General features: G+C 42.9%; 1 protein-coding gene across 1 annotated transcript; it reads left to right on the top strand.

The window, feature by feature from the left end:
* Positions 1-6,173: 6,173 nt before the first annotated feature.
* On the top strand, positions 6,174-48,579 carry LOC309547393 (uncharacterized protein). Its single transcript, XM_082247235.1, has 4 exons — positions 6,174-6,267; positions 40,371-40,420; positions 41,801-41,905; positions 47,968-48,579. Exons 1-4 carry the CDS (start codon positions 6,210-6,212, stop codon positions 48,169-48,171), a joined length of 417 nt encoding a protein of 138 aa, XP_082103361.1. The 5' UTR covers positions 6,174-6,209; the 3' UTR covers positions 48,172-48,579.
* The last annotated feature ends 23,510 nt before the right edge of the window (positions 48,580-72,089 follow it).

Genomic DNA, 72,089 nt, shown 5'->3' on the forward strand with positions numbered 1-72,089 from the left:
GGGGCAGAGAGGAACAAACAATGATTTCTTCGAGATAACAAAAGGTAGGAATCTGCTACAAAGTTTGTTAAAATCATGTAATGTACATATATCACCCAGAGGGGAATGTACTTTTCTTAACAAAAGTGGAGTTACGCTTTAAGCTTTTTCTCCTCTATTTTTATCTGGTGATATAGCCAGTAATACGCCTCCTGTATTATAGTGCGCCCATTGTGGATTACAAAGCATAGAGTGCACATTTGGACTACAGCATTGTCAGTCTGAAGTGATGGGGGATGTTAGATGTACTAACAGAAGTATATACCTTGTTCCACATATACTGCGCTTCTCTAGAGACTTTTGTCACAGAGTAATTTAAAAAATGACAGGCAGAGGAAGAGGCGGGCCCTTACGCAGGGGTGGTAGGGGTAGGGCAGGAGCAGTAGGCCGGAGCCAAAGTGTGAAGTTTCAGAAGGTGCGTTCGATTACGTCAAAGGATGCACCAGACTTGGTTGAGTGGCTCACTCAGCCTTCCTCTTCTGCACTCATCCTTTCTATCTGCACCCTCTTCACTCTCTGCTGTGTGCACCCCCAAAGACACCACCACCACCACCATATACCCTCCGCTTGAGTCACTGGAATTATTTTCCAATCCATCACAAAACATTTGCGATGCGCAGCCATTGTTGGCATTGGATCAGGAAGAGGAGGTAGCAACAGCCGCTACTCAGCAGTCTGATGACACTACCCAGATCAGCCCAAGGAGGTTGGTCCCCGCTGTTGCTGCCTACTCCGAGATCTCGAATGTTAGTGGTGGGAAAGGTGACGTGAATGATGACGTGTCTATGGACGTCACATGGGTGGCCACAAGAGAGGAAGAGGAGGGAGTTCAGAGGGAGAGACGGACCAGCAGATAGGGAGGAGAAGCAGGTGGAACTTGCATTGCACAAGAGGTACAAAGCAGACTGCAAATGTATCAGGAGCGAGCCATCAACCATGTACAGTCACATCTGGCGCTCCCAGGACGCCGCCACATGGCTCCGCAGTGAGGGCTTTTTTTAATGTGTCCGCTGCTGACAACAGTGTTGCCATCTGCAGCCTTTGCAGTCAACGCGTAAGCCCAACACTCACCTAGGGACGACCGCCTTAAGAAGGCACCTGAACTCCCATTACCGAGCCCAGTGGGAGCAAAACCGTCAGAACCCACAAAGCCACACTCCAGGCTCTCACTGTCCAGCCTCTTCTCCTTCTCCTCACAATTGTCCTCCACTCCACCTTCCATGATGCCGTTGTCACGTTGTTCTGGAAAAAGGCAGGCTTCCGTGGCCCAAATGTTGGAGCGTAAAAAAATGATGACGCCGGATAACCCTCTTGCCCAATGTTTGACTGCTGGCTTGTCGGAACTGATATCCCACCAACTACTGCCATATCAACTGGTGGACTCAGAGGCCTTTCGGAAATTTGTGGCCATTGGAACACCACAATGAAAGGTCCCAGGCAGGAAATATTTCTCACAGAAGGGCATTCCAGAGCTGTATGAACATGTTCAGCAGCAAGTGAATATATCTCTGGCATACAGTGTTGGTGCCAAGATACATCTGACCACAGACACCTGGTCTAGCAAACACGGGCAGGGAAGGTATATCACTTTTACTGCCCACTGGGTAAACCTTCTGACGGCCGTCAAGCATGTGACCCGTGGCACCCGTGTAGATTTGGTTGTACCGCCACGGATTGCATGCAGGCCTGCCTCTTCTTCTCCTCCTCCTCCTCCTCCATCCTCCCTCTCCTCCTTGGCTGACTCCTCCCTTTCCTTCCACTGCGCCCCCCCAAGATCCTCAGAACCTATTCCACATGCCAGGTGAGACGTTGCCATGCTGTGCTGTGTCTGTTGTGCCTGGAAGCCAAGAGCCACACTGGTCCTGCACTCCTTTCAGCTTTGCGTTCACAGGCAGATCAGTGGCTGACACCGCTCAATTTGACAGTTTGTAAAGTGGTGTGCGACAACGGTGCCAATCTGCTGAGCGCACTGAAACAGGGCAAAATAACACACGTGCCATGCATGGCACACGTCCTGAACTTGGTCGTGCAGCGATTCATTGCCAAATACCCTGGGGTCCAGGACGTCTTGCGGCAGGCCAGGAAAATCTCAGGCCATTTCAGAAGATCTTACAAAGCCATGGCTCGCCTTGCTGTCATTCAGCGGTGACACAGCCTGCCCGTCAGGCGTCTTATTTGTGACTGCCTGACGCGATGAAACTCAACATTGCATATGCTTGATAGGCTGCTCCAGCAGAAACGTGCAGTTAACGACTACCTGTACGAACTCTGCGGCAGGAAAGGTTCTGGGGAGCTTGGGTTTTTTTCACCTCACCAGTGGCTGCTCATGCGCGATACATGCAAACTTCTGTGGCCATTCAATGAGATCACCAAACTGGTCAGTCACGGCCAGGGCGCTATCAGTGACATAAACCTTACGCCTTCTTTCTGGAGCATGCATTGCGTCGTGTCATTGATCAAGGAGCAGGAGCAGGAAGATGAGGAAGTCACAATGTTGGATGAATTCCCAGGGGGTGCTACTACATCTGAGACAAGTCAACAACAGGAGTCAGAGGAAGATGGTGCCAGGGCGGATAAGGAGGAGCAAGAAGAGCATGCTTTAAACCTTTCTGGGATCCCTGGTGTTATCCGTGGATGGGGGGAGGAGAACGAGGACGACATTATCCTGGATGATGAGCTGGAGCCAGACCAGTACACTGCTTCCAGTTTAGTGCGAATGGGGGCCTTCATGCTCTAGTGTTTTAAGGGGGACACCCATATAAAAAGCATAAAGGGCAAGGACCAGTACTGGGTGGCAACGTGCTTAGACCCCCAGTACAAACAAAAAATGGCGGAAATGTTACCACCATCACAGAGGGAGGTCAGAATGCAGCACTTCCAGGCCTTGCTGCGAGAAAAGCTGCATTCTGCTTTTGCGTGCGCTGGCAGAGGAATTTCCTGTCACAGAGAGACAGTTGCGGGTAGCAATCCAACAGCGCCTGCAAGAAGAGGGCGGTTTGAAGATGTGTTGGTGACTTCCGATATGAGATTCTTCTTTCAGCCCACCCATCGACAGCTGTACTCAGGATCCAGCATCAGGGAACGCCTAGACCGACAGGTGTCTGACTACATCGGGTTAACGGTCGATGTGGACACTCTGAGGAGTGATGAACCCCGGGACTACTGGGTGGAAGGCTTGACCTCTGGCCAGAGCTTGCACAATTTGCAATGGAACTGTTGGCTTGCCCCCCGTCCAGTGTCCTGTCCGAAAGGACGTTCAGCGCAGCAGGGGGGCTTGTGACCGATAAGCGCACTTGTAGCTCATGACAGTGTTAACTACCTCACATTTATAAAAATAAATGAGGCATGGATCTCTGAGGAATTCAACACATGTGACCAGTAGACCATGTTTGACTACAATTCCTCATGACAGGCCACAAATATCCGCCAGACCGCCATCCACCCACAACAATTCATGGTCCTTTTCTTCGGTAAATACAGCGGCAGAAAAGGCATTTCATGTCCATTGAATACCTAATACCTCCAGCCAAAGAAAACAACGTTCTTAGCTGTCAGGTAAACCCATGTGGGCTAATTTTGGGGCCTTTCATGGCCCACACTTGCTTCTTTATCCTGTGAATGCCTAATGTACCTTCAGCCACAGAATACAACGTTCTTAGCTGTCAGGTAAACCCATGTGGGCTAATTTTTGGGGCTATACTGGCCGACACTTCGACGTTCACGACCCGCCCCGGCCGATGTTCGTCCATCACTATTGGCCATACACATTTACATTTTTTTTTTTATTCAGCCTATAGTCCGAACAGAAAAATAATCTAAAAGATTCTATTCTATCCTTCCATCCACACTATACAGCAGAAGGACAAACCTCCCACTGCAGCTCTTTTATTTTGAAAGCTGGCGCTGTTTCCCCAAATGTCAGATGGGAAGGGGGTGACTGGATCAACTACTGAGCAAATTTTGGCTAGTTCATCAGGAACAATTTGAAATTCAAACAGTGTATGGCCAGCATATTTTTTTTTTCCTTACAGATACAATTTTCAACTACATACTACTGTATATATGCAGAAATTCTTACAGAGAAAGGGGCCTAGATCTAATAAACAGACCTTGTCTTGTCTTCAGGTCTCAAAGACATTTTTATGAAAAGAATGGATTTTAGAGTGGATTTTTGAGATGCCACAAACATAATGTATAAGCATTAAAATACACTTTTATTTTGTAGAAAATTTAAAACAAAAAATATTAATGGCAACTAGAATCATCACGGACTGTGAAGAATTTTGCATTTCATTTGGAAATCAAGGTCGCAGAGTGTGGAGGAAGAGTGGAGAGGCACAGAACCCAAGTTACATGAGGTCCAGTGTGAAGTTTCCACAGTCAGTGATGATGTAGGGAGCCATGTCATCTGCTGGTGTTGGTCCACTGTGTTTTATCCAAAGTCCAAAGTCAGCGCAGCCCTGTACCAGGAAATTCTAGAGCACTTTATGCTTCCCTCTGCTGACCAGCTTTATGGAGATGCTGATTTAATTCTCCAACAGGACTTGGCACCTGCCCACTCTGCCAAAAGTAGCAATACCTGGTTTATTCACCATGATATTACTGTGCTTGATTGGCCAGCAAACTTGCCTGACCTAAACCCCATAGAGAATCTGTGGGGTATTGTCAAGAGGTAGATGAGAGACACCAGACCCAACAAGGCAGACAAGCTGAAGGCCGCTATTAAAGCAACCTGGGCTTCCATAACACTTCAGCAGTGCCACAGGATTATCGCCTAAATGCCACACTGTATTGATGCAGTAATTCATGCAAAAGGAGCCCCGACCAAGTATTGAGTGCATACTGTACTGTACATGGACATACTTTTCAGTAAGCCAACATTTCTGTCTTAAAAACCCTTTTTTTATTGGTCTTAAGTAATATACACTTATATTTTGTAGAAAATGTAAAACTAAAAAATATTAAAAATGCCTAGTCGCAAACAGGTATATTCGAAGTCCCTTCAAATGGCATTACTCTTACAGTGGTACCCCATATACATACAATAAGGTATATGCAAACGGCAATATGGATCAACAATACCATTTCAAAAAATATACAGGTGCATCTCATAAAATTAGAAAATCATCAAAAAGTTAATTTATTTCAGTAATTCAATTCAAAAAGTGAAACTCATATATTTTACATACATGCGTTACACAGAGAGTGATATAATTCAAGCATTTCTTTATTTTAATTTTGATGATTATGGCTTACAGCTAATGAAAACCCAAAATTCAGTATCTCAGAAAATCCAGATTTTAATGCTTAAAATGTATGTTTTTGGCAACTTAAAAATTCATTCTTTTTATCTAAACTTCTTCTAGTTCATATGAGGATGCGGTGCTGCTTTTCCACTATAAGCCCAATCAATCCAGTTATATTGTCTTCAGGATTAACCACCTATATATTGTATACATGTTATATCGATCTCCTACATAAGATCAGATACTAAACTGCACAATGTTTTAGGCAACGTTAAGTTGGCCAGCCACCAGTAGAATTTTGTAAGGAAATTTGGAAAAATTGCTTATCAGAGCATTTGATCTTGCTATCTTTGAGTTAACTAATTTAGTTTAAAAGCCCTTAAAATGTAATCCAAACCTGTAGCTTGAATGGATTCCCAGATGTAATTAATACGCTTTTTTTGCACTTAGAACATTCGTATAACAATATGTTAAATATTTTCCCTAATAGAAACCACATTCATAGTAAGAATTTCATTCCTTTGTGAAAAAATGTCTATCCTGCTTCTTAGAAATTTCTTGTCAATGGTGGTTGAAAACAATTGTCAGTTTGATCCCACTAACCATTAGAAAATCAAATGAATGTGCCGAAAATTTTAATTTTGAAACAAAATGTAACTGGTGTATGGCCACTCTACAAAATTTCAGCTCTAAGTAACCTGCTCACACCTCCATTCTATACAAAACCTATACTATTAGCAAGACTTGAGCGACAGTTTTAGGAATCTTTGGTGTGCAAGGTAATAATTTATTTGATATGTGTGTCATATTAACACTTTTATTTATTGCTGAAAACATCAAATATGTCTTAATTTTTAATGGCTTATTTTCATATACTTTGCAGAATGCACTCAATCTTATATTGCAGCTGCTGCTGTGGTATCAATGGTGTGGCTAGTTACAGTGCTGATTTTATGGATTTTACGAAAAAAGGAAGTTAACGGTAAGTCTGTCTCACAGAAAAGTATTTCCCATTTTTCATTACGCATATTCTTGGAACCAATATATTTCCACATAGCAATATAAAAAAAAAAAAAAAAGATTTCACATGCAGTATATTTTCTTCATATGTATAGAAACCTAGTAAGTTTGGTATAATTCAACATTCATAGCAGTGTAACATACGTTTCTAAATGTTGCCTATATTTTCCCAGTATTTACCAAATGTTATTGTTGTCTTGCTTAAAGCGGCAGATCAATCAAGACTGATATTTTAGTTTAGTAGATGTTGGAAAGTTAATGCCCAAATGAAGCTTCAGTTTTTATTTTTGTAATGCAGTCAAGCTGTATTAATAGTAAAATAATGTAAGTGTCTTTTTGAATCTTTTACTTAACCCCTTCGTGCCTACGAGTAAAAGAAATCTAAATGCCTAAATACCATTTTGCAACATTGACGTGTTATTAACCACTTAAGCCCCGGAAGATTTTACCCCCTTCCTGACCAGACCCCTTTTTTCAACTTGGCACTTCGTGACTTTAACTGACAATTGCGCGGTCATGCAATGCTGTACCCAAAGGAAATTTACGTCCTTTTTTTCCCACAAACAGAGCTTTCTTTTGGTGGTATTTGATCACCTCTGTACTTTTTATTTTTTGCGATATTAATAAAAAAAGAGCGAAAAGTTTGCGAAAAAATTACATTTTCAAATTTGTCTTTTTAAAAATATCCAATATACTCAATTTATGTCATTTTTTTGGCCAAAATATATTTAGCTACATGTCTTTGACAAAAAAAAATTAAATGAGTGTATTTTTATTGGTTTGCGCAAAAGTTATAGCGTCTACAAACTATGGTGTAAATACTGAAATTTACGCAGCTTCAATTTCTGACTGCCTACCTCATTTCATGAAGTGCTAAAATGGCAGGGCAGTTCAAAACCCCCCCAAACTACCACTTTTTGGAAAGTAGACATCCTAAGGAATGTTCTGAGAGGCATGTTGAGCTCATTGAATATTTCATTTTTTTGTCACAGGTGTTTAAAAAATGACTAAAAAAAAAAATCTTTTTTTTTTTTTTTACACAAAGTGGTCATTGAAATGATATATTGCTCACACATGCCATGGGTATATGTGTAATTACACCCCAAAATATATTCTGCTGCTTCTCCTGAGTACAGGGATACCACATATGTGAGACTTTTTGGGAGCCTAGCTGTGTACGGGAGCCCGAAAATAAATCCCCACCATCAGAATTTCGAAGGGCGTACATTTTTCATTGCATTTTCTCACTACCTATCACGGTTTAGGAGGCCCTGAAATGTCAAGATACCACAAAACCCCCCCCCAAATGACCCCATTTTGGAAAGTAGACACCCCAAGCTGTTTGCTGAGAGGCATGGTGAGTTCATGGAATATTTTATATTTTGCCACAAGTTTTGGGAAAATTACAATTTTTTTTTTTTTTTTTACACAACGTTGTCACTAAAAGATACATTTCTCACACATGACATGGGTATATGTGGAATGACACCCCAAAATACATTCTGCCACTTCTCCTGAGTATGGGGATGCCCCATGTGTGAGACTTTTTGGGAGCCTAGCTGTGTACAGGACCGCGAAAACCAATCAACACTCTCAGGTTTTCTAATGGCGTAAATTGTGCATGTCACCTCTGCACTACCTGTCACAGTTTCGGAGGCCCTAAAATTCCAAGATAGCACAAAACCCCCCCAAATTACCCCATTTTGGAAAGTAAACACCCCAAGCTATTTGCTGAGAGGCATGGTGAGTCCATGGAATATTTTATATTTTGCCACAGGTTCCGGGAAATATATATATATTTTTTACACAAAGTTGTCAGTAAATGATATATTGCTCACACATGCCATGGGTATATGTGAAATTACACCCTAAAATACATTCTGCTGCTTCTCCTGAGTACAGGGATACCCCATGTGTGAGACTTTTTGCAGTCTATCCGAGTACAGAACCCCGAAAACCAATCCCCACTTTCAGGCTTTCCAAGGGCGTAAATTGTTGATTTCACTCCTGACATCACAGTTTCGGAGGCCATGAAATGCCAAGACAGCACAACCCCCCCCCCCCCCCCCCCAAATGACCCCTTTTCGGAAAGTAGACACCCTAAGCTATTTGCAGAGAGGCATGTTGAGTGTTTTGCAGATCTCACTTTTTGTCACAAAGTTTTGGAAATTGAAAAAAGAGGGAAAAAATGCATTTTCCTGTTTTTTCTTCATTTTCCAAAAAAAATGAGAGCTGCAAAATACTCACCATGCCTCTCAGCAAATAGATTGGAGTGTCTACTTTGCTAAATGGGGTAATTTGGGGGGGGGTTTGTGCCATCTTGGCATTTCATGGACTTCAAAAGTGTGATAGGTAGTAAGGAGTGAGATCAACAATTTACGCCCGTAGAAAGCCAGAAGGTGCGGATTGGTTTTCCGGGTCCTGTACTCGGCTAGACTGGCAAAAAGTCTCACACATGGGGTATCCCTGTACTCAGGAGAAGCAGCAGAATGTATTTTGGGGTGTCATTTCACATATACCCATGGAATGTGTGAGCATTATATAATTTACTGACAACTTTGTGTAAAAAAACAAAAAAAAAAAAAATAATAATAATTTTTCCGAAACTTGTGGCAAAATATAAACTATTCCATGGACTCACCATTAGTGATGTCGCGAACATAAAATGTAATGTTCGCGAACGGCGAATGCGAACTTCCGCAAATGTTCGCGAACCGGCGAACATTGCGAACCGCCATAGACTTCAATAGGCAGGCGAATTTTAAAACCCACAGGGACTCTTTCTGGCCACAATAGTGATGGAAAAGTTGTTTCAAGGGGACTAACGCCTGGACTGTGGCATGCCGGAGGGGGATCCATGGCAAAACTCCCATGGAAAATTACTTTGTGTACGCAGAGTCGGGTTTTAATCCATAAAGGGCATAAATCACCTAACATTCCTAAATTGTTTGGAATAACGTGCTTTAAAACATCCAGTGTGTGTACACGATCAGGTATGATGTTGTATCGATCAGGTAGTGTAAGGGTTAAGCCCGCTTCACAGTGACAGACCAAACTCTGACAGACCAAACTTCCCGTTTAATGCACCGCAAACATCCGCAAACAGACCAGAACCGACCAAAATGGGACAGGAACTGGGCTTTAAGGGTTAGGGTTAGGGTTAGGTTTAGTGTTAGGGGATAGGGTTAGGTTTATGGTGAGATACTTAGGGTTAGCGTTAGTAACCCTACCCCTACGCCTCTAACCCTAACCCTCTAACCCTAAGCACTAAAAATAACCCTAACCCTAGCCCTAACCCTAATTCTAATTTTTTTTCTGATTCTGGACATGCTACAGAGCTGAAACTTCACAGGTACACTTTTTAGACCCCCCAGACACCAAATCACACAAAAAAAGTTCTTAAAAATTGTCATTTTTGATAGAGAGCCAATTATTGGAAAAATTAAAAAATAAAAAAAAAATAAAAAATGTCTTTGGATTTAGTGTCTGGGGGGTCTAAAAAGTGTACCTGTGAAGTTTCAGCTCTGTAGCATGTCCGGAACCAGAAAAAAAATTACGAATTAGGGTTAGGGTTAGGGGGTTAAGTTTAGGGTTAGAGTTAGTAACCCTACCCCTCTAACCCTCTAACCCTAAGCACTAAAAATAACCCTAACCTTAGCCCTGACCCTAACCCTAATTCTATTTTTTTTTCTGGTTCTGGACATCCTACAGAGCTGAAACTTCACAGGTACACTTTTTAGACCCCCCAGACACCAAATCACACAAAAGTTCTTAAAATTGTAATTTTTGATAGAGAGACAATTATTGTAAAAATTAAAAAAAAATAAAAATAAAAAAAAATAAAAATTTCTTTGGATTTAGTGTCTGGGGGGTCTAAAAAGTGTACCTGTAAGTTTCCGCTCTGTAGCATGTCCGGAACCAGAAAAAAATTACGAATTAGGGTTAGGGCTAGGGTTAGGGCTAGGGTTAGGGGGTTAAGTTTAAGGTTAGAGGGTTAGGGTTAGGATTAGGATTAGGATTAGGGTTAGGGCTAGGGTTATTTTTATGGCTAGGCTTAGATGGTTAGGGTTAAGGTTAGAGGGTTAGGGTTATGGTTAAAGGGTTAGGGTTAGGTTTAGTGTTAGGGGATAGGGTTAGGGTTACGGTGATATACTTAGACTTAGTAACCCTACCCCTACCCCTCTAACCCTAACCCTCTAACCCTAAGCACTAAAAATAACCCTAACCTTAGCCCTGACCCTAACCCTAGCCCTAACCCTAATTTTTTTTTCTGGTTCTGGACATGCTACAGAGCTGAAACTTCACAGGTACACTTTTTAGACCCCCCAGACAATAAATCCAAAGACATTTTTTTTTTTTTAATTTTTCCAATAATTGGCTCTCTATCAAAAATGACAATTTTTAAAAACTTTTTTTTGTTTGATTTAGTGTCTGGGGGGTCTAAAAAGTGTACCTGTGAAGTTTCAGCTCTGTAGCATGTCCAGAACCAGAAAAAAAGATAATTTTTCAGTAGAGCAGGGATGGTGGGAACCCTCCTTTTATAACTATATGATCTTTTTTTTCTGATTGTGGGCATGCTACAGAGCTGAAACTTCACAGGTACACTTTTTAGACCCCCCAGACACTAAATCCAAAGAACTTTTTTTTTTTTTTTTTTTTTTAATTTTTCCAACAATTGGCTCTCTATCAAAAATGACAATTTTTAGAAACCATTTTTTGTGTGATTTAGTGTCTGGGGGGGGTCTAAAAAGTGTACCTGTGAAGTTTCGGCTCTTTAGCATGTCCAGAACCAGAAAAAAAAGATAATTTTTCAGTAGAGCAGGGATGGTGGGAACCCTCCTTTTATAACTATATGATCTTTTTTTTTCTGGTTCTGGACATGCTACAGAGCTGAAACTTCACAGGTACACTTTTTAGACCCCCCAGACACTAAATCCAAAGACATTTTTTTTTTTAAGTTTTTTTTTTTTATTTTTTCAATAATTGGCTCTCTATCAAAAATGACAATTTTTAAGAACTTTTTTTTGTGTGATTTAGTGTCTGGGGGTCTAAAAAGTGTACCTGTGAAGTTTCAGCTCTGTAGCATGTCCAGAACCAGTAGAGCAGGGATGGTGGGAACCCTCCTTTTACACCTATATGATCTTTTTTTTCTGGTTCTGGGCATGCTACAGAGCTGAAACTTCACAGGTACACTTTTTAGACCCCCTCCCCCGACACTAATCCCAAAAAAGTCATGCCTGCCTCCAAAAATGCCTGATAAATATATAGAAAAAAAATAAATATAAGCAGACTGAAATACCAGCCCTAAAAAGGGCTTTTTGGGGTGCTGTCAGGATGCTGTCCTTACAGCAGGAGTGGACACAGAACACTGGCCTAGCTAATGATTTCTCTATCAATTCAGCAGCAACAGCAGCCCTCTCCCTGCTCTAACTAACTCTGCAGCTTCAGAATGAATCTAAGATGGATGCTGCCCTTGCTTTTTTATAGGAGGTGGGAGGGTCTGAGAGGGAGGGTATGCTGATTGGCTGGAATGTGTCTGCTGACTGTGAGATACAGGGTCAAAGTTTGCTCAATGATGATGTATAGGAGGCGGACCGAACATCGCATATGTTCGCCCGCCGAGGCGAACGCGAACATGCGAAGTTCGCCGGGAACTGTTCGCCGGCGAACAGATCGGGACATCTCTACTCACCATGCCTCTCAGCTAATAGCTTGGAGTGTCTACTTTGCAAAATGGGGTCATTTGGGGGGGTTTTGTGCTATCTTGAAATTTCAGGGCCTCTGAAACTGTGACAGGTAGCGCAGTGGTAAAATCAGCAATTTACGTCATTAGAAAACCTGAAGATGGGGATTGGTTTTCGGAGTCTCGTACACAGCTTGGCTCCCAAAAAGTCTCACACATGTGGTATCCAGCAGCAGTATTTTGGGGTGTCATTTCACATATTACCATGGCATGCGTGAGCAATATATCATATCATTTAGTGACAACTTTCTGTAAAAAAAAAAACAAAAAAAAAATAAATTGTCATCTTCCCGAAACTTAGGACAAAATATAAAATACTCCATGGACTCTATGCCTATCAGCAAATAGCTTTGGGTGTCTACTTTTCAAAAAGGGGTCATTTGGGGGGTGTTTGAACTGTCCCGGCATTTTATGCTCAATCTTATCCACACATCACCCACTCTTCTAACCACTTGAAAATCAAGCCTTTTCTGTGACTTTTTGTTTACATGAAAAAATATATTTTTTTAACTAGAAAATTACTTTGAACCCCCAAACATTATATATTTCGTTAAAGCAGAGGCCCTATAGAATACAATGGTGGATGTTGCAAATTTTTTTGCCACACGGTATTTGCGCACAGATTTTCCAAACGCAATTTCTGCGAAAAAAATACATTTTTTTTAATTCATTGCACAAATACACAATATAATTCCAATTTGTTTCGTAAAATTTAAAAGATGATCTTTTGCCAAGTACATAGATACCAAACATGACATGCTTTAAAAATTGCGCACGCCTGTGCAGCGGCAACAAAGTACGTACATTTTTAAAAGCCTTTAAAAGTCTTTACAGGTTACCACTTTAGACTTACAGAGGAGGTCTACTGCAAAAAATTTTTGCACTCGACCTGGTGTTCGTGGCGATACCTCACATGCATGCTGCAATTGCGGTTTACATATGACACTATACCAACCCTTGCGTGCGCAATTGCGCGCAAGCACGGGGGGACGGGGGGGGCTTGCTTTTTTTATTTTTTTTTATTTTGCTTTTTTATGTTATTTTGACACATTTCCTTTCTTTTTTTTTTTTTTTTTAATAATTTTTATTGTTATCACAGTGAATTTAAATATCCCTTATGATAGCAATCTGTAGTGACAGGTACTCTTTTTTAAAAAAATTGGGGTCTTTTAGACTCTAGATCTCTCCTCTGACCTTAACGCATCTGACCACAACAAAATTGGTGTGATAAAATACTTTCCCAATTTCCCAATGGCCCTGTTTATTTCTGGCGAAACAGAAGTCATAAAATGCTCGTAGCTTCCGGTATCTTAGGCCATAGAGATGATTGGAGCCATTCTCATCTTCAATTAGCTCTATGATTAGATAATTGAACCACCGGCTGCACTCTCGGGTTAACCGGTGGGACAGGAGAGCCCGAGAAAAACCACGGAAGGCTGCGGATGGCGGCGGTGGGATCGGGGGTGTCCCCTCCCACTGCATGTAAAAGCAGTCTAGCGGCCAATTATTCACTAGGATTGCTTTTACATGTAAGCCGACCGCTGGCTGTAAAAAAAGATACCAAGATGATGCCTAAATCTGCAGGCATCATCCTGGTAAAACCACTCAAAGTCCAGCAACGTACCAGTACATTGCTGGTCCTTGTTTGGCATGTAGGTTTTTTTTTTTTTTTATGCAGCCTGTTGGCTGAACGAAAAAAAAGAGAACCTATCAGAAATCAGCACAGGAATAATGTGTAGTATTACTCATCATTAACCGCCCAAACAACGACCCACTGAATTTAATGATGGGTATACACGACACTATACCAAAATAAGATTTTAACTGCAGTGCTGACTAAGACGAGAATTTACAAGCCGTCGCACGGTGCCACATGCGCCAATTTGTAAATCGAGAAGGTGACTAATTAGTGGCACGCTTGTGTAAAAGTTGTCCACGTACAAATGGTACCCCTTTCCGGATAAGGGTGACACAAAGTCCCAAACAATCTTACCACTGCTCCCTATGTAGTCTGGGCAGTTTGGGGGCTCCACACAGCTATCTTTTCCCTCATAGACCCGGAAACTAACTGTATAACCTGTGGCCCTGTCACACAATTTATACAGCTTGACCCCGTACTTGGCACGCTTGCTGGGGAGGTACTGTTTCATAGCAAGGCGGCCAGTAAATTTAATCAGGGACTCGTCAACGCAGACAACTTGTTCGGGGGTAAACAAAGCTGCAAACCGCTGATTGAAGTGGTCTATGAGGGGCCGAATTTTGTGGAGCCGATCATATTCAGGGTCTCCCCGAAGACGACAGATTTCATTGTCGCTGAAATGCATAAATCGCAGAATTTGCTCGTATCTCCCCCTGGACATGGAGGCAGAGTACATGCGCATATAGTGAACTGGGCTAGTGGACCAATATAGCTGCAATTCACTCTGTTTAGTTATGCCCATGTGGAGGGAAAGGCCCAGAAAGATTTTAAAATCGGAAACTGTTATAGGTTTCCAGCTGAATTGTCTGGCAAGGGGCGAATTTGGGTTGGCGGCGATGAATTGTTGTGCGTATAAATTTGATTGATCCACAATAGATCTGTAAAGATCTTCCGTGAAGAACAGCTCAAAAAAGTTCAGGGGCGTAAAACCAGCTGTCTCCACGTGGATTCCAGGTTGGGCAATGAAAGGGGGAAGTACTGGCGCTGTAGAATCAGTGGGTTGCCAATTGGGATATGCCAGCGCATCAGGGAGGGCACTATGGGCTCTACCGGCCTGTCTTAGAATACGCGGTGGCTGCGGGCCACTACTCCTGCTAGCCACCGCACCAGCTTCAACTGCACTTAGGGGACTCGCCACGTCACCAGGTGATACTGCAGTGCTGGTTGTAGTAGGTCCAGGGTGTACTAGGCCGCTAGCGCTTGCCAGGTCGCCAGAAAAATGAGCGGCACTAGTACCCACACTCTGCTCCATACGAGCACCCTGCGATTCTTGCATCTCAACAACTCCAGAATGGGGTCGGGTACGCCTGGGTCTAACAGGGACCCATCTGTCGTCAGAGCTATCTGTCAGGGAGCCGCTGCTGTCATCTGGTTCATATACTGACACTAATTTTGTCAATGTAGCTTCCCCATCGCTATCATCTGACATGGCCAGTATATTATATACCTCTTCACCACTGTACCAACGTTTGGTCATTTTGGTAACTAAATTTACCGGTACAGTGGTGCGACTCACAGGTAATAAAAGCACCTGGTTGTCAAGGAATATTTCAAGCGCTACCAAAAAAACTGCTAATGCTAGCAGGGATCAGGCCTGACTCTGCTAACACAGCGGTTTTGTGTGTTGTGTTTTTTTTTGTGACAGTAATCTATTGATTACTACACTTGCCTGGGTGAAAGGGTTAAACGCAGGTGCTGGCAGGAATCAGTGCTCATCGTGCAAACACCACGTTTTGGGAACCCTAAACTATGGGGGCGCTAGTATAGTTCTGATCAGATCAGATATTGATCTGTTCAAACACAATACTAGTAATGGAAGTGTATGTGCGTGTGTGGGTGTGTGTGTGGTAATCAAGGGGTTATTTCTAACTATGCGCCGGGGATGGCGGGGACCTGTTAGCTCAATCCTCGTCAGGAGGCAATCACGATGATATTACAGCCCTTCCCCCAATAGATAATGGATTTCCCCTCCAACCAGCTGGGAGTTATGACGACACACAGCACTCAAACTTGGTGCAGTCACAACTAACTTTATTGAATGTGAAGCTCATATTTAAAGCATATTTGTTGAGCAGGAAAAGACTGCTCCAAACCGGTTTTACAGTTCATCAGTCGAATTACATATCAGACAGAACAATACATGAAAGGGCCTTTGCTTTTGCCATGCATCTGTATGTCAATCTAAGGCGTTCCCGAATCTGAATGTGTGTCCTATGACAGTCGCCCTGTCTGCATTTCGTTGTCATGTGTTAATGTAAGCAATTGTCAATTGTTTATGGGTTTGTCCGTAATTTCCATGCGCAGACTTAACTTTGTCAAGTGTCCCAATGAATGAATGAACAGGTGTTTACATGTCGTCTAAATGCAAAACATAGCTGTCTGCTGACCAAGGTGGATGAATGGCTGTCAGTGCCAGCTCGTTAATATGTAAATACAAGGGCCTACACTTCATCACAGAATGGGCACAAACCGAAATATATATCTGAAAAATCATAAGGCATATTAATACAACCTTTCAACCCAACCTTTGATCCCAGCTTATTTATAACGGTGGGATCACTTAGAGTCTCTGAATAGCACAAAACAGGTGACATTATATTCCAAGGTGTATGTAGGCTGGCGACTTGGTTGTGTGCACATAGGGATATAGCTTCTATTGCAGGTCATGTTGTAACATACCTCAGCGGAGGTTACATATCCTGTATCTATCTCTACCATTGTCTCTGTGAGTGAATATGAGGATCTGTCACTACGATAAGCATATAGATTTGGATGCGTGTATACATCAGTGTCTTCTATACTTGAGTCAGCCCACACCCCACTATAATAGACTTTTAAAACATTAACTGGGGTAGGAACAGCTAGCAGGCAGGTAGAGAACAAATCATTAGAATTGTAGTGATCAGAAAGGCAAAAGTCAGAAGAGTTCAGTATGTTGGTAGCAATAAACATCCATATGTTGTCCTTTGTGTCCAATAAACTTGACTTTAACTGTAAAGTGGAGACATGAATGTCTCGTGTCTCTCTCCTTTCCTGGGGTGAGGAAGGGCAAAATGAGGAGAGGTTCTCAGGGTGGTGAGCACATGTTGCCAGTAACCAAACAGTGGCTACTAGTGTTGAGCTTGCTGTAAACAGTACCACTGCTGCAAAAAAAGTTTTACAGGAGTAGGGGTGTCCGTTGGCATTGTACCAATGCGTCTGTCTGGATCCAACTGGAATTCGTCTGGTGCGCGTCACAATCTCCGGTCCGTCGTCGTGGGGTCCAGGGGTGGGGCTTCCGTCTGTCTGGATCCAACTGGAATTCGTCTGGTGCGCGTCACAATCTCCGGTCCGTCGTCGTGGGGTCCAGGGGTGGGGCTTCCTTCAGTCGCGATGCGTGGATCCAAACCGGGGAGTCGTCTGTCAGTACCGCTGTTCTGGTCACTGCTTGAACTATTGCAGGGGGTCCGTAGGATCGGTCTAGCGACGTCAGCTTATGGAGGGGCCTTCACCAGAATTCTGTCACCAGGCTTGAATGGGTGGGTTGGTGCACCTGTTGGCAAAGGAAACGAGAGCGAGAGATCACCATAATCACTGTTTAATTTTCCAATTAATTAATTCTGCCACATTTTCCTCTTGCAAAATCTCTAGATATGAGAATAAATGGACTCATGGGGTTGAGACGGGTCTGAAGTCATTCTGACTTTAGCAAGAATAGCAGGTAAGTACAGAGACAAAAATACAAGTTTTACAAGAATGGCAGGAGTATTTTGCGCCACTGGGCTTCTGGCCTATAGACAGGCAGCAAAAATAAATGCTAGTGAAGCTACTCGCAGTACTGAGGTTTAGGGCCTACAGGAAGGAGGGTAACAGGAAGGATACTTAATGGCACTGTTTTGGGAGAACACAACATGTCTACACATGCAACAATGGTGGGGGCCCTTGGAGGGGTTGAACTGCCTTGTATTCCTCCAAAGGTGGAAATGGGTTAAATTGCAGTCCTCTGACTCACCCAAGCAGGAAGCTACCTAGAACTGAGTATCCCTTGCATGGCTAAGATGCTGTGATCACTGAACAACAGGGAGTGAAATTCAAGCTGTCTTGTGTACATGGACAAATAGAGACACACAAAACAGCTAGAAGTCAGTACTCATGCAGACATAAATCTATAAGTGATTGCTCAGTTTGCTTGGTGACACCTGAACAGGAAATTGAAACCCAAATAGCCTTGGAGACACAAAATCTGACTTCAAGGACCATTCATATGCAAAACCTGGGCAGTGAGTCACTTTCAGGATGAAAAGAGATCAACTAATTGAATTCACTGCAGGAGGTTACCTTTAAAATTTTATCAGAGTAGTAACGCTGGCATAAATTCATTTTAATTCTTAGCATACTATCAACAAGCCAACCACTTCCATCCTATATTTTTTTTTTTTTTTTTTGAATGACAGCTTTCTATTCTACTATTTAACAATACCGATTTCACATACTGCACATCTGATAACGTGCTGTGACATATAATGACAATCAGGTCACTAGTTTCCAGAGTTACATATGGTATACGTACACAAATCTGTAAAATTTCATTTGTATCCAAGATTATTATATAAGAGTAGTACTACAGTATCTGCCTGAGCACATTATCCCATACCAACAATCTTGTCAAGAGAAAAGGTAGTAAAAGCATAAGTGCATAAATTCAAAAATTAGTGTCTAGCACCAGAATACAAAAGTATGTACCAATATACCAAAGGAAAACTCTAAAAAAAGACCAGAGATGCTTAATTATCTAAAGCATAGCACCTCATTTATGCCAGAGCTCATATATGTCAAATTTAGAACACATCAAATATGACACCCAATAAATAGAAACTTTCTAACACCCATAAAAACAGTCTAATCAATCAGGAAAAAATCTATTTGGAAACAATACTCCCATATGATTGGTTGTTGTTGAAGGCTGTGCTTGGTCGTTCTGAAAATCTCAAATTTCACTTATCTGAGGAATAAGCATCAGAAAGGTTTAGTAACAAAACATTTTACTTTTCCTCCTAAAAATAAACCAACGGTTAGAGGAATTGAGCATACAGTAAGCATATCAAACATTTCCTTCCTAACAGTGCACTTTTCTAATACCAAAAATTGTTGACGTCAAATTAATTATTACCACGTGGATTTCTATATTTTTTTGTTATTATTATGGTATACCATAAACTTAAAGAAAAAAATTATTATTGTTCACCATGGTTGAAAAAAAAACGAGCAGCTCAAAACATTTCATTTGAAATACAAGAACCCATACGTCACCCATTCTTTAGCAATTCGGAACATTCCTTAAAACTTGTTTTCTCTACAAGGCAAAACTGATTGTTAATTTGTATGACAATACAGCTGTTTACAGTTCTTCTTTCTATTACCTGTGTCACAGACCGAAAGAGGTGGGGGGGGGGGGGGGGAGGGTTTGTTTGCTAAAAGGGCACTTAGAAAATATATATTTTTTTTTTAAAAAAGCCAGTGAAGAAAGAAAAGTTGGTGACACAAAACCTTAATGATGAAAGTTCAAAATTGCTTACGATTTTTTTAAGGATAGAGATACAATTTTTAGTCCTTAAGGTCACACTTTACACACCAAATATATATTTCCTTGCTTCTAAAAGCTGCCATGACCAGCATAGTACGGCAAAATCACATCACTTTTAAAACATAAGTAATAACCACAAAACAAATTATTATGCAACCAACATTCATTCAATGTTATGAAATGCTTTGTTGATACAGCAGCACCTATAGGGACAGTGTTAAAACGAACACAACATAACGATTCATGGATCTAAGGTTGCCCATACACGATACAATTTTCATACAATCTTCCTAAACGTACATTTCATCATTTTCTCGGAATTCTCCTTACCTTGAAAATTTCCCATTATCTTAAGCTCAGAATACAACGTGAGATCAGCTGAGTTTGAAAGTTTATATATCTATGGGAAGTGACATCAGTGTTTATACTTATTGGAAAAACCTAGTTTCCCAATTTATGTGGTTCCCTGCGTCTAAATAATCAGATTTATACATATCCAACTCATGGTCTGCTGATTAACTATCCTTGGTGGGCAAGACTATACCTTCAAGCTCAGCTTAATATCACATACAATCTCCACATACATCTATACAATGGCATGCAATCTTATATAACGACTAAATACACTTAAGTGTCTATACAAATATATACAAGGTTTTGGAGGGGGAATCCACCATCACACACAGTACTGCTTTGTAACCGGGTTCCAAACCCCTTTTTATCTTTGGCGCTCCAAGCGCTGGAGTATCAGACCCCATCTTTGGGAATTTCAGATTCCCGGGAGTTGCTAAAATTAGCGGTTAACTGGGTACCGTTTATCTGCTCTGACAGTATAGGGTAGTAATAATAATAATAGAAAATATAATCACTTACCCCATACTGTGTTTTTTGGCAGATCCAACTTTCTGACACCAAAACTGTTAGCTCAATCCTCGTCAGGAGGCAATCACGATGATATTACAGCCCTTCCCCCAATAGATAATGGATTTCCCCTCCAACCAGCTGGGAGTTATGACGACACACAGCACTCAAACTTGGTGCAGTCACAACTAACTTTATTGAATGTGAAGCTCATATTTAAAGCATATTTGTTGAGCAGGAAAAGACTGCTCCAAACCGGTTTTACAGTTCATCAGTCGAATTACATATCAGACAGAACAATACATGAAAGGGCCTTTGCTTTTGCCATGCATCTGTATGTCAATCTAAGGCGTTCCCGAATCTGAATGTGTGTCCTATGACAGTCGCCCTGTCTGCATTTCGTTGTCATGTGTTAATGTAAGCAATTGTCAATTGTTTATGGGTTTGTCCGTAATTTCCATGCGCAGACTTAACTTTGTCAAGTGTCCCAATGAATGAATGAACAGGTGTTTACATGTCGTCTAAATGCAAAACATAGCTGTCTGCTGACCAAGGTGGATGAATGGCTGTCAGTGCCAGCTCGTTAATATGTAAATACAAGGGCCTACACTTCATCACAGAATGGGCACAAACCGAAATATATATCTGAAAAATCATAAGGCATATTAATACAACCTTTCAGGACCCTAAACCTCCTTTGGGCTAGCGCAACCTCAAGTCACAATCACACTAATACAAAATACAGTAAAAACACTATATTACATGTGTATTAGTGTGCAATGTGACAGGGGGGAAGGGGTTAACTGGATGTGATCAGGGAGGGATCAGGGGGTTAAATCTTTATTGGGGGGGGTGGCGGGTAATTTAAGTGGAAAAGGGGGGGTCGCAAGCGCTACACCTGTTCACAAATCACACTTATATGGGTATATAGAAAATGCTATATACTGTATACAGTGTGTTGTAGCAGGGGGTGTAGGGGTGATCAGGGGGGGTCAGGGGGTTAAATCTTTATTGGGGGGTGGCGGGGACCCTAAACCTTCTTGGGACAGAAACTTAGTCGCCTGCGCTAATTCTGATCACAATCACACTAATACAAAAATACAAAAACACTGTATATTACGTTTGTATTAGTGTTGAATGTGATAGAGGGGTAGGGGTTAACTGGAGGTGATCAGGGGGGGATCAGGGGGTTAAATATTTATTGGGGGGGGTGGCGGGTAATTTAAGTTAAAAGGGGGGGTCGCAAGCGCTACACCTGACCACAAATCACACTTATACAGGTATATAGGAAAATGCTATATGCTGTATACAGTGTGTGTTGTGACAGGGGGTGTAGGGGTTAACTAGGTGGGCGATCGGGGGTTAAATGTGCCTATCTAAGTGTATGTGAGTGTGCTTGGTGCAGTACTTACAATTAGATGTGCTCTCCTCTCGAGATGAATCCAAAAAGGATCATGGGAGAGGAGGGCACATCTTTTCTGAGCCTGTGTTTACATTTCACAGGCTCAGAACAGGATCTGATTGGGCAGGACCGATCTACAGGTCCAGGCCAAAAATCATTGGGCTGGACCTGATCGGTTCTGAACCCAATCCAGCCATCGGTGTCGGCGGGGATGCGTGGGAGCGCGCACAGGACCAGCGGGAAGTAGCGACGTAGTACTACGTCACTCTGCCTGGCTGGGGCTGACCGCCGCAGTAAATAGTCGTGCGGCGGTCGGCAAGTGGTTAAAATCGTACATATCATCACAACTACTTTGTGCATCCGGGTGGATTACACAGTGTTTTTTTTTTTCGGGACAAATTGGACTTTCATTTTGTGGTAAATGGTAATGGATATCTCCTGACTCTTTTTCAAAATCGAAGGAAAACTGACCTCAAAATAGTAAAAAAATAAAAATAATTTTTTTAAATGTAGCTTTATATTTCTTGCTACTACCATAACCTTCCACCAAAGAACAACCCAAACTAAATTGTCCTGCTCCTGACAATCGCAGCGATTCCACATATGTGTATGTTAGTTTTTGTACCCGTAGTACAGCCCAAAAACAATAGTGCCCATTTTTTTTTTTTATCCTACCTAAAACACACTGACACTAACGGACACTGATACTAATTTAAACCGTGACCCAAACACAAACCCTGACACTGGCCTAAATTAAACCTTGATCTAGGTATTGGTTTATTAATTTTTTTTTTTATTATTATTTATCTATTTTTTACACACGCTTTTTTTTTTTTTTTTTCACTCGATGCATCTCTCTCCTCCATTCAAAGAGAAGAAACACAGGGGCAGGCCTTAAAGTGACTGATCAGTGTGATAGCCAATCAGAAGCTATCACAGCAATCAGGTAACCCGTAATCAGGAGTTCCAGATCCCGATTGCTAGTATGGGGCCCGGGGCTCTCCTTGGAACTCAAGCCTCTGTGCTGGGAGCGCACCAGCACAAAGGGAGATGAGCAAAAATGTGGCCCCCATGGAAAAAAGCCCAGTCTAGTGAGGCCGCATGTTTGTGTTTGGTCAATGTGAAGGGGTTAGGGACACCTTTGCATAAGGTGCTAGTGTATAAAATCCTTTTTAACCACTTGCCGACCGCCGCAAGTATATATACTGCGGCGGTCAGCCCCGTGCAGGCAAAGTGACGTACCGGTACGTCACTCGCCTGCGAGCCAATAGGGGGCGAGCGTGCGCCACCGGAGGCGCGCTCCCGCCCCCGCTCGCTCACTGGGATCCCCGTGCGTGTGACCGGCAGACCCGATGTCCGCCGGTCACTTACGATCGTCGGTTACAGAGGGAGAAAGGCAGGCAGGTAATGTAAACACAGCCGCCTGTCATTCTCCCTTGTGTAACAGCAGAGATCATACGGTCCTGCTATGTAGGACCGTAGATCTCTGCTGTTATATGAAAAGCCATGCCCCTTTACAGTTAGAAGCACGCCCCTAGGGACACACTTAACCCCTCCTTCTCCAATAAAGTTAACCCCTTCCCTGCCAGTGTCATTTTTACAGTAACAGTGCATATGTATAGCACTGATTACTGTAGTAATGTCACTGGTACCCCCAAAAGTGTCAAAAATGTCAGTCAAGGGTCCGATCTGTCCGCCGCAATGTCGCAGTCCCGCAAAAAAAATTGCAGATTGCCTCCACTACTGGTTAAAAAAAATAAAAATAAAAATGACAAAAATCTTTCCCTTAGTTAGTAAACGCGATAACTTTTGCGCAAACCAATCAAAATACACTTATTGCAATTTTTTTTTTTACCAAACATATGTAGCAGAAAACAAATTGGCCTAAAATGTTAAAAAATTTTGATTTTACATTTTTTGGGGGAGAATTTCAAAAAATTGAAAAATATTGTTATTTTTGCAAAATTGTCGCTCTTTATTTGTTTATAGCGCATGATCAAAAATCGCACAGGTGATCAAATACCACCAAAAGAAAGCTCTGTTTGTGGGAAAAAAAGGACGTCAATTTCATTTGGGTACAGCGTCGCACGACCGCGCAATTGTCCGTTAAATTTACGCAGTGCCGAATCGCAAGTTTTGGACCACTAAAGGGGAACTGACAATGGCCCAATTTATTAAGTATCTAAACCTTAAAACAAAAATGCAGTATATTGCAGCTTACCAGCCCTTAGATGAGGTGCCTGCATTCATTTTTTTAGTCCTTTTTAGCTTCATTTTTCACCTGGTATTCCTGCAAATAATACTCTTTGTGTCCTAGGTTGACTATGCTCACTTACTGTCATGTATCTATGGAGTGAGCTATTGTCACCCAGGCTGGATTTTAAACATGTCTGCCTTTTTTTATTTTCACTACATGGAAGGGGATGTGATTATTAGTTTATACAAAGAAAGATAAGATTACTTTTGGTTCCAGTTCATCCCACAGAAAGTGACAGGGGACACTGCACATTGCATGTCTGGCAAGATCTCCGAGAATTTTCTGTACTTGCTGAAAATGTTATTAGCCAGAAAATGAAAGCTAATGCAGCTACCACATCTAAGACACTTGTGTTGACTTTAATCATCTAATCACGTGTGAGCAAACATCCTCTATTTTAATTGTTCAGTACAGGACACAGGTTGGATATTCATAGACCCTGGGTTATAGGCTGCTAACTCCTGGTGATTGGACAGTGGCAAAGCTTTTGGACACATCCCTTGGACATAACCCTATGTGAAGTTTTTTGGGCATTGTTCTTAAGTGATGAACCTCTTCTCCCTTATGGAGAAGATTTTAAGCCTAATTAGTTATTTTTTAATTCAAATTCTTCAACTCTTCAGCAAACTTTCCACTGCCTTCTTCTAGATCATAGAAGCAGTGCATCTGGATCAATGTAACCTTGATAATACCTTGGGAACCATACTTAGACCCCACACTGTGGGGGCGGCCTGTAATGTTGCTTTAAGCACTGGATCCTGCTTGGACACTTACCTTGGCACTGTGTTCAACAAATGTAGTTAGCTGCACGGTGCTGACATGTCTAGGGCTGTGGTTCAATCCTATGGTTCCCAGACAATGAAAACCTCTCCAGTGATATGCCTTACTCGGTGGGTGAAGCCAGAAGCTATACAAGGACCAGTGACATGTAAAGGTACAATTAAAAAAGGATGTGATTTGACACATATATCTGTGCCTATCCCAAAAATTGTCAAAATACAAAGAAGAAAAACAGGAGTGTCAAGGATTTTAGGGGCACCATATTAAACAACAAACTTAAAAAAAAAAAAGTATAACAAAGCTTTATTGTTCTTAGAATAGGAAAAAAAACATTATTATAGGCCAAGAAAACTTTTGCCCCACATGTAAAATGGGACCAAAACTGTAATAAGTCCATACATGTTGTATAAAGCAGACAGTTATTTAGAAAACATCCTCCAAGAAAAAGGGGGTGTGTATATATTTCTTGATATGATACAGATTGTATCATGCCCAACTTCCCAGCATGTATCGAGACTTGCTCTTCTTCAGGGAAAATTGAATAGTCCTTTATAATAAAGAAGGAAAAATGAGAGAATTACACATACAGTATCTCACAAAAGTCAGTACACCCCTCACATTTTTGTAAATATTTTATTATACCTTTTCATGTGACAACACTGAAGAAATGACACTTTGCTACAATGTAAAGTAGTGAGTGTACAGTTTGTATAACAGTGTAAATTTGCTGTCCCCTCAAAATAACTCAACACACAGCCAATGTCTAAACCGCTGGCAAAAAAAGTGAGTACACTCCTAAGTGAAAATGTCCAAATTGGGCTCAATTTGCCATTTTCCTTCCCCAGTGTCATTTGATTTGTTAGTGATATAAGGTCCCAGGTGTGAATGGGGAGCAGGTGTGTTGAATTTGGTGTTATCGCTCTCACACTCTCATATTGGTCAATGGAAGTTCAACATGGCACTTCATGGAAAATAACTCTCTGAGAATCTGAAGAAAATAATTGTTGCTCTACATAAAGATGGCCTGGGCTATAAGAAGATTGCCAAGACCCTAAAACTGTGCTGCAGCACTGTGGCCAAGACCATACAGCGGTTTAATAGGACAGGTTCCACTCAGAACAGGCCTCGCCATGGTCAACCAAAGCAGTTGAGTGCACGTGCTCAGCATCATATCCAGAGGTTGTCTTTAAGAAATTGACTTATGAGTGCTGCCAGCGTTGCTGCAGAGGTTGAAGGGGTAGGGGTCAGCCTCTCAGTGCTCAGACCATACCCCGCACACTGCATCAAATTGGTTTGCATGGCTGTTACTCATTTTTGTGAAATACTGTATATGCACACTCCCACAGATATGTCACCCACATGGTGGAGTGGATGTAGCTACCTACAAAATGATAAAGTAAGCAATAGCTAACAAAGTATGGGAGGAACAGCCTGTGCTCATAATTTAAAAACATTTTCCATGTATGCTCAATCTGGGTTGGTGCAGGGGTAGCTTTCTGGTCTTACCTGCATTTGGGTCTCTCTCTTCTGGCCCATGGAATGCAATTTTTGTGTGTGACATCATTACAGCCATATTGGCCATGTTGGGCAATGGGCACATGCATTGGGGTGCTGATCGGTGCCCCTCGAAGCTGGCCCTTTAAATAGGGGTTGTTTGGCTGGCGGATTACTCCTTTGTTGTGAGACGATGTCCACTGGCAGCCTCCCCTTCCCGTTTTTGGGGCTATATATATATATATATATATATAAATATATATATATATATAAATATATATATATATATATATATATATATATATATATATATTGTGACAGGAAGTCAGGTAAATCTGTGGATGTAGTCACAGACAGGAGCTACATTTCCACCTGGTTTAGAAAATTCACCAATTACTATAGGGTGTCGGCTGAAAAGGTAGCCAGGACGGCTTAAGGAAGTTGAAAGGCCTTCAGCTGTTCGGAATGAGGAAGTTAAGGCCTCTATAATTTGTCCAAAGGAAGTCTATTGATGGCTGCCTCCTGACACTGTGTGAGCTGGGGAGAGGAGGACAGTCAGATGTGTGCCTCCCGACGCCGTGTGGGCATGGGAGAAGGATTGCTGCCTCCTGACGCTGTGTGGGCATGGGGAGAGGAGGACAGTCAGATGTGTGCCCCCTGAAAGCTGTGTGAGCATGGGGAAGACTTCCTGAAGCGATGTGCGCTGAGGAGGGTAACAAGTGTGAAGACTACTCGAGGTGAGGTCTTGGATCGTTTCTATGTGAAAAGAAACCAATGGACATTTCCTGTGTGGAGGGGAAAGTAATTAAGACTGAAGACTACTCAAGGTGAGGTCTTGGACTATTTCTATGTGGAAAGAAATAAATGCACTGTTTACTATGTGAAGAGACAAGCAAAGGGACATGTTCAATGTGAAGAGGAAAAGGGACATGTTCAGTGGACATTTGTTGTGTGAAGAAAAACATGGACTATTGAGTGTCTGCTGTAGGATCAGCAAAGTTTGCCCAACAGTAGGTTGGAGACAGACTCCGTAGATAGGTTCCTGTATGTGAGAAGGTAGCCGCTCACAGTGGCAAGGATTTATTTTATTTATGTTTATTTTGAATTATGCTGTTTTTGGAGCTTGCACTTGAGTGAATAAAATTGCAAGAATAAAACCTTACCCTGTTGTTTTCAACCACTTCTCGGCTGTCTCCCTGTGTAACGAACCCCCCCAAGGGGTCATCCACGCCTACCACCGAGCTAATCTCCCACAATATATATAGCTTCTCCAGCAGCATGGTGGACACTGCTGTTTCCTGTTTGTGGTTGCCAGCAGTCAATCGTGCTACTAGATGAGCTCTAAAGATACCTGTTTTTTTCTTTTGTATTCTTTTTATTGCATTGTTTTATTTTTAGGGTTATAATGTTTATGTTTAAAAAAATATATATTTGAGTATTTTGTTCTTTTTTCTATTGTTTCAGGTTAGTGTGATTGGGCTATTTTGTATTTTTTGGGGGGATTTCTGCATTTGCCTACTGGCCCTCCCTCCTGGTCTCCTTGCCCCAAACCAGATTGAGTACAGGCTATTCCTTGCATACAATAACATTTTGATAATAAAGCATAAAGTGATATACACAAGTTCATACATAAATTTCATTGAGGTGACTGTTGTGACAATATGGTGATATATACAAATTAATTCATATAAAAAATTATAAAAAATTCCATAAGGTGACTGTAGTGAAAAATATCAAAAAAGGTCCAAAAAAAGTTTTCAGAATTTTAAAGAAATAGTGAGTCTCTCGTGCAAACAGTGTTTATTCCCAGACAATAGGTGCAAGTGCTCAGCGTAGTGATTTCTCAATCCGCTCTGCAGTGCTCAATGCAGCTTTTATTTCCACCGTGATAAATGGTAAGATTGGATCACTTACCAGATAGCGTGGGTCATGTATGCCTTATGGCATCAAGACCAGCCAAGCTTAGGTAGCCTTCCAGGCTATGATGGAGTCTCCTCGTGGCTTGCTTTGGGTGGGTAGGATGGCGGGCTCCCCCTCTCTCTCCTCTCACCTCAGGCCAGATAAGAAGGAAGACAAAAAAGCTCCGGATGGTGTAGTATTTTACATATAAATTTTATTCCCCAATCTTCACACCATCTTCTTCCTCATTCTCCTATTCAATATATATACGTTTGTCCTGCCCCTTGCGGTAGTTGGGACCACGCTAAATAGGGCCTTTCACTGTAACTGAGATCATATCTCTGGTGGCTGTCAGTCTAGATCTCCCTTCCACCTATCAGCTACACCCGATTTTCCATGTATCCCTCCTAAAACCATAAAGACCCAACAGATTCCCTTCCTGTATTGTTGCTCCACCCACTCCAGTGGTTGAAGATGGCTCAGAAGAATTTGAAGTCCAGGAAGTTCTCAACTCCAGACATCGTAGGGGAAATCTGGAGTATCTCATCCACTGGAAGGGGTATGGCCCAGGGGAAGGATCCTGGGAGCCGGCCAGGAATGTCCATGCAGCAGCTAAGGTTAGAGCTTTTCACAAGAGACACCCAGGTCGGCCAACCCTATTTCATGCCCTGAGGTTGCGTCTATGGAGGGGACTCTGTCACAGCACTGCCGTGTACTCACCCACTCCTGGGCGCCCCCGGAGTCCTTGCGGCAGAGTCGCCGCACTCTTCACTCTCAAAGACCTCTCTCCCAGGTCTGTAGTGGTTCCCATTCTCCCTCTTGCCGACGAGGTCCGCGTTGAGCACGCTGTTGTGGCAAGATTGTGGCTGCCATGAGGCCACGATGTTCTGCACAGGGAGGAGGTGGAGGGCTGTGGATCTGGTAGGGGAAGGAAGTTCAGGGACTATGGTGCAAATCAATATGGTTCCGGGTCCCTGACTTCCCTTTATAGCTCCTGTGTGCCCCACCTACTGGTGGGAGGTGGTCAGTCATGTGATCCTGGCTCTCTATTTAAACCAAGCACGCCTTCCAGTCAGTGCTTGGTTATTTTCCTTGCTCTCGTATACCTGCCTTTTGTCCTGTTTCTCAGCTCGTGTTTCTGGTACCTGACCCTTGATCTTCTGTTTGACTCTCCTTGCCTGCCACCTGACCTGACTCCGGACTGATCGACTTCTCTTGCCAGCCAACTGCCCTGACTTCGGATTGACTGACCTCGCTTTCTGCTTCTTCCCATTAAAGGCCTCCGTGACACCACAGACCCTTCGGGACCCTGTCCCCACTTCCAGGTGCTCCTGAGGGTCGTGATTGTAAGGGAGTGCTGTTCCACTGCAAATGGGTTCTGTCACTGCTACAAGACCCCAGGGGGGGTTGGGACAGTTCTATATAGTGTGAGATGTTGCAATTTCATATGTATAGCCGCTTTGGTTATATGTGTACCCGTTTTAAATATTTATGCATAAATAAATGTTTTTTACCTTTTTTATAAAAAGTATTTTCTCAGCCTCTGCCTATATAGTCCCACAACAAAGAGGGTTTTTCAAATACGATTATATCCGGGGAGGATGGCACTTTAAAACACCATACCAATATCCACCCTCTTTTTCAGGTTCGTCCTGTCATCAAACTGTAGCCTTATAGCAAGTATAAGACTTAATGTATCCACTACTTGCAACAGCCCCTCAAGTGTCTACTGAATAGTATTAATTTTTACTTAAAAAATTAGGAAACTGGGAATGTGCCTGACATTATTCACTTATTTTAAGTGTTTAAACTCGCAAACTTGGTTGTAAAAATACCAACACCACAGGTGGTACTAAAGCCACTACTTCCATCCAGAGCCCTTATAAGGTACTGAGGGACTTCCTCCTGCCCTTTTACCACAATTACTTTTCTACAGGTTGGTTGAGACCTAGCTGTGCTGTGTCTATCCTATAGACACACTTACCCTGTTTCCATACCCTACCCCTTCAGTACTCCACAGAGAAATTCCCTCACTGATAGCAATGTTTAAAACCACGTGCAAGGGAACCACAGCTAAAACTATTGCTCTGCCAATGGGTTTATTTGCTCAGATTGATGTTGGTTCCCTTGCATCAGATCAGGACCCTATTTTAACAATGTTCTCTGTATCTGATTCTAGCTCTATCTCAGGCACACAACAAGTGGCCTTCCTGTCCAAGGCAGATTTTTCTGCAACTATATCTGAATTTGTAGGACAACTAATGGCTTTAATATAGCCACCACTGTCCAGAAATATAAAGTGCCTTTATTCTTCCCACCTTCAGAAATGGCTCCACCTGCTCTAGAAGCGGTAGACACAGAAAACATTGAAGACGTGTTGGAGGCCACAGAAGATTTCTCACCCCAAGCTCTTATACATTCGATAATATGACTTCACGCAATATGCTTGCCATGGTAGATATGTTCAATTTTGCTGTGCACAAAATCCTCAGAATAGTTGTACTTGATTATCCTCCTTGTCACCATGCCCTTCTGGGTACTAAGAGATCTGAAGAGCATAAAAAGATATTTCCCATTCATGCACAAATAGAACAGGAAGTTTACATGTATGACATTTAGGGTTCTGCTGAAACGATTTTCACACCTCTGTGAATCATTGCCAAACTATATGCAGTGAAAAAAGAATTTAAAAAGTGGACTGTTCTGGTATTAGACCTTGCCATCTCAGTCTTACATAAACCTCTTTCTGTCCCTATAGAAATTGTTCCTTCATTTAGGGATTCTGCAGAGAAAAAATTTGAGGCGCTCTTAAACGCCTTTGCTCTTGCAGACCTAGCTCTGCAACCAGCTATTGCTGCAATTTCTGTTTGTCAAACTGATGCTAATAGGACTAGGGCAATGAACAGTCAACATATTTCTATCTTCAAGGATTAAGCCTTAGTGAAACATGTAGAAATCTTGCCTTCTGTCTTACTTTTCTGTGTTAATGTCCTAGAACAACTCATGACACAAATCTCTAGAATGGCATTCCCTTCTGTCCATGTGCACAAAATCTAATAGATAAAAGCCTGGTCAGCTGAAGCTGCCTGTAAAAGATGTCTCCTCTATTGACCAGTTTATAAAGGATGTTACAGAAGGAAATGCCCATCTTCCCAAGCTGAATGCCTTCAGGGCCTTTTACCAAACAAACATTGCCCAATCATTCTCCTCAAGCTTCATCTTCAATGTCAAACTTCAGCCCTTTCTTGGCACAGCACTTGGAACACAAAGAACACCAAAACTACGCCAAAAATTTCTTCCTAATGTAGAAGAACTTTCACTCCTAAGATTGGAGGATGTCTATTACGGTTTAAATTCCTCTGGGTCACTTACATCCCTTATCTTTGGGTTCAATCTGTTCAATTTGCAGACTGCCCTGGACCATCTCTTGTCTCAAGTAGTGGTTGTTCCAGTTCTCTGGAGGACAGGTTCAAAGAATTCTATTCAAACCCGTTCACGGTGCCAAAAACCAACAGGGGTATTCGTCCTATCCTGGACCTAAAATCCCTTGAAAAGTATTTTTGTGTTCCCAAGCTTTGCATGGAATAAGCAAGAGACAAGAGTAACACCTGCCATCAAAAGACGTTCAAGATGCCTACCTACATATTCTCATGCACCTACAGTACATCCAGGTTAAACAACCATTTACCACTGTTTGTGGACAGGACCAAGGACCCTCTAACACTGTTATTGGATGTTCTGGTAATTCCTTGGGCTCTTGGGCCTATTCTACCTTGACTGCTCTACACAATAAAGGAAGAGAAGAAATCAGTAATTCTCATTGCCCAGAAGAATCTGATACCCAGACATACTCGAACTTCTAGGAGACAATCGTTGGCCTCTTCCTAACCGTCCAGATGTGCTACCTCAGGATCCCTGTTCAATCCTGCTCCTCAATCACTGGCTTTAATGGAATGGCTGTTGATGCCCAGATTTTGAAAGACAGTGGTGTATCTGGCTCTTTCATTCCCACAGAATTCAAAGCTAGAAAAGTCACTTCTAGAAAAATGTGCTACCGTATCTAGAAATGATTTTCGGAGAGACGTGAACACAGGCATTTCAACCCCAGAGGTTACTTGATACCTAACATTCTGACCTTCTCACATTTGGGACTTGACCAGAATTTGGCATAAAGTAGGGATCTGCAAAGTTTGGCAGAACTACACATCCCAGGAGGCATTGTAAAACTCTGACATTCACAGATATGACTAGGCATGATGGGAATTTTTTTAGTTCCTGAACAACTGGAGGGCCATAGTTTGGGGACCCCTGGCCTAAAGGATAAGTTCATCTTTTGGAACATGTTATAAGTTCCACCCATATTTAGGGTAGAACATGTAACATGTTCCAGCAGCTGCAGCCATTCCCCTCTTCCCCCTTCCCCAGTGACAGCAGGCGGGCATCTTCCCTGGATGCCAGCTGCCACTGTTTGAAATAACATGGCCATGTGGGGCCAGGTCAGGGCCACGTCATTCATTCACAGTCCTCTATGAATGGGAAAGCTTGTATATTTAATGAACTACCATGGCGCTGTTGAGAGCTCTGGTAGTTCATTCATTTTTCTTCCAGTGTGTACGAGGTATTAGCAGACAGATAGACTGAGAAGTCTGCAGGAGTCCTGCATTTCAATGCTTTCCAGGCTCCAAGAAAAAAAATATTAAATGCACATTTTTTTTACCAGAAAAGTAAATGCATTCATTATTTTTTTCAAAAAGGTAAACTTATCTTTTACAAACTCTTAAGGTTCACATTTCAGGTTTGTGCATTTTATTCCATAAACTTCTGGCTTCTCTTTCCCTTAATAAAACCTTAATTCAAGGTGATTAAGGATCAGGCCCCCATTACAACACCCTGAGCTTCCTTGGTATCCCAAGGGGGCATGTCCAAAAGATTTTACAGTCTGCTTGAGTTTTGTAAGTATAGTATAAAGAAAGCACACATCTCAATACCTATTACAAGAAACTAACAAAAATAAACAATTATTTTCCTATCCTTTATTAAAGAAAAGACAGCTAGAACAAAGGCAATTTGTAGACAAAAAAGTTACCGTGCAAAATAGGCCCTTACCCCTGTTGAAGATTCATAACAAATTTTGGGACAGAAAAAGACGGGGCTTTGCGGGCCTGTGGGAGTGGAAGGATCAAAGAGTAGAACCAGTAGTAAAATCAAAAATACATTTTATTGGTTTATCAAAATAAAAAACAAGCATGGATAACCATGCATGTATAATAACAAACAAGTACAACATGCAATTGTTAAAATATATAGTGTCACTGTAATTATAGAAACATATCCCACAAGGGGTTAGACGTGGAAAAAACAAAGCCTGTGTAGGTGGAAGATGGGTCTCAAGCTGGATTCGGTCACGGTAGGTCCCCAGCAAGCCGACGCGTTTCGCTTAAGGCTTCCTCAGGGCCTGAGAGACCATAACAGACCGATGTTTCCTTTTTAACAGTGACTTGTGTTAGGCGGCAAGGCTGTAGCGGTACATAGACTGTTCGGAAGATAATATCTCCGTATTCACCGTACAGAATTTATATAAGTATCAAGTAAAATACTTTTGTATTACATCCGATGTGTTGGGTTGCAGCTGCATCATCAAGGTCGAGGCTGCTATAAATAGCTCCAATCTTGGCCTCTTGGGGTGTAATCGCCCCATAGCAAATAATTGTCCTCTTCCTGGATTATTTATCCATATATGCAATCACCCTCAGGTACAATCAATTTAGTGTCAATATTGCACTCGTTTAAGTCAGGTTTTAAAGACCTTTATGCAGTTTGTAGGGAATGTATCCCCAATCTACTTGTCCTAAATGGCAGCAGGGTTGACCTCTCCTCAAACTGAAAGGTGCTCCAGGCAGGGAAATAGGACCTATACAGGTGTATATTTCAGTAAATGGACCCAAGGTCCTGGGCTATCCAAGCCCTCTGTGTCACCGTACGTTTACCACCTGCCTTGCCAAAGGCAATTGTTGTTGCAACAAGTCATCTCATGGAAATAAAATACATATAATCTGAGATACATTTAATCTTGACACCTGGCACTAATCTTCCAGGGGTGATGCTCCAAGTCTCCTTTCACATGGGCAGCCAGGGGAAGGTAAAATTGATCTGCGTTTTACTGCCCCTGACTGCCCATCGAAAAGCGCACATGGTGGCATTTGTATGTGTAGCGCATGAAAGGCGGTACCCCTGAACAGGGCAGCACTGCAAACCTTTTCTCACAGTTGCAGTGTGGTCCAACAATGTAAGGCAATTGTGAAAAATTGTAAAAAAAAAGAACAAGCTTCAAAGTGGCAGTATTGCCTCCTGGATGCCCTCTAACTTCCTTTCACTGCCCTCTAAAACAAGATCCAAAATAGATTGCTTTTCAGAGGGATAAAAAATTATGTGAAAGGAACCTAAGGGGTTATTGAGCCCATGGACCCCAAATTTCATCAAACTTATTTGGGAAGCCTCTATTAGACAATTTAATTTGGTTTGGGGCAGGACAGAGTTATTCGGGTCTTTTCACTCAGTAAGTGATGGTGGGGAGGACCATTTCTACGTCAGAAGAGTGTTTTTTAGAGCCCTTATCAGATTTTTTTTTTAGTGTGATGGGATCTGAAGATTCTCTAATACAGTGTTTCTCAACTCTGGTCCTCAGGACACACTAACAGGCCAGATTTTAAGTATTACCTTGGGGAGATGCAGACTAGAATACTGCAATCACTGAGCAGCAAATGATATCACCTGGGATGTATTTCAGTTTTCTTGCAAACCTGGCTTGTTAGTGTGCCATGAGGACCGGAGTTGAGAAACACTGCTCTAATAAACCTAAAAGACAGCAAAGTGAATGTTTAGTTTGTTTCACCTCATTGACTACTATAAGTGAAAATTCAATTTGCAAAGTGAAAATGCTCTACTTTTATAATAAATAAACCCCACAGATATTTCAAAGAAGCTCCCCCTTCCTCAATGGCAGCAAGCCATGTCTTAGCCCAATTCCATATCAGTTATAGAGGCCTGTGCTTTCACAGAGTAAACTGATAAGACTGAAACAAAAAATAATGCATTGTAAGGGCTCTTGCTGTATGACAAGAGGCAGAAAGGCAGCAAAAAAGGAAGTACAACAAATGAGGAAATGGAAAAATTACAATGTGAGCAATTATTAATTTTAAATGAAAAGTATACAGAAATAGAAACATTTGATTGCTAACCTGAAAATCTGATTCAATATGTATGCTTTTGCACTTGCTTGCCTTATCTTAATCAGCTATGTTTGCATCTACTGATTCCACCCGCTGTCATTGGTCAGGATAAATTAAATTAAAACTATGTAGAAGTAGTGTAAAGTTTAGTATGTAAGGCCTCATGCACACAGGTTGTTAAAAAAACGAGCTGCAAAACCACTACCAACGCCAGGAAAAAGCGGCTGTAAAAACTCGCTTTTAGTAACCTTTTGCATTGGTGTTAATGCGTGTTTAGCTGCGCTAGCTTTTAGCAGCGTTTCTCTGCCTCTATTCAAAATCAATGGTTCCCTATGAGAACCGTCTTAACTGATCCAACTTTTAGCCGACTTGATTTGAATAGAAGTCGCATTCAAGTTAGATCATCATGATCCAACTTGTGGTGCGACTTGTTCTCTGAGAATCTTGAAGGTGAACTCCACAACAAAATTTTAAAGCATGCAGCCAGAAAGGTCAGGAAAGGTGTGTGTGTGTGTGTGTGTGTGTGTGTGGGGGGGGGGGGGGGGGTTGAGTGAGCCCCTCTCCTTGACCATACCAGGCCACATGCCCTGAACATGGGGGGCATGGGTGCTTTGGGGCAGGAGGGGGGGGGCTCTGCGCCCCCCACCCCAAAGCGCCTTGCCCCCTTGTTGATGGGGACAAGGACCTCTTCCCGACAACCCTTGGCGGTGGTTGTGGGTTCTGCGGGAAGGGGGCTTATCCAATTCTGGAGGCCCTCTTTTACAAGGAGGCCCCCAGATCCCAGCCCCCCCCCCACCTCGTGAATGAGTATGGGGTACATTGTACCCCTTCCCATTCACCCCAAAAAAAAGCAGTGTAGTGTAAATAAAAACAAGAGACGGTTTTGACAAGTCCTTTATTAAAAATCTTCCTCTGGTCTTCTCCCTCCGGTGTTCTTCCTTTCAATCTTCAGGTGATGTCACAAGGGGCAGGGTCTCATGGTGATGTCATCACAGGGCCACGCCCCATGGCTATATAGATAGCGTCAGAGGAAGACTGGGTCGGTGGGGGAGAAGACAGCAGAAGACCAGAAGACTGGAGGAAGAACACCAGAGGGAGGAGACCAGAGGGAGAAGATTTTTAATAATTAATAAAGAACTTGTCAAAACCGTCTCTTGTTTTTATTTACAGTACACTGCCTTTTTTTGGGGGGACAAGGTGCTTAGGGGTAGGGGGGCGCAGAGCGATCGCTCGTCCCCCCCTTTCTTGACCCCCTGGGCTGCATGCTCAGATAAGAGTCTGGTATAGTTTTTGGGGGGTACCCCACACAGTTTTTGTTTTTAATTTTGGTATGGGTCAGTGGCGTACCAATTGGGGGAGGGGGGGGCTGCCCGCCCCCAAGTGCCACGCTTTGGGGGGGTGACAGGCCGGCGCCGCCGGCCCGGCCCCCATCCCCTATGAAGGCAGCTGCAGCAGCAGCTCCTTCAGTCCGTGCTGCTCACAGGGGGCCGGAAGAAGGTAAGTGCCTGTTTAGCCTCCCTGTGTGACTGGGAGGCTGCAGGAGGAATATGGAAAGATCAATTCCTCTATATGCAGCAACTCCCACCGTTCCTCCTATCCATCTTCTTTTGCTGGCCCCCAGTGCTATCCAGCCCACCCAGTGCTGTCCAGCCCCCCCTCCCCAGTGCTGTCCAGCCCCCCCTTTCCAGCAAACCCCAGTTCTCTTCAGCCCCCCAGTACTCTTTAGCCCCCCCAGTGCTCTTTAGCCCCCCCTCCCAGTGCTCTTCAGCTCCCCACAGTGCTTTTCAGCTCCCCCCATGCTCTCTGGCTCCCCAGTGCTCCCACCCCCCTGTGCTCCCTGGCTCCCCCCCTTAGTGATCCCCAGTTCCACTGTGCTCTCCAGTCCCCCCCCCCCAGTGCTCTCCAGTCCCCCCTTCCCCCGTGCTCTCCGTCCCTCCGGTTTTAATTGCCCCCCCCAGTGCCTTCCACCTCCCGCGCTTTCCAACCCCCCTGCAATAGTTTCCAACACCCCCTTAATTCTCTCCAGTCCCCCCCCCCCGCCCTTCAGCTCCTCCAGTACTCTCTGCTTCTCCTGTGCTCTCCAGCTCCCCTAGTGCTCTCTTGTATCATGTCTGCAGTCTCTGACCAGCTCTTGTATCATGTCTGCAGTCTCTGACCATTTCTTGTATCACGTCCGCAATCTCTGCCATCTCTTGTATCATGTCTGCAGTTTCTGACCATCTGTTGTATCACATCCGTAGTATCTGATTATCTCTTGTATCACGTCCGTAGTCTCTGACCATCTCTTGTATCATGTCTGCAGTCTCTGACCATCTCCTGTATCATGTCTGCAGTCTCTGACCATCTCTTGTATCATGTCTGCAGTCTCTGACCATCTCTTATATCATGTCCTCAGTCTCCGACCATCTCTTTATCACATCCGTAGTCTCTGACCATCTCTTGTATCATGTCTGCAGTGTCTGTCAATCTATTGTATCAAAACCTCAGTCTCTTACTATCTCCTGTATCATGTCTGCAGTCTGTGACCATCCCTTGTATCATGTCTGCAGTCTCTGACCATCTCTTGTATCATGTCCGCAGTCTCTGACCATCTCCTATATCATGTCTGCAGTGTCTGACCATCTACCGTATCATGTCTGTATTCTCTGATCATCTCTTATATCATGTCTGCAGTCACTGACCATCTCCTGCATCATGTCTGCAGTCTCTGACTATCTCCTGTATCATGTCCACAGTCTCTGACCATCTTCTGTAGCATGTCTCCAATCTCTTACTCAAATTTAAACACATTTCTAATAGTATTAGCTATCTGTTTATGCTGAAGGTAGGATTGTGCAGGAGAGGCAGAGAGTGCAAAAGGGGGGACTGTGATTAGGGAGATGGGGGGGGGGAGACTGCAAGGGGTACTGTGATGGGGGGATGTGAAATGTGTGCAATAAATGTCTTGAAAATATTACAAATGTTTGTGAGTTTTTTTACATTTTAAAGTTTGGGGGGGGGGGGGTGCCAGATATAGGTTTCGCCCTGGGTGCCAAATGCTCTAGGTATGCCACTGGTATGGGGTTCCCTTTCAAGAGCCTCGGAGCATAAGTTGCACCACAAGTCAGATCATGATGACCTGACTTGGATGTGACTTTCATTCAAATCAAAGGGCTGAAAGTTTGATCAGTTCGGATCAGTTAAGACAGCTCCCATAGGAAATCATTGATGTAAAAAAAAAAAAACGCTTGACGTGACTTAAAGCTGTATCTTAACGTTTACATGCGTTTACAAGCAGTTACAAGCATTTCACGTTTGAAATGCTGGTAAACTACAGTCCTGAACGTGATTTATCTGCTTTCAAAAAAACGTCAGTAAAGTCAACTGCCTCTAAACTACTTTAAACGACTGAGTGTACAAGTACACATAAGATAACATTGAGGAGAGTTCAGGGGCTGCTGAAAAAAACACCCAAATTCTCCTAAACGTGACTTTAGCAGCTGCAGTGTACATGAGGTCTAATATTTATATGACTCAGGATTCCTTCGATGAGTGAATTCCAACCACCAGTCCCTATGATCGCTTCTGGCTACAGAATTTAAGCGTAAATTAAAGTTAACAGTTTTTTAAAAGTGTGAATTACAACTAACAGCCTTCTAAAATAAAATCCTATTTATGATCTGTTCTGGCTTCAGAAACGTTTTAGTCTACACAATAGTGTTATTTTTTGTTACTAACATGCATGCTAGGGTAAGTCAGTCATGCTATCTGTAACTTATCAGATCTTTTCAGAACTCCAGTATGGGAACAACCACCACATTTTTCTTTACGTTTCTGGTTGCTGCATATCAGGTATCACAGAAACCCAAGACAAACTTTAAAAAAGATAATTATTATTATTATTATTATTATTATTATTATATAGGATTTATATAGCGCCAACAGTTTATGCAGCGCTTTAAAAACTTGAGCGTAGACAGTACAAATACAATACACTTTAACCACTTAAGCCCCAGAAGATTTTACCCCCTTCCTGACCAGGCCCTATTTTGCGATTCGGCACTGCGTGACTTTAACGGACAACTGCGATGTCGTGCGACGCTGTACCCAAATGAAATTGACGTCCTTTTTTTCCCACAAACAAAAAAAAGTGTAAATTTTGAAAAAATAACAATATTTTTCACATTTTTTTATATGAAATTCCCCAAAAAAATTTAAAAATCAAATTTTTTTAACATTTTAGGCCAATTTGTTTTCTGCTACATATGTTTGGTAAAAAAAAAATCACAATAAGCGTATTTTGATTGGTTTGCGCAAAAGTTATTGCGTTTACTAACTAAGGGAAAGATTTTTGTCATTTTTATTGTTTTTTTTGAACGAGTAATGGCGGCGATCAGCGATTTTTTTTGCGGCACTGCGACATTGCGGCGGACAGATCAGACCCTTGACACTTTTGGGGGTACCAGTGACATTACTACAGTAATCAGTGCTATACATATGCACTGTTACTGTAAAAATGACACTGGCAGGGAAGGGGTTAACTTTATTAGTGATCAAGGGGTTAAGTGTGTCCCTAGGGGCGTGCTTCTTACTGTAAAGGGGTGTGGCTAGTGATGTAACCACAGAGACATACGATCCTACATAGCAGGATCGTATGATCTCTGCAGTTAGATCAGGGAGAATGACAGGCGGCTTTGTTTACATCAGCAGCCTGCCTTTCTCCCTCTCCACGGGGAGATCGCGAGTGACCGGCGGACATGTTAGGGAACGAGCGGGGGCAGGAGCATGCCTCTGGTGGTGCGTGCTCACCCCCTAGAGGCTCACAGGCTAGCGACATAGTACTACGTCACTTTGCCTGTACGGGGATGACCGCCGCCGTAAATAGTCGTGCGGTGGTCGGCAAGCGGTTGATACAGTAGGAATCAGAGGGCCCTGCTCGTTAGAGCTTAAAATCTAAGAGAATGATGGCTCCTTGTTACTAGGTCTGAGCAGAATTCAGAATAAGCATGGGAAAGTTATTGTTAGTGTTTGCATGGAAGTTGTGGTTTTCCTGCACTTGAGGCAAAAACGATATCAGTCTTTATTGCAATTTCCGTTATCTGAATAAAGTATTTTCAACTTGACATCTCCACTTAAAATTTTTTTTTTTCTTCTTTTAGGTATTAAGGATTCCACCAATAGTTGTGAGATGGCTCCTGTGACAGACGCAGTATGTAACTCAATTATAATAGGCACAAGGTGCTACAGTATCACACATAAGTGAGTACACCCCTCACATTTTTGTAAATATTTTATTATATCTTTTCATGTGACAACAATGAAGAAATGACACTTTGCTACAATGTAAAGTAGTGAGTGTACAGCTTGTCAAACAGTGTAAATTTACTGTACCCTCAAAATATCTCAACACACAGCTATTAATATCTAAACCACTGGCAACAAAAGTGAGTACACCCCTAAGTGAAATAGTCCAAATTGGGTCCAATTAGTCATTTTCCCTCCCCGGTGTCATGTGACTCATTAGTGTTACAAAGTCTCAGGTGTGAATGGGGAGCATGTGCGTTAAATTTGGTGATATCACTCTCACTCTCTCATACTGGTCACTGGAAGTTCAACATGGCCTGTCAATCAAATTGGCCTGCTTTGCTGTCATCCCAGGAGGAAGCCTCTTATAAAGATGATGCACAAGAAAGCCCACATATTGTTTGCTAAAGACAAGCAAACTAAGGACACAGATTACTGGAACCATGTACTGTGGTCTGATGAGACCAAGATAAACTTATTTGGTTCAGATGGTGTCAAGCGTGTGTGGTGGCAACCAGGTGAGGAGTACAAAGACAAGTGTGTCTTGCCTACAATCAAGCATGGTGGTGGGAGAGTCATGGTCTGGCGCTGCATGAGTGCTCCTGGCACCGGGGAGCTACAGTTCATTGAGGGAACCATGAATGCCAACATGTACTGTGACATACTGAAGAAGAGAATGATCCCCTCCCTTCCAAGACTGGGCCGAAGAGCAGTATTCCAACATGATAACCACCCCAAACACACCTCCAAGATGATCACTGCCTTGCTTAAGAAGCTGAGGGTAAAAGGTGATGGACTTGCCAAGCATGCAACGGAAGTTGGAGGAGCGCAAGGTCTCTAACATCCACCAGCTCCGTGATGTCGTCATGGAGGCATACAAGAGGACTCCAACGGCAACCTGTGAAGCTCTGGTGAACTCCATGTCCAAGAGGGTTAAGGCAGTGCTGGAAAATAATGGTGGCCACACAAAATATTGACACTTTTGGCCCAATTTGAACAATTTCTCTTAGAGGTGTACTCACTTTTGTTGCCAGCGGTTTAGACATTATTGGCTATGTGTTGAGTTATTTTGAGGGGACAGCAAATTTACACTGTTATACAAGCTGTACACTCACTACTTTACTATGTAGCAAAGTGTAATTTTTTCAGTGATGTCACATTAAAAGATATAATAAAATATTTACAAAAATGTGAGGGGTGTACTTTTGTGAGATACTGTATGTAGTAAAGCAAAAGTGTATAAATAAAAACATTTATTATAATAACACATATTCTTAATTTACAGGAAAAGGAGGGCACTATAGTTTACCATCAAATTGCATTTTCCAATGGTAACAGGAAGCAAAGGAATAAGAAATCGGAGGAAGACGTCACTTATGCTCAAATAAAGGTAACTTTACATTATACACAATACAGTAAAATCTTGAATTGCAAGCAATTTGTTCCGGAAACTTGCTTGTAATCCAAAGCACTCTTATATCAAAGCAAATTTCCCCATAAGAAATAATAGAAACTCAGATGATTAATTCCACAACCATTTATTCAAAAATTCTTCAGTTTAAGTCCATATAAAATGATTATAACAATGTGATGTTTAACCATAAAATGTCCATCCACAAATGGCAGCCTCCATAAGGGGATTAGAAGCAAAATCCAGCAGGAGCTACAGAGTATAGAAGAGAAGAGAAGAGCCTCTAAGTGTAGCAATATGGTAACATTTAATGAAGGTTCAACATTTAGTAACTGGTTGATGATTAAAACAAGCAGATCTAAGAAGGCAGGCAACTTGGTTAAAGCTGTCCACATGGACCATACCCCGCACCGCCGGCTCTCACCGCTGTCAGTCTGCTGTCGTGACTGGGAAGACTACCCTGCAGTAGAGCAATCTGAAAGCGAGGCTTGAAGCGCTCGTGGAGCGCAGCATGGAAGGGATGACGTTGATGGCGGTGCAGAGGATGGTCTATGTGGACATCTTTACCCCGAATGCCTGCATACTAAGATGTGCCTGTTTTAATCATCAACCATGTGAGTTGCTAAATGTTGTACCTTTTGTTATTGTAACCAAATTACTACATTTAGAGGCATCTCTCTTCTCTTTTATACTCAGTTGTGACATGACGCTACTTGTATATGAAGACATAGCTCGTTTATCAAGTCAAAGTGTTAAAAAAAATGTTGCTTGCCTTGCAAAACACTCTCAGACCAAGTTACTCTCAATCCAATGTTTTACTGTATATAGTAGCAATGATATTCAATGTTAGGATGTAGATGTGATCATTCAAATTCCAAATGATTTTGCACTCAGGGGTGAATTTATATAAAAAAATTGCAAAGCTAAGAACTACATGTACACCCAAACGTTTTATGAAAGTCAATAAGTATTTATTTCCTATGATCATCATCTACATCTAATGGCCATAATGCAGTTTTGCATTCAGGGGGTAGGATCTAGATCGTGATAGGTTATAACCTATACTTTTAAACTGCAATCTGTAGCTCTTTTCCTGTATTCCACTTAACCGGTTGCCGACTGCGCACAGTATATTTACTGCGGCAGTCAGCCCCGGCCAGGCAGAGTGACGTAGATCTACGTCGCTCGCCTGTCACTGGGATTGGAGCCAATAGCGGGCGAGCGCGCGCCCGCCTCGGCTCGTTCAGGGAGGAGTGCGGGCGTGTGACCGGCGGACATCGGGTCACTCGCCGATCGTCGGTACAGCGGGAGAAAGGCAGAGCGGCTTATGTAAACAAGCCGCCTGTCATTCTCCCCTGTGTAAAAATGAAGATCAGACGGTTCTACTATGTAGAACCGTTGATCTTTGTTTATACACCAATAGCCATGTCCCACTACAGTTAGAATCACGCCCCTAGGACACACTTAACCCCTCCCTGTCCAATACAGTTAACCCCTTCCCTGCCAGTGTCATTTTTGCAGTAACAGTGCATATATATAGCACTGATTACTGCAGTAATGTCACTGGTACCCCCAAAAGTGTCAAAAATGTCAGTCAAGGGTCCGATCTGTCCGCCGCAATGTCGCAGTACCGCAAAAAAAATCGCAGATCGCCGCCATTACTCGTTAAAAAAAAAAACACCAAAAATGACAAAAATCTTTCCCTTTGTTAGTAAACGTGATAACTTTTGCGCAAACCAATCAAAATACGCTTTTTGAGATTTTTTTTACCAAATATATGTAGCATAAAACAATTTGGCCGAAAATGTTAAAAAATTTTGATTTTTACATTTTTTTGGGGGGGAATTTCATATAAAAAAAAGTGAAAAATATTGTTATTTTTGCAAAAATTACGCTCTTTTTTTGTTTATAGCACATGATCAAAAAATCGCACAGGTGATCAAATACCACCAAAAGAAAGCTCTGTTTGTGGGAAAAAAAGGACGTGAAATTCGTTTAGGTACAGCGTCGCACGACCGCGCAATTGTCCGTTAAAGTCACGCAGTAAAAAATCGCAAAAAAAACCCTGGTCAGGAAGGGGGTAAAATCTTCCAGGGTTTAAGTGGTTAAAGTTGCTAGCTGGCCATGAAAGTAGGAACCATTGTCAATAATAAAAAAAACAGAACAAAACAAAAGGTGGCACAGGTAACTCCATCTTTCACTCTAGCAAAGCAGCCACAGGACAAACTGTTACCTTCCTGATTTACAGTAGTTGCCTGCAGTTATAAATAATGTTAAAGTATTTCTGCTAAAAAGTTTTTCACAATTACCAGTTAGATTGGGGCCTGCCTTGGAATCTGGAATCTGATTGGTGTTAGTTACATCAAGCAGAGAGAGTAGACGATTCACAGCACAGCACCGAGAAAACAGACCCACACAAGAAATGCACTCTGGAATGTGGCTACATCAAACTTAGATTAAGGCATATGGAGTGAACTTTCTAACATTACCACAACAGCGATATTTTCTGGATAGTTTTTGGTGTTGATTAAAGCCCTTCTCTAGACTGCGGTACAATTGATCCATGCAATTGGGTTCACTGCATGGGTTAAATGCTCCTATTATCTAGGGGATGATTAATAGGTATATAGCACTATCCCGGAGAGGCCACTGGTAAAAGCTGGATCTTCCCTAACAGTACGGAGGCTGCCAGTCACCCAAGCACCAGTTGATACACTCTGGCTCCAATTAAGCAGTCTAGGGGTTGTCTTTTTTAGGTTTAGTGCTTATAGAACTTTAACAGGAGAGGGGATCAGGGCATGGGATACTCCAAAACACTCAGCACTTATTGATTGGAGCACACGGAGTCTTCTCCCTAAGTAATAATGGGTGTTGAACAGTCTAAGACCTCACAGCTGAAGACCAAGGGGAAAGTCTTTTAAGCATCTGGTTACCTTGCACTGATGATGCTTACCCAGTGCAATTTTTTCAAAACACAGCACAGTCAGCGGGATCAGTTCCCAGTCCCCAGGACAGTTGCCACCTTCTACCTTCGGACACGGTCCAGTGAGTGAGACAGCACCTCTCCAGACCAGGTCCCTTGTGGTGAGGTTCTGTATTCAACTTCCAGCATAGTCCATCAAGGTCCTCAGCCCTGTCACTGCTGAGACTTCTAAAGCAGCTTGGATATCTGAGGGCTATGGGACCATCCTGAGCAGAAGGAACCCAGCTTTCCAGTTTCTTAGAATATTTCACCATTCATTCCCCCTTCTGGACACTCCTCTCCAGGGATTGGCTGGAACCTGATAAACATTCAGGCTGGTCATTTTGAATCTCCAGGTCTAAGCTCTGTAAGCAATCAATCTCCCAGCCTGCAAACCCCCCCCCCCCCTCCCCGATCAGACCAGGCCAAACAATTACTGCTCCCTTGGTTACAGAAGAAGTCAACAATTAATTGTATCTAGCATCCTACCCTAACAGGGTGCTACAGGTATATTTTTAAAAAAGACTCAAGCGCAGCTTTAAGGTGGACTGAAACCCACTGATTTAACTGGTTTCCAAAACTGTTACATTCAAGGCTTTCCTCTGGTAATAGCTGTCAAAGTTTCCAGTGTGCTTATGTCAGTTCTTAACCAGATTTTAAAGCCCTCAAGTCCTGATCAAGTGTGTAGCACCATGGCAACCCCATATCTAAATAGAGGCTAAGATGGCACCATCTTCAACTGCAAATTATAGTAGGGTTTAGTTTAGCTTTCAATAATTTTTTACTGAAATTACTCGTTTAAAGTGGATGTAAACCCTCACATATACCCAGTAACGTGAACAGCTTCAGATGATACACAGAGATGAGACAGATCTCCCTGCATAAGTTTTACTTGCTGTCTTCAGCTTTCTTCATTCTTTAGAATGTGCACATCGTGTTAGAAAATGTTCTTTCTGTTTCAGCAGTGGGAGGGGAGTCTGTGTGTAAGCTGATTTGAGCAACACAGAGTGATGGGCACAGGACTGCTTAATACACAGAGGGCTCGGTTCAGGACTACATAATACACAGAGTGCTGGGCACAGGACTACATAATACACAGAGCGCTGGGTACAGGACTGCATAATACACAGAGCTGTGGGCACATGACTACATAATACACAGAGCGCTGGGCACAGGACTGCATAATACACCGAGCGCTGTGCACAGAACTGCATAATACACAGAGCACTGGGCACAGGACTGCATAATACACAGAGCTGTGGGCACATGACTACATATTACACAGAGGGATGGGCACAGGACTGCATAATACACAGAGCACTGGGCACACGACTGCATAATACACAGATCTGTGGCCACATGACTACATATTACACAGAGCAATGGGCACAGGATTGCATAATACACAGAGCGCTGGGCACAGGACTGCATAATACACCGAGCGCTGGGCACAGAACTGCATAATACACAGAGCACTGGGCACAGGACTGCATAATACACAGAGCTGTGGGCACATTACCACATATTACACAGAGGGATGGGCACAGGACTGCATAATACACCAAGCGCTGGGCACATAAATGCATAATACACAGAGCACTGGGCACAAGAGTGCATATTACATAGAGCACTGGGCACAGGACTGCATAATACACAGAGCGCTGGGCACATGACCACATAATACACAGAGTGCTGGGTACAGGACTACATAATACACAGAGCGCTTGGCACAGGACTGCATAATACACAGAGCACTGGGCACAGGACTGCATAATACACAGATCTGTGGCCACATGACTACATATTACACAGAGCGATGGGCACAGGATTGCATAATACACAGAGCGCTGGGCACAGGACTGCATAATACACAGAGGGCTCGGTTCAGGACTGCATAAGACAAAGAGCGCTGGGCACAGGATCACATAATACACAGAGTGCTGTGCACAGGACTACATAATACACAGAGCATCTGGCACAGGACTACATAATATACAGGCGGCTGTTAGGTATAGAGTGCAGGGTTCAGAGGTTTGTTATGCACAGAGGACACTTCTGCCCCCACATCCATAGCTCGCCACTGCACCCTTCTCTCACAGATAATCTCTGCAGCCACCTCTTAGCCCTTCCCCCACAACAGCTAAACACTCTATCTCTCCATGCAGCTGTATCAGCTCTGACCCATGCTCCCCAACTGCCCTCACCTGTGTATAAACTGACCTCCTCCCATCTACTCACCTCTCGGTCTCAGCCCTCCACACAGTAAATTTTTGGCTCTGCCTCTCTTCCACTGAACAGCAGCAGGAGCTGCAGTGAGATTGCCCAGCAGGGGGCAATGGCATCCTAACCACCAGGCTGTTTCTCAGCCAGCATGGGATGCCCTATCTATGTTATTCCGGCCCTGAATCTGGGGACAAAACTGGGGACAGACTTGGTCTGGGAACAGTGTCCTCTTCCCAGGAGACGTCTGGTCACCCCAGTCTATCAGCTTTTTACCTAAAAATATTGTAGATATTTTCTTAATTGGATCCGTGCTCAGATCCTCATCCCACCCCGTTAGATGCTTGAGCTGAGCTGACAGTTAGTATAAGAATGATTTGGGAACAGGCAGCCCACCGTTCTCCTTAGCACCCTGCTAAAATATAACTTGCCAAAACCTTGGTGGTTTGGCTAGACTAAATCACGTTTACCTGCTTAATGTGGCACACACAACTCCAGACCATTTTTTGCACCAGCTTTCTGGCACAGGAAGCTTAGGTAATTCCCTGGATGGTGTTCACTTCAACATTGTATTAAATTATCTATGTCAAGTGAAATTATAATTGAGTGTACTTTTACACTTGGCTGGTCTATTTGCTTAAGATTTCACCCAATAGTTACTCAAGTTTTAATAAAAATTTACTCATTTTCACATAGGAAAGCATAGGTAAATCTACAGTTGAAGTTGTGTAAATCTTGGGCAAAAGCATTGATTAATAGATCCCTTAGACAAAACAAAATATGTTAAAATAATAAAATAAACATGCTATTATATTTGTATTCATATATATATTTATTTATTTTTATTTTTTTTATGCAGGTCCCCTCACAACAAGATGATGGAATTATATACACAGATGTGAAGTGTAAAAAAGGAAGAAACAAGGCAGGTGATGCACCAGTAAACTCTGACTCTCAAACTACATATGCTGAGATCAAGCCACAGTCACACCAACCAAAACCACAAGATGGCAGCACAGACTTATATGCAGCTGTGCTCAAGAAAAACCCTGGAAATAACTAAAGCAAATTGACAAATCAAAATATCCTAAGAGATTTACAAAAAATTATCATTTTACCAATTTTTGACAACAGTGAATGTATAATGCCAAACCCTGATGCCTGGAAATATATGCTGTTAACTTTTGGCGTCCCTAAATCGAATCATATCAGCTTTTGGTGTTTATGAAGGTATGAGCCAACATTTGGGTGGATATCAAAACAATGCAATCCTCTAAGAAGTTCTCAGTGGTACCCAAGGAGATTGTTTGGATACAGCTATCCATAAGGTTCTTACCAGTATGGCAGATGGAGCATGACATCAGTATTATAGACTCTGATCTTCCCAGCAGACTGTCTCATGCTGATCATAAAATAAGAAAGCCTGCATTCAGCTCAGAAGCAGACTTCCCAATGATGGCTGCCAGAGCCTGCAATCTGCACAAATTAAACCCTTAGTTCCATTGCAGTCAGTTCAATCAGGAAAAACTTCAAGAAAATATCACACATTTTTGCCACCAACTTTAGCGTTTGAGCAATCTTTGCCTCTATCAAGTCGTAATTCATTAGGTAGTGACTAGTACAAAAAAAATAAAATTATATATATACATATATATATATTTACATAAATGTGAGTGGTGTACTCACTTTTGTCAGATACTGTATACATATATATATATATATATATATATATATATATATATATATACATACACACAGTATCTCACGAAAGTGAGTACACCCCTCACATTTTTTGTAAATATTTTATTATATCAGTGAAAACACTGAAGAAATGACACTTTGCTACAATGTAAATTAGTGAGTGTACAGCTTGTATAACAGTGTAAATTTTCTGTCCCCTCAAAATAACTCCACACACAGCCATTAATGTCTAAACCACTGGCAACAAAAGGGAGTACACCTCTAACAGAAAATGTCCAAATTGAGCTCAATTAGCCATTTTTTCTCCCAGTGTCATGTGACTCGTTAGTGTTACAAGATCTCAGGTGTGAATAAATTTAGTGTGTTAAATTTGGTGTTATAGCTCTCACTCTCTTATACTGGTCACTGTAAGTTCAACATGGCACCTCATGGCAAAGAACTCTCTGAGGATCTGAAAAAAAGAATTGTTGCTCTACATAAAGATGGCCTAGGCTATAAGAAGATTGCTAAGACCCTGAAACTGAACTGCAGCACGGTGGCCAAGACCGTACATCGGTTTAACAGGACAGATTCCACTCAGAACAGGCCTCGCCATGGTCGACCAAAGAAGTCGAGTGCACGTGCTCAGCGTCATATCCAGAGGTTGTCTTTCAGAAATAGATGTATGAGTGCTGCCAGCATTGCTGCAGAGGTTGAAGGGATGGAGGGGGTCAGCCTGTCAGTGCTCAGACCATACGTCGCTCACTGCATCTAATTGGTCTGATAGAAAAAATATTTACATAAATGTGAGGGGTGTACTCACTTTTGTCAGATACTGTATATATATATATATATATATATATATATATATATAGTATCTGACAAAGGTGAGTACACCCCTCACATCTTTGTAAATATTTTATTATATCTATTCATGTGACAACACTGAAGAAATTACACTTTGCTACAATGTAAAGTAGTGAGTGTACATCTTCTATAACAGTGTTCATTTGCTGTCTCCTCAAAATAACTCAACACACAGCAATTAATGTCTAAACCGCTGGCAAAAAAATTAGTACATGCCTAAGTGAAAATGTCCAAATTGGGCCCAATTAGCTATTTTCCCTCCCCAGTGTCATGTGACTCGTTAGTGTTAAAAGGTCTCAGGTGTGAATAGGGAGCAGGTGTGTTAAATTTTGTGTTATCGCTCTCATCCTCTCATACTGGTCACTGGAAGTTCAACATGGCACTTCATGGCAAAGAACTCTCTGAGGATCTGAAAAAAGAATTGTTGCTCTACATAAAGATGGCCTAGGCTATAAGAAGATTGCCAAGACCCTGAAACTGAGCTTCAGCATGGTGGCCAAGACCATACTGCAGTTTAACAGGTATGACAGGTTCCAGTCAGAACAGGCCTCGCCGTGGTCGACCAAAGAAGTTGAGTGCACGTGCTCAGCATCATATCCAGAGGTTGTCTTTAACCGGTTGCCGACCGCCGCACGACTATATACTGCGGCGGTCAGCCCCGGCCAGGCAGAGTGACGTATGGATACGTCACTAGCCTGTCACTGACTTGAGAGCCAATTGCGGGCGGGCGCGCGCCCGCCGCGGCTCGTTCATTGACAAGTCAGTGCGTGTGACCGGCGGACCCGATGTCCGCCGGTCATACTACGATCGCTCCGGTGAAGGGAGAAAGGTGGAGCGGCTTATGTAAACAAGCCGCCCGTCATTCTCCCTGGTGTAAAAATGAAGATCAGACGGTTCTACTATGTAGGACCCTTGATCTTTGCGTTTACACCAATAGCAATGTCCCTATACAGTTAGAAGCACGCCCCTAGGACACACTTAACCCCTCCCTGTCCAATACAGTTAACCCCTTCCCTGCCAGTGTCATTTTTGCAGTAACAGTGCATATGTATAGCACTGATTACTGCAGTAATGTCACTGGTAACCCCAAAAGTGTCAAAAATGTCAGTCAAGGGTCCGATCAGTCCGCCGCAATGTCGCAGTACCGAAAAAAAAAATCGCAGAATGCCGCCATTAAGCGTTAAAAAAACCCACCAAAAATGACAAAAATCTTTCCCTTTGTTAGTAAACGCGATAACTTTTGCGCAAACCAATCAAAATACGCTTTTTGCGATTTTTTTTTACCAAACATATGTAGCATAAAACAAATTGGCCGAAAATGTTAAAAAATTTTGATTTTTACATTTTTTTTTGGGGAATTTCATATAAAAAAATGTGAAAAATATTGTTATTTTTGCAAAATTGACGCTATTTTTTTGTTTATAGCGCATGATCAAAAAAATCGCACAGGTGATCAAATACCACCAAAAGAAAGCTCTGTTTGTGGGAAAAAAAGGACGTCAAATTCGTTTAGGTACAGCGTCGCACGACCGCGCAATTGTCCGTTAAAGTCACGCAGTAAAAAATCGCAAAAAACCCCCTGGTCTTTTAGAAGCCAAATCCTCCGGGGCTTAAGTGGTTAAGAAATTGATTTATGAGTGCTGCCAGCGTTGCTGCAGAGGTTGAAGGGGTGGGGGTCAGCCTGTCAGTGCTCAGACCATACCCCGCACACTGCATCAAATTGGTTTGCATGGCTGTTGTCCCAGAAGAAAGCCTCTTCTAAAGATGATGCACAAGAAAGCCTGAAAACAGTTTGCTGAAGACAAGCAGACTAAGGAAATGGATTACTGGAACCATGTCCTGTGGTCTGATGAGACCAAGAAAAACTTATTTGGTTCAGATGTGTCAACCATGTTTGACAGCAAACAGGTGAGGAATACAAAGACAAGTGTGTCCTTCCTACAGTCAAGCATGGTGGTGGGAGTGTCATGGTCTGGGGCTGCATGAGTGCTGCCAGCACTGGGGAGCTACAGTTCATTGAGGGAACCATGAATGCCAACATGTACTGTGACATACTGAAGCAGAGCATGATCCCCTCTGTTCGGAGACTGGGCCGCAGGGCAGTATTCCAACATGATAACGACCCCAAACACACCTCCAAGAAGACCACTGACTTGCTAAAGAAGCTAAGGGTAAATGTGATGGACTGGCCAAGCATGTCTCCAGACCTAAACCCTATTGAGCATCTGTGGGGCATCCTCAAATGGAAGGTGGAGGAGCGCAAGATCTCTAACATCCACCAGCTCTGTGATGTCGTCATGGAGGAGAGGAAGAGGACTCCAGTGGCAACCTGTGAAGCTCTGGTGAGTTCCATGATCAATAGGATTAAGGCAGTGCTGGAAAATAATGGTGGCCACACAAAATATTGACACTTTGGGCCCAATTTGGTCATTTTCAATTAGAGGTGTAGTCACTTTTGTTGCCAGCGGTTTAGACATTAATGGCTGCGTGTTGAGTTATTTTGAGGGGACAGCAAACTTACATTGTTATACAAGCTTCCCACCCACTACTTTACATTGTAGCAAAGTATCATTTCTTCAGTGTTTTCACATGAAAAGATATACAAAAATATTTACAAAAATAGGAGGGGTGTACTCACTTTTGTGAGATACTGTATATATATATATATATATATATATATATATATGTGTGTGTGTGTGTGTGTGTGTGTGTGTGTGTGTGTGTGTGTGTGTGTGTTAATTACATTTTGGATTTGTGGCTTAAAGCCAACACCAAGTTACATAGTTACATAGTTAGTGAGGTTGAAAAAAGACATCAGTCCATCCAGTTCAACCTATGAAAGTTGAGCAGGCTGAACATTTTTGACCTATTTGGTCTGGTAAGAGCTGGTACCTTTTTCAAAGCTTATATGTTTCTTTTATAATATATGTATTGTTGTAGTCAAAAATATTTTATTTTCCTATATAACCTTTAGCTACATGTTTACCAAAAAAGGATACATCTATTAATATTATATAAAAATATGAAATAATAAAAAGAGTTGTGCTATTTGTTACATTCTTAATATTAAATCAACAAGATATCATACAGCACCTAGTATGTTTTAAGTGGAAGTGTTGTCAATAAGTTAAGCATCGGTAAACTGAAATATTAAGGTCAGCAAAGGCTTTTGCCTTATGTACAGTATAATTTTTTTAAACCATATTTGCAGATGTCACAGCAGAGTCTGCAAAATTTAGCTGCTAACAATCTATCTCTTGCTGAGTGCAACATATCATTCTGCAGTTCCCCCAATGTGCATGTATAACTGTCTTAAAGCAAAGCATTGCATTAATCTACACTTTTGATTTTTCATGAGCTGAACTCAAAGATCTAAGACTTTTCTATATACACAAAAGGCCTATTTCTCTCAAATATTGTTCACAAATCTGGCTAAATCTGTGTTAGTGAGCATTTCTCCTCTGCCAAGATAATGCATCCACCTCCCAGGTGTGGCATATCAAGATGCTGTTTAGACAGCATGATTATTGCACAGGTATGCCTTAGGCTGGCCACAATAAAGGCCACTCTAAAATGTGCAGTTTTACTATATTAGGGGGGTCTGGGGGGTCCGAAAACCAGTCAGTATTTGGTGTGACAACCATTTGCCTCAAGCAGTGCAACACATCTCCTTCGCATAGAGTTGATCAGGTTGTTGATTGTGGCCTGTGGAATGTTGGTTCACTCCTCTTCAATGGCTGTGCGAAGTTGCTGGATATTGGATAATGCATGGCCCTGTGTTGCAAGGATCTATACACATCCCAGTTCTTGCATGGCCAGCATACTCACCAGACATGTCACCCATTGAGCATGTTTGGGATGCTCTGGATCGGGGTATACGACAGCGTGTTCCAGGTCCTGCCAATATCCAGCAACTTCGCACAGCCATTGAAGAGGAGTGGACCAACACTCCACAGGCCACAATCAAAAACTCTATGAGAAGGAGATGTGTTGCACTGCGTGAGGCAAACGGTTGTCACAACAGATACTGACTGGTTTTCGGAACCCCCCCCCCCTCGAACCCCCCAATATAGTAAAACTGCACATTTTAAAGGGGCCTTTATTGTGGACAGCCTAGGCATACCTGTGAAGTAATCGTGCTGTCTAATTAGCATCTTGATATGCCACACCTGGGAGGTGCATGGAATATCTTGGCAAAGGAGAAGTGCTCACTAACACAGATTTAGGGCTCTTTCACACATTTGTGTCATCCGCTCCGTAAGTCCGCATATCATCCCATCCGTTTGCGGATGATATGCGGACATAATGTAAGTCTATGGGCATTGCGGATGTCAGAGGGTGACACCGCTGACATCCGATTTTCCTTCCTTTCCTTCTTTTGAACGGATGAAAAAATAGGGTTCTGTTCCGTTCCAAAAAACGGAACAGAACTGAAAGGAAGAAAATCGGATGTCAGCGGATGGTATTCCGCTGACATCCGCAATGCCATAGACTTACATTATGTCCGCAAATCATCCGCAAAAAAAATAGGATGATTTGCGGACACACAGAGCGGCCGTGTGAAAGAGCCCTTAGACAGATTTGTGAACAATATTGGAGAGAAATAGGCCTTTTGTGTACATAGAAAAAGTCTTAGATCTTTGAGTTCAGCTGATGAAAAATGGGGACAAAAACAAAAGTGTTGCATTTATAATTTTGTTTAGTGTACTTAAAGTGAATGTAAAGTCACTTTTTTTTTTTTTTTAATAACTAACATTTTATACTTACCTCCTCTGTGCAATTGGTTTTGCACAGGGCAGCCTGGATCCTCCTATTCTCGGGTTACTCGTTGCTGCTCCTAGCCCCTCCCTCTTGTCGAGTGCCCCCACAGCAAGCAGCTTGCTATGGGGGCACCCAAGCCGAGCTGCAGCTCTGTGTGTCCATGCAGATACTGAGCTGTGGTTTGGCCCTGCCCCCTCTCTCTCCTGATTGGCTAACTTGACTGATTAACAGTCAATGGCGCCGTGGCTGTATCTCAGCCAATCAGGAGGTAGAGTCCCGGACAACTGAGGGACTTGTGGACATCACTGGATAGAGATGGGGCTCAGGTAAGTATTAGGGGTTGCTGGGGAGGCTGTTTCACACAGAAAGAAGGCTTTTTATCTTATACATAGAGTTCCAACTCCTTTAATCTATACTTTTTAGAAGAAGGATCAGCTGCTTTCCACTGCTTTGTAGCCCTCTTTTTTTTTTTTTTTGGGGGGGGGGGGGACAGTTATAAGATATGGCTGTCAACAAACAGGATATTGCACTAAACTTGTAAGTACATACGTGAACCAGAACCTTCGATAAATGAAAGAGTGGGTTTGATAATAACATTGGCAGTCCTCCACCTCTAGGACAGAGCCTGTGTGAATGGAAGGGATTTCCTTTCTGGGAAAGTAACCAGTGATCTGATCAAAACAATTGCAGGCAGAAGAACTACTGCAACTAGCATATAATATTAACCATAAGCATAGATGCACACCAGTATAGCAATAATACAAGCTCTATATAAGAATAATACCCAGTGCATATATTCAATGTACAAGCAGATATTATCAGCAAAGAGCCCAATAGGAGTCCTAGTGAAATAGTGCACATATACCCGGTTATATATAGTTATTTATAGAGATACCTCCAGATGAATGTTGCAGAAAAATCCCATTGTAGGGGCCCAAGAGAATGATGCAGCACCTGTCTTTGTGTTGATCTGTGGTGATGTGGAGATCCTCCAGCCACTACCCAACCAGCCTAGAACCCAGTCCTAGTTAACTGGCTTTTCATGTGAGATATTAAAACAATGTATGATAGAGATATCCTTTTTGTCACAAGTTTTTACCAATACACTCAAGAAGCTATGGGCAACTGCATTTAAACTATTAGAACACAAAAATGTTTGCATACCCATCTCTGATCTGATATTAGTAGCATGAACAGGTAATGTGGCTGACACCTTCTCTCTCTCCACTTCCTACTTCCAGGATCTTTTCCTAACAACTCCAGAGTCAGGAAGTGACATACATAATTATACATTATAGTGCAATGCTATCAGCTGACAGTAGAGGGCAGCGGATCTCTACAGCTGCATACTCTTTTTTGGAAAAGTTTTCTTGTTACAGGAAGTCATAACCCTTTTTTAAAAGAGAAGGTTCCCCTAGTGGAAGAGTATACAGACCTCTAGTAAGATAAACTTCCAGTATCTAAAAAGTCTGGGAGAATGCCATGTTGTGTGCAGTACATCTCCATGTTAACATTTACATCTGGAAGAAATTAGTTCTTCTTTATTGATTTTGGGTTATACTGTATAGTAAACTCTATTCACAGTATAAAATAAATAATTATACTACACAGAAGTGTCATTAAAAGAGAATGTATAGTGGTGTATACCACATTTTTGTATGTATTAGTCAGGACTATAACATATGAATATTTTGCATCCTGCTTTTGAGCCAGCAGGTGGAGCTTTAGGCTCTTTTTTTATTTTAAAGGGTTTCTGTTTTTCTTTTAGAAGTGTGGATAAGGCCCCTTTCACACTTGTGCGACTTGTCCTGCGACTTGGGAATGCAAAGTTGCATGACAAGTCATACCTCATGATTTCCAATGAGTACCATTCCTTACTCTGCGACATCAAGCCGCGGAGACTTCAAAGTAGTCCCTGCACTACTTTGGTCAGTTTTTGATGCGACTAGAGGTTCATAGACCTCAAGATTACACAGGCATTGCTTCAAGTCGCGTCAAAGTCACGCGGCAAATTCGTGCAACTTTCAGGTCGTACAAGTACGAAAGGAGCCTTATACGGCTCATTGACTCATCCTAGGAACTCTTCCCTTATCTAATGTATCAGTCTGAAGCTTTAACTATTCAAATATTGCCTCAAGGCAAACAGCTATGCTGTGCTGTCTCTTAAATGAATCCTTATTGCTCTGGGAATCCTTTGTCACATGTAAAGGTTTATTTGTAAAATGTATTGCATATGAATATATTGTATGCTTATTTTCAGTCAACAAGCTAAGCATTATGGCCTTTTTTACTTGTTTTTCATTTTCTCTCTACCTGGTGTTGTGAAAAGCTTTTCCTTATAGTGCTTGTAACAGACGCAACCAGGAGAGGGGCTTTTGGAGGGGACTATGAGCTAGCCTTCTACCCACTGATTATGGCCCATGGAGGAGACTGGGGATTTTGTCTGCTTCTCCTGGTCAGAGCATGGAAAAGAGCTCAGTTTAGCCTCTGATCCCATAGAGAGCAGATCATTCTATAATGATAGACAACAATGTGATGAATGCTGAGAGCGAGACTTGGATTTATTCTCTAAATGAAGACAAGAAAGCTTCCCTTCTGGAGTAAATGGAAAGGTGTAATAATAATTCTTGTAAATATAATGGAAGCTCCTCCACTTGGGAAAGAAAGATTTATCAACAATCTCCGTCAAGAAATCTATGAAGATTAATGAATTCCACTTTTTCAGACTGCTGGAACATTGTATGACTTTTGATGGCTTTTCTAGTGGATAAATTATGCAAGTGAAAGTCAAACACCTTAAAGACAGCATGTGTAACATACCCAGGGCTGGTCTGTGGTGGGCTCCCTGACTAATCAAAGCTTGGGTGCATGGCTGTTGATTAGCTTACCGTTCATTGGATTACTGTTCAATTAGGTTACTGTTAGCTGCTAGCTGTTCATTAGATGTACTATTAGGCCTGACATAGACATGCAAATATATTTCCTGCAACCAGATAGTGTTGACAGGGGAAACCCCCCTGCCAAGCAATTGTCTTTTCCTGGCGGGGTGGGTTTTTCAAAGCCATCCCTGCCAGGAGACGATGGAGATTATCACTAGTGGCTAAAGCAGCCGCTTGCGATAATCGCAAGCAAATCCAGCAGGTTAGATGTACCCAAGTTGATTAATGGATCAACATGTTACATTCAACCTGCCTATTAACAGTTTGAATCTCGGCCTCTTCCTGCTGAACTGACCAAGATTTAAACGGTGTATGGCCAGCCTTAGATGTACTAATGATAATACTGTTTAAAGTTTGCATTGTTTAGGTTAATGTTTTCAAGCTCTGATCTTGTGTGGTATACATTCTGTGTGAATTCACAATAAAAGGAGTACCTGTTTGTACCTAAGCTAGTGCCGTCTAGTTCTTGGGTGCAATTCTGAGCTATGATACTTTGTTCCTGGTTTCAAAGTGGAGGAAACTGTATCTTGGCGGAGGCACCCATGAGGGGTGCAAGGCAGTCAATCACAGTGCTTAATGGCTCAAGCTAAACTTATAAAAGGGAATGACTCAGAGCAGTGAATTATTTTCCTCACTCTGTCCAAGGTTCAATGAAACATAAAAAAATGTTTCCTAATCAGTAAACATATTTTTTGATTGCAAGCATTGTAAGTACCTGAATATGACTAGGTGTCAGCCTCTTGCAATACTCTATACAGTAGAATTCAGACAGGGAGAGGGGGGGGGGGCATCAATAAAGACCAACTAAATGGGTTGCATGTACATCTACTGGCAATATACATACATCAAGAAAAAGAAATCTCAAGACTGCCTAAAGAGGAATACAAATTATTTTGCAGGTATATTGGTATGAGTTGTTTAAGCAAAAGCTTGACAGAGTTTCTGAGTCTTCCTCACATCACCTATTCAAAACAAAACAAAAAGTTTGGCTGGAGTTAAGCTTTAGGAAAAGTCAGTAATAACACATATACAGTATCAGTGGCTACAAATGTTTTTTTTTTTTTTTAATGTTATATACATTTTTGATCATTTATGCCTGTTTTTGCCAAAAATAATTATTGAGCCTTGTTTACTTGTCATGAATTTAGGCTTTTGGTATTGGCTGTAATGATGCTGATTTGCTTGTGTATATACAGTATGTGTGCATTTAACTTAGTGGACATGGTCAGTGAATAATCTCAACTATGTAACGTGCCCAGTGTTGGGCATGTTACTTAAAAAAAGTAATTAGTTATAGTTACTAGTTACTTCTCACAAAAAGTAACTAAGTTAGTAACTGAGTTACATCATTAAAAAATAACTAATTACTAGGGAAAGTAACTATTGTGTTACTTTAAAAAAAAAAAATATTTTAAAACATTGTACACTAATCTACACTATTTTAATGTTGCACTACTCTGCCTCTGGCAATTGCGCTTGAGCACAGGGGAACAGGGGCTTTAAAAAAAAAAAAGTTTTACATTTTATTTTATTTAACTTTTTTTTTTTTTAACACTGTATCTTTTACATTTCTTTTTTTATCTTTTCATTGCTATCAGAAGGGATGAACAACATCCCTTGTGATAGCATGGGCCATGACAGGAGAGGGGCTCTATTAGACCACATGTCTCTCCTCTGGCCTCCAAAGGGTCCAATTAAACCAGGATCAGTTTGATCAGATGCTTGTTCATGGCTTGGTAATGGCTTGGTTACATGAGAGGAGCAGTGTGTTGGGGGGGAAGCAGTGTGTCAGAGGGGGGAGCAGTGTGTCAGAGGGGGGGAGCAGAGTATCAAGGGGGGGAGCAGTGTGTCAGGGGGGATCAGTGTGTCGGAGGGGAGTGTATCAGAGGGGGGGAGCAGTGTGTCAGGGGGGGGATCAGTGTGCCGGGGGGGGGGATCAGTGTGTCAGAGGGGAGTGTATCAGAGGGGGGGAGCAGTGTGTCAGAGGGAGGGAGCAGTGTGTCAGATGGGGGAGCAGTGTGTCGGGGGGGAGCAGTGTGTCAGAGGGGGGGAGCATTGTGTCAGAGGGGGGAGAAGTGTGTCGGGGGGGTTTCAGAGGGGGGAGCAGTGTGTCGGGGGGGGAGTTTGTCAGAGGGGGAAGCAGTGTGTCAGGGGGGGTTGTCAAAGGGGGGAGCAGTGTGTTGGGGGGGAAAGTTTGTCAGAGGGGGGAGCAGTGTGTCAGGTGGAGGAGCAGTTTCCACACTGACCAGTAACATATACAGTAATACACAGCACATGCACCAGCCTCACCTTCCCCCCAGCAGATGCAGCATTGCCTCGCACAGCTCACCTACTGCCTCCTCACAGGTCATGGTTCACAGCGTATCCTCCTGTTCTCTGTTCTCGGGTGTCCATCCAGGACAGCCAGATCCTGCAGCACAGCTGCCAGCAGCTCTCTCACCTCCGCCTCCTGCTCCACCAAGAAAACCCGGAAGTAGCGGTATGCGGAGCTGCACATATAGTTGGATCAGGCACTGAAAGGAGAGGAGGGGAGGGCATGAAGGGCTTCACACCTAATGCTGGCCAGAAGGGAAACCATTGGCTTGCTACTAGTTAACGGGACAAAGGGGCGGAGCCCACATATCTGCTTTGCCCACCCTGACATCAGTTTGACAGCTAACAGCTCCACACACTCCACTCTCCCTCTCATTGCGGCGGCCCCCTGCTTGTCCACCAATCAATTATAGTAACGCCACATTTTATTGTCAGTAACGGTAATGGCGTTACTAAGGGGCAAACAGTAATTCATTTGATTACTCATAACTTAAAAAGTAACGCAGTTAGTAACGCCATTTACTTATAACGGCGTTATTCCCATCACTGAATGTGCCTCAACATAGCGGGAGAAAAATAATCATATCCAAAGTAAAAATTCATTATTAATTTTCCCAAAAAAATGATGTAAACTATTTTTCAGCAACTGTATTGCTTAAAAATTTAATGAAAGGGATTATGTAATGGAAGTTGTAAAGACAGAAGGTTTTTTTATCTTAATGTATTCTATGCATTAGGCATACAAAGTCTTCTGTGGGTAGAAGGCCCCCAGCACCCCTAATTCTTACCCGTGCCCCACCTCTGCCCAGCAATGTCCACAACTCCCTCGGCCGTCCTGGGACTCTCCCTTCTGATTGGCTGAGATACAGCCACGGCACCATTGACTCCCACGTCTGTCAATTAAGGTCAGTGAGCCAATCAGGAGAGAGAGAGGGGGCGTGGCCAAACAGCAGCTTTGTGTCTGACACACGGAGCTGCAGCTCGGCTCGGGTGCCCCCATAGCAAGCTGCCTGCTGTGGGGGCACTCAGTAGGAGGGAGGGGCCAGGAGCACCGAAGAGGGACCCAAGAAGAGGAGGATCTGGGCTGCTCTGTGCAAAACCAACTGAGTATAACCTATTTTTTTTTTTATTTTTTTTTTAAACTAGACTTTACAATCACTTTAAGTTTTTTTAAAAGAAGACTGAAAAGAAAATGTCTACTTTTTAGCCTCAATCAATCTGATTAAAACTTTAAATGGTGCGAAGAAGCTGACGTCTCCACTAAATGACACATATGAGTGATTCTTAAAGTTTGGCAGCCTTGGATAACTGTCTCAGGGCCCAACTGCCAAACCCTACTACTATGTATCTAGATGCCAGGTGACCCCCGGGCTGTCACACCTGCTTACTTCCCTCCCCACCCTAAACCCCTCTTTTTACTTCTTATTCTTTCTCTCTCCTTCTCCCCTCTTGGGCACCACCTCAAGCTGACCGTACATATTATTACAACTAGACATGTGCATTGTAAAAAAAAATCTGTTTCAACTCTTTAGTTTGGATTCATTAATCTAGTATTTGGTTTAGTTAAATTTGGTTGATTCGTTCAATTTATATTCGGGATTCCTATTCAGAATTCATATTCAGAATTAGTTTTATGTCTTTTTTGAATTTTCGTTGAAAATTACAGATTTTTTCGATTTGAAACGTTTGAATAGATAAACTTTTTTTGTAACGGTCGAATTAAAAACTTTCTATTTTTTTTTTTAATCGAAAAATATTCATTAGATGATTACAATGATTCTCAAATCCTCTTTGACCTACCAAAAACAGCATTATTTTGAAATGGTACTCTAATAACACACAGTCTTTGATTTCAGAAACATGTTTACAGTTCGAATTTGACTGGAATTTGATGTAAAATTAGATTAGAATTTCAATTTGAATTTCCATATTTTGGACGAATTTTGTTTCGTTATTTGGAGCATTCACTAAACTTTGTTTATTCTGCAATTTGGGTATTCGGATATATCCACATCTCCAAATAAGAAAAAATGTGTCCATATATTCATTCTGAACAAAAAAAACTGTGCATATCTAATTACAACATAAAGTCTTTGCATCTGTACACCAATGTCATAATGAGCTACTGCTGGTTGTTGGAGTGTTTGGATTGTTGGCTGACAATTTTTGCACTGTGTACATTAAAACCAATAAAACTGAAAGAAATCTCTGATGGAGTCAGACAGAAGGAGCAGGGCACTTCTCTCACTTCTTCCCTAGTGCGTATAGGTTTTAGCAGGGCCGGTGCTTCCACTAGGCAAACTAGGCAGCCGCCTAGGGTGCATTGCCACCTAGGGGCGCAGCTACGAGTCAGCACTCACTCTCCGTCATGTGAGCTGAGGGGAGGGACGGCAGTGGGGGAGGAAAAAGGGACAGAGGAAGATGCCAGGTGTCTGGGGCAGTGGCAGAACTACCAGGCCCTGGCTTTCCACCATTGTTGGGGGAGCCCCAAGGGGAAGGAAAGGAGCCCAACTGGAGTGCTACCTGCATGATGATCCTCTTCGTCTGGAGCTGAGGGGCCTAAACCCTGGGCGGAAAGTGAGTCTCTATACTGAGCTGGTGGGCAGCCGTTCATTTCTCTGGGTCGGTATTAAGCAGGGAGTGGAGGAGAGCTGAACTTGAGCTGGAGCTCAGCACTGGAGGGCGGTACCTTTACTGAAGCAGAAGCAACAAGGCACCGGAATGGTCTGAGGATGTTGGTGATGAAGGAAGTGCAGAGCTCTCTGATTGCTGCTTCTCCCTCCACCAGGAGCCGGTTGGAGCTGTGGTGAGAACTGTGGTCCAGGAGAGGACCGTCCTGGGAGAAGGAATAAGCAGGATGACAGTGAAGGAGGGCAGAGTGCAGGCCACTCTCTTCATACTGCCCAGTGAGTGTCCCCAGAACAGGGAATCAGGGTCCCTAGGTGTGACATGGAGGATCCCTGGTGTGAAAGAGAATTAGGGTCACCAGATGTGCCATGGGGAATCGGAGTCACCAGGTGTGACATGGGGGAGAGGGATCACACGTGTAACAGGGGTTCGGGGTCACCAGGTGTGCCATGAGGAATTGGGATCCCAGGGTGTGCCATGGGGGATTGAGGTCCCCAGATGTGACATGGAGGAACGTCAGGGTCCCTAGGTTTGACATGGAGGAACATCAGGGTCCCCAGGTGTGACATGAAGGAACATCAGGGTCTCTGGGTATGACATGGAGGAACATCAGGGACCCCTGATGTGTCATGGAGGAACACAGGGGTCCATGGGTATGACATGGAGGAACATCAGGGTCAGTGGGTATGACAGCAGTATATGGAGGACTATTGGGGTCCCAGGATGTGACATGGAAAAACATCAGGGTCCCTGGGTGTGACATAGGGGGACATCAGGGTCCCCAGGTGTGACATGGAGGAATATGGGGGTCACTGGGTATGATAGCATTACATGGAGAAACCCTTCAGATCTGGGTCACTGGATATGACATAGAGCAGTTTTAACCCCTTCCCTTTTTATTTTTTTGGGGGGGGGGGGCGCAAGTAGCTGATCTTGCCTAGGGCATAAAACAGTCTAGCACCGGCCCTGGGTTTTAGCTTGAGCTACTAATCTCTGAGCTCAACAAACTTTTTTTTTTAAGGAATAGGAGGCTGGAAAATGTGAAAATAGGTTTATAGCTCCCCCTGCTGTCTGGATTAAACCTTTTGGTTCTAAAGTCTTTTAAGAGCAGCTTTATTTATGGAAAAACATACATTTCTTTCATAAATGTATGCAACCATATGTAAACACATTATATATTGTACATTCTGCGCAAAGGAAGTTTTCATTCAAATGTAAAGCAACCAACACAAAATGGGGTTTTATGTATTGCTACCCAAATCATGAAAATTAGAAGAATAGTATCAGCTTGATGATAATTAGTTTTTCTGCTGCCTACATGAAAAATAGACTAGAGACACAAAAACTGAAAGCCTGCTCATTTAGGCCAGGTTCACATATGTCCGGCTGCGGTTTGCAGTCCGAGGTGCGGTGCAATTCTCTTCACTGGTTCAGGTGCTATTCAGGTGCAAGCTATTGCCTGAATTAGCACCTGAACCAGACCCAAAAAAGCACAGGACCCTTTTTGAAACTGCACCGTGGCCGTCTTGGACATGTGTGAACCAGCTCCATTGAGAGCCGGTCACATTCACATGTCATGCGAATTGGATGCGGTTTAAAACGCATCCAAGTTACATATACTGTATGTGAACCCAGCCTATAAAATATGATCTCTCCCACCTTAGTTGCAGCAAACTGTCCAAAGAGAGAACCAAAATATACGGGGAGAGAGCTGTGTCCCTCAATGAACCCTGCGAAAAGGATTTTACACATCGTAACTTCTACTAAAATTCTATTTTCCCTATCACCACTAAGAGGCACAGCTTGATGATAAAAAAGCAAAATAGAGATGTCAAAAAAGCAGTCCAATCAGGGTCAGACACACCCAAAAATGCCCAAAAAGAGAAGATAAAGGCAAAACAGAAACCAGGGTCATTAGCAGATAATTGTAGAACTTTTTGACCAAAACTAGAATCTGTTGAGGCAAAGACAGGAATCACTGGAGGCACATACTACAGTGATACAGTGCATTGCAAAAGTATTCGGCACCCTTGAACTTTTCGACCTTTTGCCACATTTCAGGCTTCAAACATAAAGAAATAAAACTGTAATTTTTTGTGAAGAATCAACAACAAGTGGGACACAATCATGAAGTGGAACGAAATTTATTGGATATTTCAAACTTTGTTAACAAATAAAAAACTGAAAAATTAGGCATGCAAAATTATTCAGCCCCTTTACTTTCAGTGCAGCAAACTCTCTCCAGAAGTTCAGTGAGGATCTCTGAATGATCCAATGTTGACCTAAATGGCTAATGATGATAAATAGAATCCACCTGTGTGTAATCAAGTCTCCGTATAGATGCACCTGCACTGTGATAGTCTCTGAGGTCCGTTTAAAGCTCAGAGAGCATCATGAAGAACAAGTAACACACCAAGCAGGTCCGAGATACTGTTGTGGAGAAGTTTAAAGCTGGATTTGGATACAAAAAGATTTCCCAAGCTTTAAACATCCCAAGGAGCACTGTGCAAGTGATAATATTGAAATGGAAGGAGTATCAGACCACTGCAAATCTATGAAGACCTGGCCGTCCCTCTAAACTTTCAGCTCATACATGGAGAAGACTGATCAGAGATGCAGCCAAGAGGCCCATGATCACTCTGGATGAACTGCAGAGATCTACAGCTGAGGTGGGAGACTCTGTCCACAGGACAACACTCAGTCGTATACTGCACAAATCTGGCCTTTATGGAAGAGTGGCAAGAAGAAAGCCTTTCTTAAAGATATCCATAAAAAGTGTTGTTTAAAGTTTGCCACAAGCCACCTGGGAGACACACCAAACATGTGGAAGAAGGTGCTCTGGTCAGATGAAACCAAAATCAAACTTTTTGGCAACAATGCAAAACATTATGTTTGGCGTAAAAGCAACACAGCTCATCACCCGGGGGGGGGGGGGGGGGGGGCAAAGATAATAGGATAGGAACTTTGCTCCTTATGCAAAAGATGAGAAGTGGAAGATCCCCAGCGCTACTCCTGTCAATTGCTACCGAAAGGGCATTTGACAGGTTGGACTAGGGATTTATGATATTTACAATGGAAGCTATAAGAATAGTCCCAAGGATGATCCAATGAATAAAAATCTATAGTCAGCCTACGGCATCAGTAAAGGTGGAATGAGATGTTGTCCACTTTGTTTAAAATGCATAATGGAGAAAGACAAAGGATGTCCGCTCTCTCCTCTCCTGTTTGTGCTGTCACTGGAACCTTTATTGGCAACAATACGATATAGCGCAGATATAGGAGGGGTGAAGATCGGAGATGAAGAGCATAAAGTAGCGGCATATGCCGATGACATTCAGTTCTATGTATCTAACCCAAGAATTACATTGCCAACCTAATAAAAGAAATTAAAAGGTATGGATAACTTTCAAATTTGAAGATCAACCCTATTAACCACTTCCCGCCCGCCCTATAGGCAAATGACGGTGGGAAAGTGGTTGCATTATCCTGACCGGACGTCATATGACGGCGGCAGGATAATGCGCTCTGTGTGCCCCCCGGGGGCGTGCAGAGCGGTGATCGGTGATGCGGCGTGTCAGTCTGACTCCCCGCATCTCCGATCTCGGTAAAGAGCCTACTGACGTAGGCTCTTTACCATGTGACCAGTCGTGTCCAATCACGGCTGGTCACATAGTAAACAGGAAGAGCCGTTGATCGGCTTTCCTCAGTACGTGCCTGACAGGCACGAGTAAAGGAGCGCCGATCTGCGGCTCTACTGACAGGGGGGTGGTCTGCACTGGTAATCAGATCATTAATTTCCAGTGCAGACCCTCGGGGGGTGCCACTAGAACCACCAGGGATGCCCACCCATGACCCCAGGGATGCCCACCCATGACCCTAGGGATGCCCACTATGGCCAACAGGGATGGCAATCAGGGATCAGGGAGCCCCCCAGTGCCCTCCCCATCAGTGCTGCCCACCAGTGCCCTCCCCATCAGTGCTGCCCACCAGTGCCCATCATTGCCATCTATTAGTGCCGCCCACCAGTGCCCATTATTGCCCACCAGTGCCGCCTATGAGTGCCCGTCAGTGCCACCCGTCAGTGCCGCCCATCAGTGTCACCTATCAGTGCCCATCAGTGCCCACCAGTGCCGCCTATCAGTGCCCATTAGTGTCCATCAGTGCCGCCTATCAGTGCCCATCAGTGCCACCTATCAGTGCCCATCAGTGCTGTCTATCAGTGCCCATCAGTGCTGTCTATCAGTGCCCAGCAGTGCCGCCTATCAGTGCCCACCAATGCTGCATATCAGTGCTACCTATCAGTGCCACATATCAGTGCCTATCAGTGCCGCCTATCAGTGCTGCCTATCAGTGCCACCCATCAGTGCCACCCCATCAGTGCCTCCTCATCAGTGCCTGTCAGTGCAGTCTCATCAGTGCAGGAAAAAACTTATTTATTTACAAAATTGTATAACATAACAAAAAACTTATTTTTTTTCAAACTTTTCGGTCTTTTTTTATTTGTTTAGCAAAAAAGAAAAAACCTTGCCGTGATCAAATACCACCAAAAGAAAGCTCTATTTGTGGGGGGAAAATGACATAAATTTGGTTTAGGTACAGTGTTGCATGACCGCGCAATTGTCATTCAAAATGCAACAGCGCTAAAAGGTGAAAATTGGCCTGGGCAGGAAGGGGGTCTAACTGCCCTGTCTTGAAGTGGTTAAATATGAAAATTTGAATAGGAAAGAAGAACTAGCTTTACAAAAAGAATTCCCATTTTCCTAGGGGAAAAAGGTTTTAAAATATCTTGGGATAAATTTAACATTGCCTCTAAAGAATTTATATCATGAAAACTATATCCCATTACTGAATGAAATTAAAACAGAAATTAAAAAGATAACAACAAGGCCACTAGCTTGGGTAGGACGAATAAATACGGTAAAGATGACGATAGTACCAAAAATCCTCTGTAAATTTCAGATGTTACCAGTATATCTACCACAGACTTATTTACAAAATTTAAATACAATGATAACAAAATTCATATGGCAGAATAAGAAATCAAGAATACAACTCTCAGTACTAAGTAGAGGGAAGGCACAAGGGGGTTTAGCTGCACCAGACATTAAAGGGTATTATAATGCTGTGGTATTAACATGAATGGTGGAGTGGAAAAAAAAAGTGAATTAAAAATGGGTAAAAATATGAAATACACTGAGTAAAGCACCGTTAAGTAATAATATTTGGGTTGCTACAAAAATAAAGAATTTTAACCACTTCAGCTCCGGAAAGGTTTTACTCCCCTAATGACCAGGCTATTTTTTGCGATTCGGCACTGCATTGCTTTAACTGACAATAGCCTGTCGTGCCATGCCGTACCCAGTTACAATTGATGTCCTTTTTTTCCCACAAATAGAGCTTTCTTTTGGTCGTATTTGATCACCTCTGCGGTTTTTAGATTTTGCTCTATAAAGAAAAAAAACAACAATTTTGAAAAAAACACAATATTTTTTACTCTCTACTATAAAACATTTCCAATAAAAATTTGTATTCTACTACATATTTTTGGAAAAATAAATCCCAAAAAGCGTATATAAATTGGTTTACGCATATTTATAGCGTTTACAAACTACGGGATAGATTTATGGACTTTTTATATATATACTGTATATATATATATATATATATATATATATATTTTTTTTTTTTTTTTATTAGTAATGGCGGCAATCAGTGATTTTTATCGAGACTACGTCATTGTGGCGGACAGATCAGACCCCTGACTGACATTTTTGACATTTTTTAGGGAACAGTGACATTACTACAGTAATCAGTCTTAAATAATATGCACTGTTACTGTATAAATGACACTGGCAGGGAAAGTCTTAACACTGGGGGTGATCAAGGGGTTAAATGTGTTCCCTATTGTTCTTACTAACTGTGTGGGGGGGATGGGTTGGACAGAGGCAGGGAGAGATCGGTGATTTAACTTAGCTGAATTACACGATCTTTCCCTGCCTCTCTGACAGAAAATCCGCCTGCTTTGTTTACATAAGTAGGCGACTCTTCTGTCATTCTAGCCGAAGATCGCGGGAGGCTGGCGACGATCGAGCCCGCTCCTCCCGCGTGCTGGCTCCCGCTGTGTCTAATTACAGCGGAAGTGTGCGCGCCGCCGAAACCGCATAAACATAATCACGAAGATCTACGTGATTATGCTCAGCCGAGCCGCCCTGCCGCAGTATATCTGCGTGGGGCGGTCAGTAAGCGGTTAAATAGAGATACGCATGAATTGACTAAGAATGTGTTTAGGGTATGGGATTTAATTTATAAACAAATAAAATGGAAATATAATTCACCTTTAATCTCACTCACAGGAACAAATTATTTTATACCTGGTAATGGAGCACAATTTGGAGAATGGAAAATAGATAAAAATGCACATCAGTGAGAGTATTGTTAATCGGTCACTTGGGTACATCCTATAAGCAGCACCGATAATCTATAGGGCTATAGATTACATTATATCAGTGAAAGTATTGGTAATCGGTCACTTGCGTACATCTATAACCACCACAGCTCATCTATAGGGCTAGCAATTACATCATATTAGGTGATTGAGTATCTATTGGTCAGTTGCGTATACCCTATATTGATCTGTATCAACATCATGCTTGAAAGGCCGACAAGGAGAGGCCAATGCTCACAGGCCACGAAAAGAGGGCAAGCTGCCTCTGTGTCCATTGTGAAAAGTGGTGGTCACAGGTGACGTAGTGCATCCTTTGCAGGCAGGGCACGCCCGTCCTTCACTTCCGGTGCTGCCTGTGCTATTCAGCAGCAACATGTGGAAGAGTTGGTAGAGTGGATCAAAAAGCCGTCCTCATCGTCTGACACCCTCGCTCACAGTAGTTTGCCTTCCACCGCAGCTGCCAAAGTGGCCCGTTCCACAGGCTCCTTCTCCACAGCTACTCCTTCTGTCACCCCACCATCATGCATAGAGGAGTCACCTGAACTATTTGATCATAGTGTCAGTGACATGCTGCTGGAGGATGTGCAGCAATTTGAAAGCTCTGATGTTGGTTCCTAGGTTGATGAAGGGAATAACGTGAACCTAGAGAGAGGGGATGACAATGACGGACAATAAAGCAGCAGTCATGTTGCCACAGCTAAAGCATATTGCCAAGTTTGCTCCAGTGGCAAGGAGGGAGGTGATGATGAGGTCACTGACTGTAATTGGGTGCCTGACAGGATAGGAGGAGGGGGAGGATGAGGAGGACGCACAACTCAAAAAAGGCAGGATGTGCTCCAGGGGCCACCATAGGAGTAGCCAACCTATTGCGTCACAGCACAGAGCTCCACAGGCGCAGGGTGCTGCAAACTCCCCGCGGACTCACAAAAGTTAATTAGTGTGGGCTTTTTTCAGCACTTGTGCAGTAGACCGCATCGTTGCTGTTTGCAACATCTGTCTAAAGCGAACCAACAATGGCCAGAACACCAGCTGCTTGGGCACCACATGCTTGACAAGGCATATGACGACCTGCCATGCAGTCCGTTGGCAACAGCACCTGAAAGAGGCACCAGATCAAAACAAGCATATATCCCCTTGCTCCTCATCTGTGATCTCTAACCCTATATGCCTTCTCAAATACCAGCATTGATAGGGATGATGGTATAGCAATGAGTGCCAGAGACTTGCACCCAATCTGCTAGCAGTACACCACCGCTTGATTTGAGCAGCAGGAAAATTTCACTACCCCAGTTTTTGAACCGTAGAAAGAAATACTGTCCCAGCCATCCACATGCTCAGCGTCTTAATGTTAGCTTGGCCAAATTGCTAGCATTACAGTTGCTTCCTTTTCATCTGGTAGACTCGGCTCCCTTTTGCAAATTTGTAGAATGTGCTGCACCACAGTGGCAGGTCCCAAAAAGGCAATTATTTTCACGGCTCTCTACCATCATGTGGAAGGTAGTGTTTTGGCCTCGTTGGACAAAGAGGTCAGCAGGAAGGTGCACATTACTGCTGACTCTTGGTTCAGCAGGCATGGACAGGGACGTTACATTTCTTTCACGGTGCACTGGGTAACTCTGCTGGCAGTTAGGAAGGATGCAGGACAGGGTTCGGTGTTGCAGCTTGTTTTGCCACCATGCCTCCAAAAAGCTGGTGCTTGTTCTGCCACATCTGGCTACTCCACCACCTCCTCCTCCTTGTCCTCTCCTGCTGAATTGTCCTCTGAAGGAGCAGTGCTCCCTAAGCGTTTAAGGGGCTACGCAAGCAGTCAGGCTAAAAGATGCCATGCTGAGCTTCAGTTGGTCTGTCTAGGGGATAGGAGTCACACTGGTGCAGAGATCCTGTCAGCTCTGCAGGGGCAGGCTCAGAGAGGGTTGATGCCACAACAGCTTGAGCCAGGAATGGTTGCATGCGACAAAGGCACCAACCTTCTCTCCCCCCCTCCAACAGGGACACTTGACACATGTTCCATGCTTGGCACATGTTCTGAATCTGGTGGTGCAGCATTTCTTGAGCAGATACCCAGGCTTCCAAGATCTCCTGAGGCAGGCCAAAAAATTCTGTGGCCATTTCCACCTTTCGTTTAATGCCAGTGCTTGCTGATCCGACATTCAAGGGGAATTCAACCTGCCCACCAACCGCCTTATTTGTGACATGCTCACCAGGTGGAACTCAACGTTGGCAATGCTGCAGCGGCTGCACACGCAGCAGAGGGCCATCAATGAGTACCTGTGTGAGTATGGCACAAGGACAGGGTCAGGGGAGCTTTGTTTTTTTTTTTTACCACGCCAGTGGCTTTTGATAAAGGATGCATGCATCGTCCTGTCACCATTTGAGGAGGCCACAAGGATTGTGAGCCTGGACGATGCATGCATTAGTGACAGTATCTCGCTAGTTTACCTGCTGGAGCACATGCTGTGTGGAATCATGGACAGGGCACTTGAGGCAGAACAGCAGCAGGAAGAGGAGGACTTCCTTTTCTCACAAGGCCCCCTTTATGCAGATATCATTCCTACAGGGCCACAAAACACACAGGAGGAAAAGGAGGATGAGGATTTTGGCAGCATGGATGTAGAGGATAGCATACAGCAGTCTTCAAGGGATGGTTTTGATTCCCCAGAAACCACAGGAGTTGTACGTGGTTGGGGAGAGGTTGCTCCTGCTGACAATGTCATTCTTAGTGACCCAGAGGACTCAGAAGCTCATGCCTCCTCCAACTTACGTTGCATGGGCTCCCTGATTCTGCAAAGCCTGCGAAAGGACCCGAGGATTCGTGCTATCAAAGAGAGGGATAATTACTGGTTGGCAACCCTTCTTGATCCACGTTACAAGGGTAAAGTTGCAGAGCTCATCCTGCATTCGCAGAGGGAGCGGAGGATAAAACATCTTGGAGGCCTTGAAAAATAATTTGTGTACCACCTTTCTAGACAATGGGAGGTCAACATTTTCTGAGGCATCGTTTAGCCAAAGGAGGAGCGGTGGAGAAGGCGGCCAGCTGACCGATGCCTTTAAACAGTTCTTTTGTCCTCAGCAGCACCTAGGGCTGTTAGGTTTAAGCAACCATCGGCAGCGTCTCCATCATATGGTGCATTATTATCTAGGTGCAAGAGCAGACTTGGAGACCTTTCCAGCTGAGCATCCACTGGGTTACTGGGTCTTGAGGATGGACCACTGGCCAGAACTGGAGCTCCTGGCCTGTCATGCTTCCAACGTGCTTTCCGAATGGACGTTCAGTGCTGCTGGAGGTTTTGTGACGGACAAAAGAGTGTGTCTGTCCACAGACTCTGTTGACCAGCTGACTTTTATCAA

The sequence above is a fragment of the Pelophylax lessonae genome (assembly GCF_965119305.1).
Source record: "Pelophylax lessonae genome assembly, chromosome: 2".
Lineage (NCBI taxonomy): Eukaryota > Metazoa > Chordata > Amphibia > Anura > Ranidae > Pelophylax > Pelophylax lessonae.

Excerpts from the sequence above, each read along its gene's own strand:
- LOC309547393 (XM_082247235.1), top strand. The coding sequence starts at position 6,210 with ATGGTGTGGCTAGTTACAGTGCTGATTTTATGGATTTTACGAAAAAAG. Across the intron at positions 6,268-40,370 it reads ACGAAAAAAGGAAGTTAACG|GTATTAAGGATTCCACCAAT; the intron begins GTAAGTCTGTCT and ends TTCTTCTTTTAG. Across the intron at positions 40,421-41,800 it reads TGGCTCCTGTGACAGACGCA|GAAAAGGAGGGCACTATAGT; the intron begins GTATGTAACTCA and ends CTTAATTTACAG.